The following is a 72089-nucleotide window of genomic DNA, read 5'->3' as shown; positions in this document are numbered from 1 at the left end:
ATCTTTGCGAACCTCTTATATAACGTTATAATGTTTAGTAGAAAACACTCAGCATAGCATAAAGATTTACACATTTACAATTCCTACTTCAATAAAACATTTTCCATTAGTTAAGTAATTCATTAAATTAAATGCTACACATTTTTATGACAATTAAATTAGTTGTTAAAATCAAATAAACTTAGAGTTTCCAAAGAACCGTACAAATTAAAAAAAAATGCGGTGTCTGTTTTAAAATGTGTGTAACGGTTTAAATTATGTTCACTTTAGGGTTAGTTTGTTAAAAATGGATTATGTTATAGAAATAAATCCTGATTTATTAATGAAAACAAATACAGCAACTACATTGGTGAAAGCAGAATATCCATATTCCGTGTTTCTTATTTAAGTTAGTTTATTTTACTCGATATTAGTATTTTATATATTGTTAGAAAGACAACTTAAAGCAGAAGATATTGAAATGCTTCCAAATATTATCTAATTCAACAATTTACAATTGATACAACCATCGATTCTTAACACTTGCAAATTAATAATTGGGTTTCAGTACCCCATTGGCTCAACAAAAAGTGTAAACTATGAAAATGAATTATGGGGTGCATGACTTAACCCTTTGACAACGAAGAATTTTCCGCTGGAAATTTTTAAAATTTTATTGCAGATTCTTACGAGACTAAAGTGTTGTAAAAATTTAAAAATTATTATTCCTTCTACGGGCAGGTTTTATATCCAAAGATATTTTAGAAGTGTTTAATAATTCAGTTTGAGAGTTCAACAAACTAATAGAGTACATAATCTCCCAAACGAAACATATTGTGAGCAGAAAGGTATAATATTTTCCATAAGTTTCCATAAGTAAATTGGCAGAAATAAGATTGTACTTTTCTACGATGGAATATATTCAGTACCGTTTATGACCAATGTTATGATTCGAGAAAGTTTTGAAAATATTCTTTCAAGCTTACATTTTGCTATTAATGCTGAATAGCTAAGCCGTCGACCCATTATAGCATTAAGCCTTTAAAATTCGACCAGTAATAAATCATTTCAACTCAGCATTTGGAAAAACTTTGACCCAAGGCAAATATTTATAAGTATATAGACGAGCATATGGTAAAATTTAAGGACCGCAGTATATGAAAGACACACCCATAAGCTTGGGTGTCGTTACGAGTTTAAATTGGTTATTTATTTAAAACTTATATATACGCAGGCAAAAACGCAGAGAGAGGTTGACATTGGCGAATCCATGGTTCAAGATATGACAGTAGAGCTAGAAAATGTTATATTTCTATAACATTTCCAATAATCCAATATTATTATATAAACTTATGATCAATCGTAGATCAGATTTTATGATCGTCTGGTTTTTTATGAATGTAGCTGGACATTATCAAACAAGATAGAATAGAGGAGTCAGGACAAAAATCTGAACTGATAGTCGAACATACACAATTTGTTTCGCATGTAAAAAACAAAAGTGCTTTACTGGAATAGAAAATGTTTTGAATTTTATCACAACTAAGTTCGATTTTGATTTAGATTTTATGAACCATTTACGGGATATCATAATTATAAATGAATATTTTGTGTTTTTTTATCGTTTTTTACTGAATTGTTTGTGTTTTCATTCTTTTTCAATTATAAAATATTAAATAAAATAAAAAAATGAAATGAAAAATCTTTATTTTTACCTTTGACGACGAATGGGACATATGACCCAACATATTTTCGGTCCCCCCGGGAAAAGTATAGAACAGATTCAAAATGCGTTGGTCAATAAATTTACATAAGGCATTGTTACATCTAATACTAAAAGTTAATCCAATAGTATAAATGAGAACTCGAGATATAAGAAAACTAAAAAAAAATCGGCCATATGTGCCCCATTCGTCGTCAAAGGGTTAAATATGCGGGATTTAAAAAAATTTTAGCTTTTATTTTGAAACATTTGTACAATATAAATTTATTCAAAGTATTGGAAATTGTTAGCAACATATGAATTCCGAGTCAAAAGTATTGCACATCTTTTGAGTCCAAAACGAATCAAGCCAACTTCTGATACTCTGTTCTGAAGTGAAGCACATCCCAGAAAGAGTATTCTGCATCGATTGAAACAAATAGTCGTCGGACGGGGCAAGTTCTGAACTATAAGGCGGATGAGGCCTTCTTCCTAAATAGTTTTTAACAGGCATTGTAACATGTGTCGTAGCGTTGTTATGGTGGATTAATACTATTTTATGTCTGGCCGCATATTTGGGTGTTTATCGGCCAATGCTAGCTTCAAACGAATCAGTTGTGTTCGATTCAGGTCATACACTCACTAAGTAATTTTTGGAAGAAGATTTTATGTGGGATCTAAGGACTGAGACGGAAAAATTCTTAACACACGTTTTTTATTAAAACTTTTAACCCAAGTATTATTTGATTTTTTTTATCAATTTACCTTTGTATAATAGTCAGTTATTATGTTTAATGCCAATTATATTCATTTGTTGTTAATATGATTAAAATGAGTTGCCAGAAAAAAGTGTGTATTAAAATTATTAAATATTTTCAACAAAACCCAACTTGGTCCTAGAAAAAGTTGGCCAAACAATCAGGGGTCTGCCATCAAACTGATTACAATGTTATTAAACATTAGCGGGAAAACTTGTCCGTTGATAGAAATCATTGTTCAGGTAGAAGGAATGGTTCACATGATGTTTCTAAAGCAAATAAATAGAAATCATTTTCAAAAGAGCTCCCAACACTTCCAGTAGGAAAGCAGTCCGGTTAGCTCAGTACTCGGCCTATTTGGTATGAAAAGTTAAAGCCAATTCAGGTTTAAAAACTAGGCTCAATGTTGCTGACTCTGCTAAAAATTAAGAGGCCAAAAACAGAGCACGGAAATTGAAGTCAAATTTTATACAAAAAATATACCTGCTGTATAATGGATGACGAAACGTACATATGGAAAATTTTCGCAGCTTCCGGGTCAATATTTTTATATTACAGATGCTCGAGGGAACGTTGTAAAAAAGTTAAGGACTCAAAAGCAGACAACTTTTCCAAAAAGTTCTTAGTATGGCAAACAATATGCAGTTGCGGCAAAAGATGCCAAACATTTGTTACAAAGGGCTCTATAAATACCGAAATTTACATCAAGGAATGTTTGCAAAAAGGGATGCTTCCATTTATAAGATTTCTTAATGTGTCGGATAACGTCCGTATGTACGTTCTGGGAAAATTGTTATAAATTGGCAAAATTTTATTCGATATTAGGAATAACTTATCCTAAAATAACTAGTTCTATGACGATTGCCATTGCATATCCATAAATGGCTGCCTTGAAACTATTGATGTCGCAATTACTTCTGGAACCCATTATGTGGAATACTATTGAGATTCTAAAGTACTTCTATAGAATTTTCTAGCAATCAGTTCATTGGAACTAGTGATATCTTGGTTCTAGACTAGTTCTAGATCACTTATTAACTAGATCACTTATTAATTAAAAAACAACTTCATGTTAACAAATTTAAATCATAGATCAATTATTAAAAAAAATACGAATAATATAATTTTTGGGAATTGCGGGATTTGGTTTTTTTTTCACATTTACATATTTATGATTTCCCCAATTTCAAAATTTTTGTCTAAATTCGTAGAAATTTCTAAATATCAAAGACAATTTAACTCCGAATTCCATTAAAATTTAACATTTTGTTTACGCAGTGCTTTTTTCGATCACACGAACAAAATGTGAAATCAATATTTTGTACGTATTGTAGCTGACACTGAAGTAATACAAAAATCAACTACACTATACAACAAAATCAATTTTTTTTTCAAAATTACAAGGTCTGAACAATAAATTTTGATAGAGGAGACAAAAAAAAAACACGTGTATCGGCGGCTTGAAAGTTTACACCTGAATTTCATTTGAGGGGGAGTTAAAGTTTCCCAACTCTGGCACATTCTTATTGTAAATAGGCATAAGAAACCACGTGATCCTTACATTTAGGTATAAAATGTGTTCAGCAAATTTATGTAAAATGTTATGGATAACATTTTTGTAAAATATGTTAACCCTCTAAATCCTCAAGACATGGGTCTTTTTAACACATTCCGCAAAAATATTATCCGTGAAATTTTACTATAGGTCCCTGAATACACCAAAACGGAACAAGAAAGTCAGAAATAAGACACAACAAAAGAGAGCCTATGGTTAATTTTGCATTTATTAAGAATTTTATTTTAAAGTACCCCAAAAATTTAGCATGAAAAAAAAAATAGTTCAAATTTCACTAAAAATCACTAATATCTCTATTGATAAACTTGGATAGAAAACTTGGATATTAAGCATTCATTCGCTTATTGCTGAAATATGTTGAACACTGTATGATAATGTAGTGGAATTGCCTAAAACTTAAAAAAATATAATTAATGAATACTTCAAATCAGGGTTTACAATTGCTACTATATTAGCCGTCAATTGCAGTAAATATACATTTTTATCAATCTGCATACTAAAAATATAGTTACTATTATAATTTTGTATAACTCTGCTAATATAAATTGCTGTTACTATTCATATATTACTATACAAATTGCAAAGTTAGTTTGCAATTTCTAGTAGCAGATACAACCAGTTGTCAACTCGTTATTGTAGCACAACAACCAAAATATATGTTCGTGCTATAGCAGCATACACACTTTTTTGCCGAACTAATATTGCGCGTCAGCATTCGTTTTTGTTTTGTTGTGCTATCAATTTTCTCTGGCAGCAATTTACATTTCTTTGGTTGCTTTGCTATGGTTGCATTGATATTTCTTGTTTTTTGGCTATTTGGATGCTGCTAGTTATTTTATTGTCAAGTATGTAATACGAAATAACGATTATTCATTAGTGTAAATATTTTTGAATCTAACTGAGATATTGACTTGCATTTTTTTTGTAAGACCAAAAATTAAAATATCTAAACAAGAAAAAAAAATGTTCGGAATAAATGTGGATCAAATTGTTCCTAATATGTATTTGCAATCCTATTAAAATTTTGATACAAATTTTAGTTTTAGAAACTCAATAAATATGTAATCTGTAATAAAATCTTTATTTATTAGCAAAACTCAATGAAATTTTCAACGTTTTTTAAATTTGTCATTCCAAATTACAAAGTGTAAAAAAACTTTTCAAAAGGTTAAAAGGAATCCCACAATTCCTAAAAATTTAAGCGAAAATCCCGAAAATGGTATTTTTTACAATTTTAACCATATGGTCTACATTTCCTTCGGGGCTGGGAAAATACTTTGGGGATAAATAGGGAACAAATCAAGGTTTCTAAAGCTGCTTTCCGTTTTTTGATCCCAACTTTGGGATTTTAGAACATGTGGCCCAAAGTTGAAATTTTTATCAAAAAATAGGTCAAATTCCGAAGGACGAAAGGGCAACATGTTCAAAAAATAGGACATGTTTTTTATATCAAAATGTTCTCTGTAAAGCTACCTTACAGAAAAACATAAAATTGTTATATGTTCTTAAAGAAAGTTTTTTTTTAATAAAAAAGATTTAAGTCACCTTTTCATCCAAAAAACAGCAAAAATGTACTATTTTTTGAATTCTTAAATTGAAAATCGTTTATTTTTGGATCTATAATCGATATTACTCTGAAATATTTTGTATATTACTGATAATTTAGTTGTCTAACTAACAAATCGAGCCCGTTCGGTACAAAAGTACGACCTATATTTTTAAAAAAGCGGACCAAGGTATGGCAAAATTTTAAAATTTCAATTTTGAAATGCCTATAACTCGAAAAGTATAAGAGATAAATAGCACACACAAGCATATTTTTTCAAGACATAGGCGAGCGCTTTCTAAACATATAAAACTCTTTGAAATCGAATGGGAAACAAAAAAATGGCACGTGTTTAAAAATTTTGCATGACGAAGGTACCCTATTCTGAGCCCCCATAGCGCCGCCCCTGAGGCATTTGTAGGTCCCATTTCAATAATTTAAACTCGAATACTCCTTGGCTATGCCCGCGTCAAATTTTATCCTGATCAGATCAGCCGTTTAGAAATGCCACATATATTTCAAAAAAATTTTGATTCTGCCCAACTGTACATTGGGTGTGTTTACTGATATGTTGTTATGCACTTATCAAGAACAGCAACAGATAGCATCAATTGCAGAAATGTCAATTGTGCTATAGCACAACTACAGAAGTGTGTATTTTTGCTAGAAAAGTTTGCCAGCACAACAAAATAAAACGAATGGAGTGCAATATTAGCACGACAGAAAAACTGTGTGTGGTACTAAAGCACGAACATATATTTTGGTGGATATGCAATGGATTGTGTTTGCTACTAAAAATTGCAGACTAGCATTGCAATTTTAATAGTAATACGAACGAACAGTATGAATATTTATATTAGCTGATTGTGATGAAATGAGATAATTTCATATTTATTGCATAGTCAAATGTAAGAAATATGTTGCTAGAGCTGAATATCGAAACCCTGCTTCAAATACATATTCTACAAAAATGTTCTCCGTAACATTTTACATAAATTTGCTGAACACATTTTATACCTAAAATGTAAGGATCACATGGTTTCTTATGCCGATTTACAATAGAATGTGCCAGAGTTGGGAAACTTTAACCCCCCCTTAAATGAAATTCACATGTAAACTTTCAAGCCGCCGATACACGTGTTTTTTTTTTGTCTCCTCTATCAAAATTTATTGTTCAGACCTTGTAATTATTTTTCGTGTTGTACAGTGTTATGAGTCGTTTTTCGGTAAATATAATAAAAAGCACACGTTTTATTCAAGTTACTCTAATCAATTATATAAGTAAATATACTTTTTGAGCTAATTCTATAACTCAACCAAAGAAATAATATAAAATCCTCAACTGCTTCCGACCATAACAATTTCAAAAAAAAATTACTGATGAAAAACTAATCCTAAAAAGGTGTCTTAAAAAGGAGTTTTGTCTTCTATAGAACTAGTTCTCAGGGTGACTATTTGGTTCCAGGAAAGTTCCAAATAATAGATCTATAAAGCAAGTTCATTGGTCTCATATTGGTTATAAGCATATGTTATAGAATTAGTTGCGAAACTAATACAGTTTTTACTGGGATTGTTCATTTTATGCAGAAGAGAAAATTAATTTCAAATGTTTATAAAATATTAACTTATAGCAAAATATTGTAGATACTAAAGAACTTTTTTGAGGTCAGGTCAAATGTACTACATATATATACATATATGCATAAAAATATTAGCATTAACAATGGTCCCCTAGTTTTCAAATCCATTATAAATTTTTAAAAAAGAACATGTAAAAGTGAAATGAATATACTACGGCCGTTTAGTGGAAGGGCATATTTTGAAATTTGTTTAAATGTATTATTTTCAGCTGTAAAACCATACATTCATTTTATTTGTTCTAAATAAATAAGTGATTAAAATTTAATTAAATAGTAGATACTTCTTCTAGACTGGCATTTGTATTTTAATTTTTGTTAGTATTTTTATCTCTGTGAATAGTTGTATAAAAATATTATTGAGTTTGATTTGTTTTAATTTTCATTTTGTATGGTTGTGTGTTTGTTTGTTTGTCTGTATGTCTGCTGTACGAATATCGTTTTGTGTTTGTATGATAATTGTAAAACTAATGTATCATTTATTTATAAATATAAAATATTCATAATATTTTTTTTATTCTCTTTTCATTTTTCTTAGATTTCATATTTTTTTAATTACTATTGTAAATAGATAACTTTTGCCTTTTTATTACTTCTATGTAAATGTACATATACATACTTAAGTCTACATATACATACATACATACGTATATTAAATTTCATATAAGTATGCATATAAGTTATTATGTATATTTATTTTCATTTAATAAACTTAAAATTTAAAAATATTAAAATCAAAGTAGGCAAAATCGTATAAATCAAGATTTTAAGATTACAAACAACTTATTTCATTTATTTTCAATTGTCAATACAACATTTTGCAGGTATATTAAGCATTTCCAACTTAAAGATTGGTAAAAAGATTGTGTGTCGAGTATATGTAGAAAACTAGTTTTTTTTTTTGAAAAATACACAGTGATACAAATGTGAATGAAATAAATATGCAAGGGTTCTCATGTAGCAAGTCTCCATCTTATTAATATGATTTTTTGAAGTTGTAACTTTAAAAATATCATTATTTCACTACATTTGCTTATAAAATAACTACTAAACGAAGTGATAGAAAAAATCTATAAAACTAAAAACTATGGACTTCAATACATCAGAATTGCTATATGAGAACCCCTACATATTTTTGGTGTAGCATAGTGTTATTTTCTTAACTTTGTATTTATTTCAATATTATAACAATTTCACACTGAAATAATTTGTATTTTAATAGTCAGACCTTTAGTGAGGTTTAAACTAATAATGGTATAGTCAATGAAAATTAAAATTTTTTTATCTAATTTTTTGGTTTGGTTTTTTTTTTTCATTCTAATGATTAAATACTAAACTTGCTAATATTCATACTTACTAGTTTTGATTGTTTTTCCTTTTCATTGCTTTACAGTGCAATAATGACGAAAGTACCTTTTAATATCCCACACCATTCATATATCCAGTTTTTATTTAAGAAAATAATTGTAATTAGAGAAATCCATTAGCTTGACGATTTTTTTCACTAGTCGTTAATATAAACAATATTTTGGAAACTATGAAGTATGTAGGTCAATCAGATTTAATTCTAAAACACTTTAAAAATCCAAGAGAAGCCCAAAAACTAGAAAAAACTATTACTTAGCCGATTTTTCGCAAATTTCGGGTGAAGGTTTGAGCTATATGAGACTTATTCTCATAACTAAGCAGAACTTCGATCTGTAATTTATGTATTTGGTTTTGTAAAAAATTAATAAGATTTTGATTTGAAGAAAAATTTAGGAAGAAAAATATAGAAAATACATAAATATTTCAGTTAAATTAAACAAATTTTTGTAGTTCAGAATTACGTGAGGAGGGTACAATAATTTTTAAATCGAGATAGTATATCAATTTGAAGTTAGTAAATATTTTTCATGCATTTTGACCATCTAAATGTCCGAATATCGCAAAGCGGTATTTTTGGATTTCCTTTTTTTGAAAGTTATCTTATATCTATACCCAGATAAAAAATATAATTGTACATGTTTTTTAACAATTATATGGTTACTGTACTTATGTATATGATTACCGCCATAATATGTTTAAGCTGTACTATACTTACTCACTTCAAATCGATATACATATCTCAATTCCTAGACCTGATTTTATAAGTTTTTTTTTACCGATATAATTTTTCCCGGTGGGCAGAACCACCGCCGATCATTGACCACTATCAATTGTCGCATAGTGTTATAAGTAAACAAATATTAAATTGTTTTTAGGCACTGAATTTATATTAAATCGGGCGCGGATCCAGGGGGTGAAGAAAGGAAATTTCCCCCCAAAACAGAAAAGTTTTAATATAAACAAGTAAGAGAGCTATATTCGGCTGTGCAGAATCTTACATTCTGATGGCTTTTTCACCAAATTATACTTAAAATATATTTTTTTAAGTATTATTAAAACAAAATAAATTTTTTTTTTTAAATTTTTTAAAAAAAAAATTTTCCAAATTGTATTTTAATTTTTTTTAAAAATTTTTTCCAAAAAGTTTTTTTTAATTTTTAAAACTTTTTTTTTGGAAAAAGAATTTATGACAAAAAATTGTCTGATAAAAAAAAATCGGGTTACAAAATATTTTGACCATATATACATCGTTGCAATAGACTTTGAAATATTTATCATTAGGTATCCAATTGTGTATATTAATGATTTAGTAATCCAGATACAGATCAAAAATAGGGCAAAAATCGAGGTTGTCCTGGGTTTTTCCTTTACTCAGCTTTTTATGTGCCGATTTTGTCGATTTTAAATAGCAACCGAGTCGGAAGAATTCTCGATATATGAAAAAGGTAGATATTACAAACGGAATGACAAACTTATATATATATACCCTTGCCACTCATGGCGAAGGGTATAAAAAGGTAAAAAGAAAAATGTAAAATAATTGCAAAACAAATAAATTTTCCTCTCTAAAAATATTATCTAAAGAAGATCAAAACCAGAATTTAAAAAAAACTGGTTTTACATATTAAAAATATATATGTATTTCCAAATAATTAAAATGGAGCCCGCGAAGGATATCAAAAAATTCTTAGTAAAATATCAGAAAATACATTTTCCACGAACATCCAGCAAAAAAATAATTTATATTTAATTGTTCAGTTCAGAATAGAGAGTAGTAGGACTTTAGTACTGCATTACAAAAAATTATGTTGACTAGTACTTAATATATATAACGTTTAATCAATGCAAACAAAACATTGCCCCATGCTTCAACACTCGTATATCGAAACCAATCATAATTCTTAGCCTAATCCAGTAAATCCAACCATACATTGTCCAATTTTCGCTTGGCAAAAAAATTACTGTACGAAAGTGAGTGCTTGACTTATATTAATGGCTCTCAAACTCAACTTTAGTTAAATATTTTCAATAAAAAATTCCCCAATAAATGGAAATAATTTTGGAGAAAAACAAATAATTTTCTTTTTTCAGAAAATGTGATTTTCCAATGCCAATAACTTATAAGATATTAGAGTGCACTTAATTGTTTACATCACTCTTATCATTTCATTTTTTAAAAAATTGGTAAAATTATGTATAATTTTGTATCAAATTATGCATACAAATAAATGAAAGGAAATTTATAGATAGCAGAAAACAAAAAAGTAGCGATTAATGGAATAAAATGAATCAAACAACATTTTTAATTTTATAAAATTTTGTCACTCTTATTTCTTCATCAAATTTTATGGTATTTACCTTCTATTTTTGTGTCAATATGACATCTGTGAATAATCCATTATGATTTAATATATTAATTTGAGCCTTATTTTAAAATCTATCTGCCATTCGACTTTCTGAAAGGTGTGGGATATTGTTGTACTTTGTTATTAAAATAATATAATTCGTATTTACTTTTAATAACTATTATTTGTTTTAATACAAATTAATTTTAAATATTTAAGATAAACTAACTTGGTGTTTGCTTTCGTTATTTGTTGAATACATAAATTAGTCTTCATAATTAAATATGACATCCTTATTGCAAATTTCACATTCTGATAACTTTATCACTTAAGCCCCATATAATAATCAGATTGCATAACTTGACATCATATGGTATCAGTGGAAAATGTTAGCAGGGATGTAAGACTTCCAACCAGGATAGTAAAGAAGGTCAATGCAAAGGACATACAGTTTTACAAACTATTAAAGTCTTTAAATAAATTTACGATTTACAAAAAAAAATCACATTTTATATTAACTTGTTTTTTTTAGTTGTTATTTATATACTTCATCGTCATCATTATTATTATTATTATTATGAATATTTCTATTATATTTTTTTTTTACATCTACGAAAAAGTATAAGTGTCAACCTATATTTAAATTCATTTTCAATAAACATAATCTTTTCATTTTTACTTTTCAATAATAAAAAAAATACTTAAGTTTAATGTCAGCTATGCCTTATTTCAATTTTATACATTTTAAATGTACGAAATTATAACCACAATAAAATACAAAAATATTTTAAATCAGTTCGTATATAAATTATAATGCTTACAGTGTTATACAAATAAAATAACAAGAAAATACAATAAAATGATAAAAATAAGTTAATGGTAAGAATTCAGGACATTCCAATGGTGTATGTATCTGCGTATAAATAAAAGTTGACATTTCCACAACTAAATATGCCAACTTAAATATTCAGGGATGTAAAATATCAGTACCGGTGTAAATATTTATTTTCAGTATTTGATATTTTATATCAAGCATATTTAGTTAGTACGTTGCCTTTGTAAGCCTAATTATGAATTATGGAATTTAACTTTTTCTTTAATAACACAGTGCAACAGTGAAAAAAACACACGATCATGACAGTATAGATTCGACTCTACTACCAAAGTGTAGTAAAACCCTATACTCAGTTTGCCCATTTTGGTGACCGATTTTTTTTTATGGGCCCCCAAAGTTTCTGAAAATCAGTGGGGCCTCTAAAAAAGGTGTCATCAGGTTTTGGTTAACAGCTAATTCAGACTTTGTGCTACGGCTTAACTTTATATGGCAATAATATAGCTAAGAGTCCGCCAAATAAATTTTGTTAAAATTTGTTTCCAAAAAATAGCTTTTTCGTGCACTTTTGTTGAAAAAATATAGGAAGAAAATTTTTTTTTTTTACTTTTTTTAGAATAACTTCCAGGGACTCCTAATTTTTCAATAACAATATCCCGCAAAGTTGTAGCTACGGTAAATTTGAATAACTCTCGTGAACATATCAATGCAATCCGAACATACCTAGGTATTCTAAATAGCTGTCAAAAATCACTTTGTAGCTTAAAATATGTAGTTTTTTACTAATTTTTGACTCTAAAACAATAATTTTTTTGTTAAAAATGTATGTTCGAGTGTATATTCTCTATTGTGCTGGAATAACGAAGAATGGGCAAATCATTATCGGTATGATCCGGGCGCATAACTTTATCCAATCTTGATCATGCAAGACCGGCTTGATGCAAGATATGAAAAAACTTTAAAATTTTTGAAAGTGGGCAAGGTTTGTGGAACTTCTGAAGTGTAAATATAAGCTTTTTATATAAGTTTTTGATATCGGTGGAAACCTTATGACTTAAAGATTGACATTTTAGTGAAATGAATAATTTTGTGACGTCATTTACCTTAAAAACTAATAATATTTTAAAATGGTGATTTTCCATCAAGAAAAATAAAAACTTTGAATTAATGTAAAATTTGAACAGTTACAGACATCACAATAAAATTTGGAAGTAATATAGACCTAAATATTCGTAAGTCAATGGCATCACTAATGTTGCCATTCTTTGTTTTTAAACACCGAAATTCCTGAAACGGCGAAAATTTGTTCCAAAAACTAAGTTTTTTTTAGAAAATAGCCCACTTTGACGTTATTTACAGCATGATAGTAAAAACGTTCTGTATGTATATAAACAACATATGGGGCTATACAAATGTGATGAGCTTTTGAGGGTCGGTGTTTTGCGTTTTTAGAATTTTTTACTCAAACCTAATTTTTTTTTTTCAAAATTGCCCAAGTTTGGATAGGGCTGGGGGGTACAATGTCCGCTTAAGTTAGTCAAATTTTACCTTATATGTTTTTGCATTAAGTTCTCTTTCCAGATCATAAAAAAATTTATATAGTCCCGAAGAAAATTAGTTTTTTATAAAAGAAAAAATATGGGGACTTTTTTGGGAAAAAACTTAAAAAACACACGCATACAAAGTTGAAATATATAAAAAGATGCTTCAACTTTGGATGCGTGTAACTTTTTATAGGGACGAAATAATTGTTATCAGATTTGTTTTATTTTCTTTAGAATTTTATCGCAAATATACGTCATATATAAAAAAACAAATTTCGACCTTTCGTAGGCCCATCAAATTTAAAATACGAAAAAAAGATCGGGCAAAATTTAAAAAAATATTAAACCCAAATATCTCTTGAACTAAAAGAGATAACTACAGATAAAATCATATTTTTTGTAGACCTTCTCAAGGTCTATCTATATTTGAAATTGCAGCTCATTCGGATCATAAATGACTTTTTGGTAATTTTTTTATAAATGTGTGACATTGAAGGTCCACCCACTGATCCCCATTCCGAACACCTCAGCCGAGTAAATAATACAGCACAACATAGAAGTGTGGACTTGATAATACTATTTTTACAAAAAAATCTTTGTTTTAGCGTCAAAAAATAGGAAAAACGAAAATTGTTAAGGTACAAAGTGATCTTTATGTGCTATGTAGAGTGACTAGACACATTCAGAATGCATTGATATGTTCACAAGAGTTATTCAAATTTACCGTAGCTACAACTTTGCGAGATATTGTTATTGAAAAATTAGGAGTCCCTGGAAGTTATTCTAAAAAAAGTAAAAAAAAAAAATTTTCTTCCTATATTTTTTCAACAAAAGTGCACGAAAAAGCTATTTTTTGGAAACAAATTTTAACAAAATTTATTTGGCGGACTCTTAGCTATATTATTGCCATATAAAGTTAAGCCGTAGCACAAAGTCTGAATTAGCTGTTAACCAAAACCTGATGACACCTTTTTTAGAGGCCCCACTGATTTTCAGAAACTTTGGGGGCCCATAAAAAAAAATCGGTCACCAAAATGGGCAAACTGAGTATAGGGTTGTACTACCCTTTGGTAGTAGAGTCGAACCTATACTGTCATGATCTTGTGTTTTTCCAAAAGTCTCCATTTGTTGCATAGTGTAATTATTGAATCTATAATTTATTTATAATATCAAGGAAATTATTTTCAGCACAGTATAATGAAATTTGTAATCTGCAAACTTCGGTTGACAACTTGCAGAAACAACTGGGGAAATAGTTGGACTCATTTCCCAGGGTACCTTTCAAACTCGGCTAACGGTCGGATATTTCTGGAAGTGTGTCGCTGTTCAATTAATATTTCAGACCATATAAATTACCAACTATTTAAGTTACGTATTCCCATATTTTGCGAAATAAAAACACTTTCATTATATTATAGTTATACAAGAAATTTGAAACATATTTACCCAAATCACAACCGGTATTGTATCGTGATACCCATGTATTGTTGTATAATTGCTTTGATTTTAAACATTTTGTTGAATGCAATCAAAATTGTTTTATTAGAAAATTTGTCTTTTGTTAGAACTTAAGAAAAATGTCTTCAATATAACTTAGAGCCTATTTATATTGGCAACTTTTCGTGGCATGAATGGCAACAACTTTTTCATTTGTTTGGTAGAAGTAAAAAGAAACGGGATAGAATGACGCATGGCTTGCGATTGTTGGGTATTTTTAAAGTATTGCTTTTGAATTGTTGTTAGTTGTCAAAATTATTATGAACAAGTAAGAGAGCTATATACGTCGTTGCAAAGGTCTTTGAAATATCTTTCATTAGATATCCATATTGTCTATATTAATGACTTAGTAATCCAGTACCCCGTTTCTATAACTTGTGAGAAGTTCTAGCATCGAAACAATTTTAAAAATTCTAGTAGTCTAACAGGATGACTTAGGTAATTTTCAAATTGAATACATTAAAAGTACAGACACAGTAAACGATTTACTAATACTCGTCCTGTGTTTAACACGAAGTGTATAAATATTACGAATGAAAAGTTTCTCACATACTATACAGAAACGAGGTACAGATATAGGTTAAAAATAGGTCAAAAATCGAGGTTATCCTGGTTTTTTTCTCATATCTCAGCCATTTGTGGACAGATTTTGCTGATAAATAAAATAGGAAACTTCTCGAAAGCATGTCTGACAGAATTATTGAAGATTTGGATCCCGAGGATATCTGGGGTCTTCCGAAAATTGAATTCAAAAGACAAAATACATATACTTTATAGGGTCGGGAAATTATATTGTGGAAATTACAAACGGAATGACAAAAAAATAAATAGCAAGACACAAATGGATGTGAAAGCAGTTTAAAAGAAGTTGGAAATAAAATTGCTGCCATTAATCCTCAATGAATAGACTCTTATAAAGAAGAAATAATTTGGTAAAAAAATTTGGTAAATTCTTGCGGTGTTTTTATGAGCAACTTATGGTTATTTCGAATATATGGGCTGTTAATTAATCTCGACTGAAAAATCGTCGAATTCATTTGAAACTGGATCTGTGTTCGAAGAGTCAAAAAGAGAAGAAACGAATTTGTATAAAAATCTAAACATTTTCGAGTTATGCATTCTTCAGATGTACTTTTGTTTAATTATCTTAAATCGAGATAAATTGACTAATCACCGTATCAAAATGTTTTTGTGACGGGAAGTCCTAATATTTTTAGTATTTTTTTATATTGAGCAACAACAATATAAAAAAAACGATTTACAAAATTGTATTTAATTTTTCCTTTTATTTACTATAAAACATAGTCACAAAAAAAATCATTTAATTAATTAGTAGAAATTACATCTTTTTATTCATATTATAATTATTAAAAATTCTCCAGGGAGAAATTAAAACGAAAAATCCATTTGGAAAACTGAAAAATGCAATTGCATTATGAATGTAGTTTTAATTAAAATGTCAATTTTTATTTTTTTAATTTAAAGTGGAAATAGAAGCATTCATAAGGTTTTTAAATCAATAAAATCCGACATAGGTTTGAAGTTGTACATCACAAAAAATTTTAATATGTCAAGTTAACATTTTTTGGAAAACATTTTCAAAAGTACATCTGAAAAAGGCATGCGTTATTTGAAAACAAATATTTTATATTTCTGTATTTTTTATATTTCTCTGTTCAGTTAGGTATAATTAAATTTTTTTTATTAACAATCATGTTTTTTAATTTTAATTGATATTTTAGATTTTATTTTAATTAAAATGCAATTTTCTGTTTCGGCAATAAACGATATTCTACAAATTCAAAAATTCAAAAATTGGCAAAACGGGAAAAATATATATTCGTTAAGAAATGTCTGCGATTACTAACTTGCTACTTTTTAAAGTATGTATACTAGAGTGGATCGATCTCCACTACGATATAGCAAACAAATCATTATAGAGGCGCCCAAATTTTAGGTAATGTAAAAAATTTACTTTTTCTCAACTTTGAGGTAAAAAAAGATAAAAATAAAAGTTGAGAAAAAGTAAAATTTGTAACTTTTTCTCGAAAACGATTTTTTTGTTATGTCATTGTGGAATTTTTGTCCTCGTGTCTGTATTTATTGTTTAGAATACACATGGTTTTTTGGTGTTCACGCACAATCATAAAAGTTATTGTACAATTTGAGCGTACTTTAAATAATTAATCGGCCATTGTAGTTCTGCTGTACTTTTAAAGTACAGGATTGTACAGGAAAAAAAAGTATTGTACTGAATTCATCATCCCTGGTAGAAATCATGTTTAAAGTTAATTTAAAATCTACATTATTAAATATATTTACCACCAACATACACCACTGGTTATAGAATAATCAATCTAATAAATAAATATAAAATAATAAAAAAAACTTGCGATACTAAATGAAATGTATGAGGTAGGGGAAAATAATAAAAAAAATTACAAAATATCTGGAGAAAAATACTTTTATTTTAGGTTTTTTTATGTTCCTTTTATCTTTTATTCTATATTTTACCTTAATGCATAGCGTAGCAATCTCATATGTTCTCCGACACAATTGCGGTAAATTTGTGACATTTTAAATCTTTCACGATGGTAGGAAGTAGCACCACCACCTGAACATTTGCTGCAACATTAGAAATATTGTTGCAATCGTTCGACTGTAGCCGTGGGTTATACTTAATCCATCTGTGGCAGAACTTCTACTGCTTCGAGCAGCACCCTCAATAATGTTGTTGTTGTCGACTTCGTGGAGAACAGGAAAGTTGATGTCAAGCACTGTTTCTTCCGTCACAAACAGTCTCTTGTGTTTACAGTGTTTCTGTTTTCTATAGGATTTCGTAATGTTTACGTTGTAACCCTCCAGGTATTCCGTATTCTTTATGTCATAAAATATAAAGAATAGAAAAGAACAATATAGAAATGTTAAATCATATGGCTGGCACATTGTTTAAAGACGAACTTAAAAGTTGCAAATTATTAGCACATCAATCGGCCATATCGACCGTAAGAAAACAAGAAGACAACTTTTCATTTCTGACAGTTATTAAAAAAATCATAAAATCTTAATATTCATATGAATGAACGAAATTTATCTTTTATGTTACGATTTTTAATTTAACCTTTTATATAACTACATATGTACTTGCGTTAGACACGCTACTTTTTTAGCGGAATTAATAAAATAAAACATAATAAAGAAATTTAATGTTTCTGTTAATATTTAATTTATTTTTGGTACAGCACGTTTGAGGTTTAAAAGTTAATAAATTTTCAAAATTCAAAAGGTTGCAAAATTCAAATATCAAAAAGTACTCTTTTGTCGATTATATCTTTAATCAGGTTCACATATATTTAGTTTTGTGTTTCTATGTTTATTAATTTAAACATATTTTGGATATATATTTGGAAATTCATTATCAATTTAAATTTAACGGTCTGTAACGGCGGCTTACAACATTCATCATGTTTATATACATTACCACCAGTAGAAACTTTACTTAAAAACAAATTGATAATACGCTATTATTAACGTTCCTTGGAAATGAAATGTTCGACTTATTATTATTTATTAATAGATAAATATTTTGTTTTTCTGTTAGATTATTTATGAAAATTCGAGTTGTGAGTGAGTCAGTATACGTAGGCGCTGCATAGGGGTTTATAAAAGTTTTTTTTTTGGAAACAATTCGGTATCTCACGAAATTTCACATGGTTGGAACTTAGGTGTTTTTGAGTTTATTTACTTTCAGCATCCTAGAACTAATAGGGGCCAGTGCATAACCTCTCAAATGGGGCCACCTCGGGTCTAGTTTTTTTTTTTTAAAAATCGCCAAAATTCCATTTATGATCCAAATGAGTTGAATTTTAACAGTTATCTTGTCGCTATAAAAAGTTATACGCATCCAAAGTTGGAACATGTAAAAAGGACCGTATTTTTTAAATTTTTTCCCAAAAAAGCAAAAGCGTGTAAAGTAAAATTTGGCTCATTTAAGCCGACATAACACCCCCTAGACCTATCCACACTTGGCCAATTTAAAAAAAAATAGGTTTGAGTATTTGTATAACCATTTATGTTTCCTAAATAATTAAAAACTGTTGTTTACTATCACACGGTAAATAACGTCACAGTAGGTATTTTTCTGAAAATGGAACTCATTTTCCCCGTTTTACGAATTTCGGTATTTAAAAATAAAAAATGTCAAAAATTATAACGACATTTGAGTCTATATTAGTTTCAAATTTTATATTTTTATTCGTGGAAAATCGCCATATTATATTTTTTTTAGTTTTTAAGGTAAACGACGTGCCAAAATTTTATAAAATTATTTAATTTTACGAAGATATCAATCCTTAAGTACCAAGGTTTTCAACAGTAGCAAATACTTATATAACAAGCCTTTATTTACACCTCAGAAGTTCCACAAACCTTGGCGCCTTTGAAATTTTTTTACGTTTTTTTCATATATTCCATGCAAAATGTGTTAGTAACATTCAAAATGTAAATTTTGAATTCAAACACATACGGACTTAACAGAAATTTTGGTAACAGATTTTGCATGCATTCCTTTTTGTTTTTCTTTATGATTTACACATATGTAAATATTTACTTCTTGCTAACCCCTAAACCATTCGAAAACGGTATAGTGGGTAAATTCACAATAAATAAGATTGTGAAATAAAAAAAAAATTAAAATTACTCATAGCTCTTTTCGTATGCGTAGCGACAATACAATACCCTACACCAAGTATATGATCAAAAACAGTTTATTTTGAATTTAAAATTTGTTCGATGTTGCACAGTAGTATAGAAAAGAAGAAATAAAACTATAATGACCAACTTTTGTTTGTGAGTTCAGTATTTTATATAATTTTGATTATAATACACTTTTTAAGTGCCCTGTTAATTAACTTACCGGTACAACATGATTTTTTGCACCCCAACAAAGTGGCTTAAATGAACCTTTCCTGGTGGCATCTTGGAATTCGTTGAAATGATTTTGCCAGTCATATGATAGTAGTCTTGTTTCTAACGTCATTCCTGACAGTTCTGGGGGAGATGATATAAGTACTGGATTTGAATCTCTAAAATTAAATATTAAAAAAAATACAATTATGAATTATTTACTGATGTTTAAAATAATGTTTATTTCAATAAATGAATATGTTCAAAAGATATAACAATTTTAATTCCGATGAATGACAGAATTTGGAAGCAATTATGGTTGTAAAACTTAATTGTGATAATCGGAATTAAGTATATTATTAACAATTATGATAACCCACTGTTCAAATATGTATTTCAGTGCGGCACTGTATATACAAATTTGAAATACTTTTTAAACCCTACACCACCATAGTGGGGAGGGTATTATGCGTTTGTGCAGATGTTTGTAACGCCCAAAAATATTAGTCTAACACCCACCTTAAAGTATACCGATCGACTTAGAATCACTTTCTGAGTCGATTAAACCTTGTGCGCAGAGTACAGGTCGCAATTTTGAAGATATTTCGATAAAATTTGGTACATATTATTTTTTCGGCCCAAGGACCAAGCCTATTGAAACTGGCTGAAATCGGTCCATTATTTCACTTAGCCCCCATACAAATGTCCTCTCGAAATTGGACTTTATCGGTCATAAATGTTTAATTTATAAATGCATCTCCACAAATTGCGCTCCAAATAAGTACGATCGGTCCATAATTAGTCATAGCTCCCATATAGACCAGCTTCCGAAAATCACTTTAACGTGCATAAAGCGCTTAAAAATGTTGGTATACTCACAAAATTCAACATAATAAACTTTCATATAGACATAAATCACACGACCTAATTTCATGGTGATCGGTCCATAATTGGTCATAGCCCCCATATAACCCCACTTCCGAAAATCACTCACTTTCTTACTTGTTTATATTTTCATTATTTAAAAAAAATACTTCATATTAGGGGGTGTACGGCGAACTTTTTTTTGAGGTACGGTCTAATGTACATACAGTTCGCGATAATATGAACACCCCAAAATATGAACACTTTTATACTTCCATTGGCTGCTCACGGCCATACATGGGCATACTGCATTACTTTTTTACTGCAGAAAGCGTTTCAGTAATCAGTAAATGCCAGTAAATTTTTACTGATTACTGAAATATAAAATCAGTATTCAGTAAATTTTACTGATTACTGAAAAAAAAAATCAGTATTCAGGAAACTAATTTCAGTAATCAGTAAAATTTACTGATTACTGAAAATCAATTCAGTAATCAGTAAATTACATTGCAGTATCTTGAGATTTTCACAAAAAATTAAAAAAAAAAAACTTCAATTGATGTTAATTTTTACACGGCAATGTCATTTAAGGCAAGTAGTTGGTAGATAATGGTACTTCAAAGGGCCCATCTATGGTACTTACCTTTTTTTAGTATCTAGTAAAAACGTCCGGATACTGCATTCTTATCAGTAATCAGTCAAATTTACTGATTACTGATTTTTTTTCAGTATTCAGTAAAATTTACTGAAATTATTTTCAGTAATCAGTAAAATTTACTGAAGTATTTTTTCAGTAATCAGTAAAATTTACTGAATACTGAACTTTTTTTTCAGTAGTCAGTAAAAATAATTATATACTGAAAAAGAACTGGTACTGCAAAGTGCCCATCTATGCTCACGGCCCAATGCTCTTTATAGGAACAATAGGAATTAATATATGTATATATATCGAAATGCAAAAATTGGTTAAAAAATATTAAAGTTATTAAAAGTACCCCTGGCTCAAATTTTTTAAAGCATAGCTCAAAAAATCATACCGGAAACTAAAGTGTTTGCTAGTCAATTGATTTGTAGATTTTTCGGGGGGACTCTGATCACAATATTTCTGATGAAAATTTAATGGTGGCCTTTGTTATCAAATGTTTTTAACATTATCAATACTTGAATTGTTAATTTTAATTTTAACGTTAATTTTTGTTTTTATTTAATAATTAGCTGACCCGACAGACGTTGTCCTGGGTTATGTTTGATTTACATTTGATTTTAAAATATATATGTACAATGAATCTTATGGTCATAGAATAAAATATACATAGAAGCGTTACTGAGAGACTAAGAATCTAAGTCTGTTGTCAAAAACCTAAGTCTTGCAACAACAGAATACATGTAAATCAATATACATATTTTGAGTTTTTATATAAGTAATCGAATTTTGGTCTGAAATATGAGTGAACACGGACGGAGCTCCGCGGAGCTCCTTTTCTTGATTTAACGCTTATTGGCCAAGTTATTAGCAAATTTATATATTTTTTAGTTTTTATATTAAAAAATCGTTTTTGTTCAGAAATATGAGTGATCACAGCTCTTTTTCTTTATTAAACGCTTATCAGAAATATGAGTGATCACAGATCGAGCTGCTTTTCTTGATTAAACGCTTATTGGCCAAGTTATTTGCGAATTTAGATATTTTGAGTTTTTATATAAAAAAAATAATTTTTTTATATAAAAACTCAATTCGATCATAGATCGTGCTCCTTTTCTTGATTAATCGCTTATTGGCCAAGTTATTAGCGAATTTAGATATTTTGAGTTTTTATATAAAAAATCGATTTTTGGCCAGAACTATGAGTGATCACAGATCGAGCTCTTTTTCTTGGTTAAGCGATTATTGGCTAAGTTATTAGCGAATCTAGAATGTAGACAACACTAAAATACATGCTTTTAATTAGATTTTTAAAGTTTAGGGAATTCCCTAAACAAGTAATAAAGTATGGTCGGTCAAGCTTGACCATATAAAATATCAATACATCATATTCGTGAGTGATTTTCGGAAGTGGGCCTTATATGGGAGCTATGACGAATTATGGGCCGATCACCATGAACTTAGGTCGTGTGATTTATATCTATATGAAAGTTATTTATGCTGAATTTTGTGTATATACCAACATTTTTAAGAGATTTATGCATGTTAAAGTGATTTTCGGAAGCGGGTCTATATGGGAGCTATGACTAATTATGGACCAATCGTAACAAAATTTGGTGACATGAATTATGTATATATAAAACTTATTTGGAGAGAAATTTGTGTAGATACATAGATAAATTAAACATTTATGACCGATAAAGTCCAATTTCGAGAGGACATTTGTCTGGGGGTAGGTGAAATAATGGACCGATTTCAGCCAGTTTCAATAGGCTTAGTCCTTGGGCCGCAAAAGTAATATGTAGCAAATTTGAGTCGATTAAATGGACGGACATCGTTTAATCGACTCAGAAAGTGATTCTAAGTCGATCGGTATACTTTAAGGTGGGTGTTAGACTAATATTTTTGGGCGTTACAAACATCTGCACAAACGCATAATACCCTCCCCACTACGTTGACCCACCTCAGCGAACATCCGTTGTTAATAACATGATATGACCGAAACTAATGGAACTAAAAATACGAAATTTGATCCGAATATTTTATAATAATAAAAATATAATGATTTAAATGTGAGAAAATATTTTTATTAAAAAAAAATTTTTTTGGTCAAGTTGTAGAAAAATCTTATGGGTTCGTATGTATGAATTGACACAGTTGAATAAAACACACTTGTGTGTTAAAACAGTCCTCATGCATACATATTTGTGGAAATATTTGAAAAAATAATTGACGATCACATGGAATTTAGCAAACAATTTTTGTCTTAATTACCTGGCCACCACTGTATATATTTTAAGATCATGGCCTTCGGCAATTTCAACGCAATCATTATAAATGTCATACTTTCGTCGACCGTTTCAAAATCACATTTGCCATCATTTTCAACACCACTTTAATCTAAGTTAATACCGATTGGTAGGTCCAACATACTATGGTTTTATATACGTCATTGCAAAGGTCATTGAAATATATATCACTAGATATCCATATTGTCTATATTAATGACTTAGTAATCCAGATTTAGGTCAAAAAATAGGTAAAAAATCGAGATTTTAAATAGCAACCGAGCCGGAAGAATTCCGGAGATATTGATGTATGAATCGTGTATGTAAGTTATTTAGGGGATTCGGAAAGTTGATTTCATCAGACAGACAGACAGACGGACATGGCTTAATCGACTTCGCTATCTATAAGTATCCAGAATATATATACTTTATAAGGTCGAAAATGAAAAATGTAGAAATTACAAACGGAATGACAAACGTCTATATACCCTTCTCACGAAGGTGAAGGGTATAAAAATTAAAGTATATAAACATATCTTTATTAGTTACTTATCCCAATAAAAATCTAGTAGAGAAATCAAAGAATTGCGAGGTATCACCTAATAAGTTTTAAAATATCAATATCTCCAAATAAAATATCTTAAAAAATTAAAAATTTAATGAAAATAGACAAACTTCTTGGAAAATTGTTTATATAAAGAACAATGAATTTACAATACATTATTCAGTGGGTCAGCCTTGGCACAGATTTGTAAGATTTTATTAATATTATTATTTTAACTATATGAAATGGTAAATAATCTGCGGCTCACAATAAAAGTGAATGAAACCCCTGGTAACGCCGGGTACAAAAAGCTAGTTAGTTAATAAATGAACTTGAGTTAAAATAAATTTACTTTCAAATTATAAAATATGTATAGAAAAAAAGTTCGAATAATAAAATTTATGTGGTGTTTTTCTATAGCGAACGTGAGCTTTGAGTGGACGTTTTACATGTATTTTGCTTTTGTTACAATAACAAAACACATGTTAAATTTCCACTCAAAGTACTCGTTCGCTATAGAAAAACAGCACAATAATAATTATTTGAATACAAACGAATTTCTCATTTTTATTAGGGGATATTGTTTAAGGACATCTCCGTTTTATAGTTTTATCCGATACTGTATATTAAATTGTTTATTAATTTGTTTCTTCAGTTATTAAGAAAATAATACAAAATTTATAAAACACTTCATTATACAATACATTATTGACAACCTAAATTATAAAAAAGATAATAACGAAAAATATAAAGTCGTTTAATTTTTCAACATTTGTTTTGTTGCGAAATTATATTCAAATGTGAAATTATATTCTTGTGCCAATTGACATATTTTATATTACGGAAATTAATGTTTATTTTCACTTATGCTTTTCATAAAAAAATAAACTGTTCTCTGAAAAGTTGCTAAAACACATATCGTTGGCATAGTGTGCAAACGTGGTAATAGTTTTCGTTTTCGCTATCACAATTTCCAATAAAAGATTTTATTCTTAATGCTATTTAATACTAAAAATTGTATTTTTTTCGCTGAAATAAGACAAAACCCTGGAAAGGAAAAGTAGCATAACATATCATACATATGTTAATGTCATTCATATCACATGTGCATATTTTTGTAAAAATTTTAATGTTTTAAATATTGCATACATTTAAAATCACCATAAAATTTAAGAAAATGTTCGCGTGCTTATATTTACCCACAGTTTAAATCAAATAATGACGTTTTAATTTTTTTAATATTTATGTATATAGTTTCAATCTTGCGTATGTTGTTTAAAAATTTGTAATTTAAATTATTTTTCAGTTAGAAGTTTTTTTTCAAATGTTTGTAATTTATTTATTTTATTGGAAGCAAAATATTTTAAAACGATATTATGATATCATTTTCAATAATAATATAATCACCCCCATATCGTTTTTATGAAATTTGAGATTTTAATACAAAAAGTTATAATAAGTCAAAATACACTGTTTGTTAAAAAAAACGTTTACAATTATTACGTTTTTCTTCGTTTATGCTGTGGTATGCAAAAGTTCATTTTGTGGTATACAAAACTATTTTTTATGGATACCACGCTAAAAGAACGGCTTATCTTTTGAGACCAAGAACGAAAACAATCATAATGGAGTAATGCCTCCAATTCTTGGTCTTCAAACTTTTTTGGCTGGCGTGGGTGATCTTTGTCTTCCGTGTCAAAATCACCACTTTTGAACCGCACAAACTATCTTTAGCACGCTGAAACCGATGAAGCACATTCACCATAAGCTTCGGTGACCAATTGGTGCTTCAGCAATTTGTTTAATATTGTTACGACATTGTATTATCAACTTCAATTTAATGAACTGTACCAAGTTCTTGTTTGAGACTATTGAACAGTATAAAATAATAACACTGTGCTACACTCAAAAATAACTTGGCAAATGACCTATTGCAGGTTGTAGGTCCAGCTGAGTGTATTACAAAACCGGTTTTAAAAGTTTCAATACACCCTCAAATTTCTGAAATATAGGCAAAAATATATTTTTTGGACCCGTAAATTTAAACATTCATAACACAGTCATTATTTAACCGATTTAAAATTTTTTTTAATTCTGAACGATCTTTTTTTGGTTTTTAAGATATGGCTGACCAACGGAGGTTAGATTTTTTTTTAAATATCACTAATATTTGCAATAAAATTTTGAATACAATAAAAATAACATGCTAACAGTTATCTCATCCCTATAAAAAGTTACATGCATCCAAAGTTGGAACATGAACAAATTGCTGTATTTTTTACGTTTTTTCCAAAACACATTTTGCATGGAATTTATGAAAAATTTTTAAAATTTTTCAAAAGGGAGCAAGGTTTGTGGAGCTGCTGGTGAATAAATATAAGGTTTTTGTATAAGTAGTTGGTATTGTTGAAAACTTTAGTACTTGAAGCTTAATAGTTTAGTGAAGTTAAATAATTTTATGAATTTGTCGGTCGTCATTTACCTTAGAAACTAAAAAATTATAATATATAGATATTTTTTATGAACAAAAATATAAAGTTTGAATTAATTTAAAATTTCAACGGTTAAAGATAATACATCAAAAATTGGAAATAGTGTAGATACAAATGTCATTAAAGCAGTGGCATTATTATTTTTTGACACTTTAAATTCATAAAACCGGGAAAATGTGTTCCAAACTCTGAAAATACCCTACTGCATTAGGTTTTTTTTTTCGGGTCATATACAAATTTTATATAGTCCCGAAAAAAAAATTTTCTACAAAAGAAAAAAATATAGGGATTTTTTATAAGGATGAGATATAACTTTTTATAAGGATGAGATAACTGGTAGCATGTTATCTTTATTGTATTCGAAAAAAATTTCGAACTTCTGTAGGCCAGCCATATCTAAAAAACCAAAAGAAGATCAAGCTGAGTTAAAAAAAATAAATAAATAAACCTAAATATCTCTTGAGCTATATTTTTGGGCCGATTTTAATGCAACTTAAGGAAAATATAAGATAAAGTCCAGAATTTAAAATAACAGCACAAAAATGGAAATTAACCCTTAGCAGCACTTGGGGTCCAAATTACCCTCAACTTTTAAAATCACGAAAAACACAACCATTTTGACCCCAAGTCCTCTTAAAGGTTAAAATCCATTTTTTCACTGTTGTTGTAAATGCTAAACCCCAATATATATTTTCCTCAAGTTTCATGAAAATCGGCCCAAAAATATATAACATTTCGCTATCTTTTCATTAGAAATTCCAAATATTGAAAAATTTGACCTTTGACCTTCACGATTCAAAGGTTATCGTTTTCCGATTTTAGCAAAACTTTCAGAACATATTTAAAATTACAAGGACTATAATATTATGAATATGTTTTACTTAAAATTTATAACAGTAAGGAAATTGGACTCATTCGCCTAAATATGGACAAAAAATTAGTTTTTCTTGAAAAACGCAAAATTTAAATCGCAGGTACGGAAAAACTATAGGAGGTATTGACATAATTTTTCCACATTTTTATTCCCTATTATGTTGACAACAAATCCCCAAGTGATGATCAAAAAATTCTGAAATTTGTTTAACAAAATTTTTAAAAATTTGAAATTGGAGTTTTGAAACTGCAGTTAAAAAAAATATTTTTTTTTGGTCATACCTGCGAATAGGTTAACGGTATCCTACGAAGACAAAAACTCATATACAAGTAAATATGGACATATTTTAAGTAAAAATGAGCTTTTATTTTAATTTTTCTCGAAATATCTTAATTTTTTTCCTAAATTTTTTGTTCAAGTTGCCTGTAGCACGTTAATGGTCTGGCGAATTTGTAATAACTTTAAAATTTTTTAATCAAATTTTGTCATTTATATCTCATTACAACGATAATTACGTACGTATTTCGATTCTTTTGCATTCAAATGCAAAAGTATTTATTTAGTAGCAAAATTTTTTAAAAAACTGAAAAATTTGCATTTTTCTCTAATTTTGGCGATAATAAAGTTTTTGGGTCATTTTGAACCAAAGGAGAAACAGGGTTAATTTCCAAAACTTTTTTTAATGTAATATTCATTAATATAAATAAATCTACATATTTCTAGAAAACAATGCAGAAAGTTAACGAGTTTCACCTATTTATTCCATATTAACAGTAAAATTTTGCATATTTCTGAACTTTGACCACGATGCGCGTCCAGAAAGCCATGCCCGATTTGGCTCAAATTTTCAGTACTTAACATTTAGGCCTAGTGTCACAATATTCCACCCTGCACTCTTCAAAATTTTAACAAAATTTGTTTTCCATACAACTGATTGTCACTCTAATGTATGCATATATTTTGTAGATTTCTTTAAGGACTAATTATATTTTAAATTTCAGCTCATTCGAATCGTACTTGGATTTTTGGAGATATTTTTAAAAAAGTGAGACCCGATATGGAGAGTAATTTTGCTAATTAAGCATAAAAAGCTTTATTTACAACATTTGTGTCTTTGGTGAACCCCACTGAAATTTTACGACAAAAAATTGCGTAGAATATTTTAATCCTTAAATGTCCTTTCGGAAAGGATTTTTTTTCGATTTTCTCGATCTTAACTCTTCTCTCTTGATCAAAACAAAATTAACAAAGTATAATAAATAATAATCAACAAAGTTCAAAAAATAATAACCAACGACCATCACTACAAGATCTTCCACAGAAATTATCCCCAGAAAATTCCACAATATAACTCTGACAATAAGAATTCTCTCAGATATTAACTTTCAGTTAGTATAATGCTACCTTCGATCAGAAAATTAAAACTTTGACCGACTGTAAAAAAAATTCAGAACAGCTGGACTATAAGTTTATTCTACAAAAATGATCTACTCCGCATGCCCTTTCAGAATTATAGGGTCGCTAGTCTGTTCCAAAAATGCTGTTGGACAGTGTTATTAGAAGAAAAACTACGTAATTTAATCATTTTATGAAGTTTTTTATCAAAATTTCTGTTCGGATTATTTTTGTTCCAATGGCATAAAAGGGTTAATTTCCATATTTTTCGATTCCAATATCATTTCTTAATATTTTGGAATATATATATCGCCACCTGAAATACAAAAGGGCGTAACAACCAAAAAATTCTAAATTGAGTTTTTAATAGATATTGGTACAACGCATCAAGGCACACGTATTCACACATTTTTAGCTTTCTATTTTTTAAAAATAACCACTTTATTGATGAAAGAAAATTATATTTGTAACCACAAAACTTTAAATTTTATTATGTTTTTTGTCTCTCCTGTAAAATTTATGTTGATATATTTTTTATTTCATACAAATATGTATTCGAATGAGAATTATTTTGTGTTTTACAAAAACAGAATTTTTAACAATACCTTGTAATGTCAATTGAAAATATGTGTGTATAATATACTTACGTTGCTAGTTGCTCAATGCCAAGCGAGTGAAGAACTGTTGGCAGGCTCGGAAGTGAGTGACAGGTAGTTAGCTTATTTTGTCGCGGGTAGTAAAGAGTCAATACAATACAACTTTCCTCCTTCATAGTTAAACCACCTGCAGAAGAAAATAGAACACAATACCAAATAGAAATTAAACAAAACTGAAACAACATGAACTGGAGGAGTCAAAAACGTAGATACAGAGGGAAAAAACTAAAAAATGTAGATTTGTGCCATAAGCTGCCATAATAAAAGCCAGCGAATGTAAAGTTGAAAAAAAAAACAATATGAAAATGTTGAATGTGCAGTAATAATAAAAGGATCTATAATGGTATGGAAATATTAAATGAACTATTGACTGAAAATGTATTTGAAAGGCTGTATATGCAACGTTTAAATATCTAGACAGTCAGTTAGAAATGTATGTACATGCTAGGGATGCCACATGGTGATGGATTTTACAAATATAAGTATCTGTGGACATTTGACAAAACCACTTAAGTGTAATTTTTAAATCTTTCAGGAGAGTGCTACACGCAGAGAAAAAATATAGTTGGGCATAGTTATACTTAAGTTGTTTTGTCAAAAAAAAACCACATATATGATCCATCGGTATATTTTAGGTATTCTAGGCGTTTCCCGGATTACTTTTTTTATACAGTTGTGATTGTTATACCAATCACTGATTTATTTGCAATATATTTTAATGAGGTCAAGTTGCAATAATATAATGGAATCGCTTTTAATACTGTGTTTATTCACTAACTACCGAATGTACACAACAAACAATCACAAACGTTTATGGTTTAATAGCGGTTCTTTTGGAGAAACAATATCTTGAAAGCTAATCTTGACTTGCTTGAATTGTAATTTTTCTTTGTTATTAAACATTTTGATTTCTAATGAAATACATGTATATTCACATTTCCAACCGCGTATATACCAGGAACATTTTTAGAACTTGTTCCAAAATCACTAGTTCTAGACTATAAGCAGAAATACTTCAGAATGCATTCTATAGAACATTATTGTGATTCATAAGTAATTCTATAGAAATTTGTAGGAACTAATTATTTGGAACTCGTCGAATGAATTAATTGAAGAGCTAGTTATAGAACCATTATTCAGAAGGGATGTTAGATACTTAGCACTATTCCGAAGGTGATAATTTCAAGCTAAGAAAATAGATTAAAGAATGGGTAATTGTTCCGAAGGTGACAAATTCTAACTAACTTGCTATATTCATGCGTTATAGAACTGAATGAATCGCGAACCCACGGTATTTTGTATTTCCTCATAGTTTATATTCAATCGAACTGTATAGTTATATGAATATAAAAAGTGTTCTAAATTGTGGAATTATGTTGACAACTACAACTAAAACAACAACATCGAAACAGTCATTATTGACATTTGTGTTCAATTATTAACTTTTTTATATTGCATATTTACATATTTGCTTGTATAGTTATATTCTGTGTAATACTTACCTAGGGTTATTGCTTTCCGTGACGAACTGTCATAAATGCATTCAGCTACAAGTCTATCACCAGGCAATGCATGGGCGTGAGTTAACAGACGACGGAAGTCCTGATAGGCGACGTCTATATTGCTGTCGTGTGCAATTGGTGGTAATTCCTCGGTTTGCCGAATCTATAATATTTAGGTTTGCTCATTAACATTGTTTCGTAATTATGAATGTGTGCATTTACATATTTATAAAGACCAACGACATAATACATTAGACCTGCCCTTAAAATAATTTCACTAAATCTATCTTGGATATATCTAATATTGTTATTTATTGTATAGCTAAAACTAACTGAAATCGATTAAATGATTAAAATTTACAAACGTTTTGTGACTTAAATACTTAGTCGTTTTTAGAATTTTGAATAAATGTTATATTCTGAATAAACATTCAATATTACTTCCGAATAAAATTAATTTGTGCAAAGATTAATGATTTTTGAACATCCCAAGAATTTCTAAATGTTTGTTCTTCATACTGAAAATGAAATTGGTTGCAGCCAAATAAAAAAGTAATTTTTTGAAAATTTCCCACACAACGCAGCGCTTGTTTAATGTTATCTGTACAAAACTTATTTGCACATAGTCATTGTTTGTAAAATACCAAGACAACGTTTTTTGTCTGATTTCTAACTTGTCTGGAATAAACATTAATGTCTAATCTTCCTTTAGACACTTCACAAAATAGAAGTTACACAAGGTATCATAGCTTAGTTTATTATAGCATTTGATCAAGCAAATTTTAAACTCCACATATAAGTAAAAAATATTCTCCTAGACGCTTATATAACTGCGTATATAAACACTAGAATATCCACATTCAGTGTTTGTTATTGGGGCTTAGTAGAGTTTTGAAAAAACTGAAGAATTTGATTTTGCATAATATTAAGCAAAAAATTAGATTTCAATTTCTTTTTTTAGTTTTTCATCTGATTATAGTTCAAAAAATATTTGTCGGTTTCGGTTTCAGGCCTTGAAAACTGCGGTTTCGGTTAAAATCGAATCTCTATAAGTTAGTACTGATTATTTGAACTTGTTTGAGTATTTTTTTTTAATCTAGTTAGAAAGACAAAGGAATTTGGTTGATATAAAACTTGCTTATGTCCAATTTCATCACGATATTAATTATAATAAGACAATTATGAATGTTCAAGTCATTTTCCGAGGGGGAGCTTGTATTGAAACGAGGAACAAATTTTTCCTGATTTTCGCCATACTTTACAGTATTATTTCTGAAGATTTCAGCATAATCAACATATTTATGGCTGCTCAAATGCTATCCCGAGGGCTACATTTGTATGGGGGCTAGGTGATATTGCCCATTTTCAAGTTTGGGCCACATAGTTTTTACAATAGACAGAAGGACATAGCTAGACTGTCTTAGAAAATGTTGATGTGTTACAAACCTATATTTTTTGATGATGGGTATAGAAACGTGAACATTTGAAAACTATTATGTTTGAGAAATAAAATTATTCGCCTTAAAATGTGCTCTAGTTAGCTGGCTTTCGGCCATGCGCAGTGGCTTTAAACTCTGGCAATCGGTAATCGCGTACCACTATCGAAAATCACTCATAATTTTGTTAACATGATATGATTAATCCTGTGAGGTATAACCAGATCTGTGCAGACTTTTTGCATATAAAAGTGTGTACAACTTTGTTTTTCGTATTAGAGACAAATCCTTTCATGACTTCTTGGAGCAACATTCTCCGAACACAATGAGAGAAAAATCAAACCATTCGTAGATCCGATTGTAGATCAAAAAATTTCAGAAAATTCGCCAAATCTTAATTTTCGAATCTTTTTAATATTTAGCTACTTCAGAATGCGAATTAAAAATGATCATCTATAAATATTTTTATTGACTCCTGCTACGATTTCCATACTCAATCTACAAGTCCGAGGCAAATCCAAAGCACTGTTTAAAGTTGGTAAATATTTCTGAAAGTCATTTGTTTAAATCAGTAAAACTAAGAAATTCCAGAAAATCAGAATCCGTAAAATTTTTTCTTGTTTGAAATTGTCTTATAAATTCAAATAACTTGTTTATTCAATAGCATATTTATTTCATTGAAAAAAATTTGTTTATTTCAATTAAATTTTTTGTTTGGATTTACAAATTTTCGAACAAAATTTTATCTGATTCTGTAATTTTTTTACTGAATTAGAAAATTAATTATTTCTGTGTACAATTCAGAAATAATTTTGTAATGATCTTGGCATAATCTATTTTGTACGAGTATAATTGATACGTTATTGAAGTTGTCCTTACAGGAAAGTCTAAAACACAACAAATTGTGTATCCTTTGAAATTTTAAATATCATGTATAAGGTCATCTGACCCAATATATAAATATATTTCGAAATATATTTTTGACAAATTGGACGCACTTTCTGTACTAGAAGTTCAACATTCTTTATATGTAATAGCTGATCTTATTTCAATAATCTGCTCTATTAATAATATTCAGCATAAATGGGCAAGAAATGTAGATTATTTTCTTGTTCCACAATTGAAAACAGGTCAAAATTGTTTGCAGAATATCATTCCACTATGTGACATAGTGCCACTATGTATGGATGTGGAATACTATTGAAAAAGTTTGTTTATTCACGTATTTATTCAATACGAGCATCCATACATAAAGACAGCGATTGTCATCATAGAACATTACAAACCTGACGAAGTTTAACTTCCTTTCCAATTAGATGGGTGCTCATCATTACAGCAAATATATGAATGCCATCGTGTGGAAAAGCGTATGCGGTGCAGTCTTCTACACATTGTCCCTCTGATATGACCTGATTTTGTCCAGGAGGTATTATATGTCGCCAATTGGGATCCATGCCTAAATTTATACAAAATAAAACACAAACATAGAATATTAGGGAATTATTTGATATATATATGTATGTATGTTCATGCTAATAGTCATATTCATACAAATTATAAACAGCATTTTTAAAATTCGTTAAATTTGTATTCATAAACGTATTTTAGCTTAAAATACTTAAATGTTGTTTTAAATAAACGAATTTTAAAATTGGTTCGGCCCTATTTTAAACCTACATATTTAGTATTCTTTTTAATTTTATCTTAAAACCAGAGAATTTCAAAACTCAGGCTACAAACTAACGCCACACAGTGGAATGAGAAAAAAGAGGGAAATAAATCTGTAACTTCTAAACCCTTGGTCCGATTTAAATAAAATTTCGCACTCGCAAAGGGGAAGTGTTGTCGAGTTTAAGTTTTGAATCTGGACCTCATGAGCTCACCAGGAGCTGGGCCAGAAGTCCCCAAAGTAGGACACCTCGGTTATGGTCAATTTTAAAAATTATCCTATTTCTACGTTTGAGCTTCTACTTCAAAAAACTTACACATATAGAATCTTCTCATCGAGCACTACATAAAATTTCGTAGCTATCAATTATCTCTTATAGCTTAGGAGATATTCGCATTTGAAAATTAAATTTTCAACATTTTTACCCACCCTACTCCAATTTTTTGATGACCGCGGTTCCAAATATTTCCCGATTTTCTCCATTTTTCTTTTATAGGATTAATAACAGATCTATATATCAAATAAATATTGAATGGTTTAAAAATCATGACTAAGTCCAAAGTTACATGCATTTAAATTTAAAAAAATTAAAAAAGGCGATTTTTCGCAATTTTTTGATGAAAAAAGTACTTTTATTCTTTTTAAGTTATCTAAAAAATTTCTAAAAGGATGTATAATGAATTTATACTTATTGAAAAGCTAACTTTACATCAAATATTCTAGATGAAAAAAACTGTACAATTTTTGATACAGAGGGGACCAGGTCCATTTAAAAAACGTCTATTTTTTCTATAAAATTCAAATTTAGGGCAAAAATTCTCAAATCGCATAGTGGATATTAAAATATAGTAACCCATTTTAGATTTCCCAGTATGTTCTTAATTATTTTGTAAAGGGTTCCGATAACCTCGCCCCTGGCATGGATATACAGACAGACAGACAGACAGACAGACAGACAGACAGACAGACAGACAGACAGACAGACAGACAGACAGACAGACAGACAGACAGACAGACAGACAGACAGACAGACAGACAGACAGACAGACAGACAGACAGACAGACAGACAGACAGACAGACAGACAGACAGACAGACAGACAGACAGACAGACAGACAGACAGACAGACAGACAGACAGACAGACAGACAGACAGACAGACAGACAGACAGACAGACAGACAGACAGACAGACAGACAGACAGACAGACAGACAGACAGACAGACAGACAGACAGACAGACAGACAGACAGACAGACAGACAGACAGACAGACAGACAGACAGACAGACAGACAGACAGACAGACAGACAGACAGACAGACAGACAGACAGACAGACAGACAGACAGACAGACAGACAGACAGACAGACAGACAGACAGACAGACAGACAGACAGACAGACAGACAGACAGACAGACAGACAGACAGACAGACAGACAGACAGACAGACAGACAGACAGACAGACAGACAGACAGACAGACAGACAGACAGACAGACAGACAGACAGACAGACAGACAGACAGACAGACAGACAGACAGACAGACAGACAGACAGACAGACAGACAGACAGACAGACAGACAGACAGACAGACAGACAGACAGACAGACAGACAGACAGACAGACAGACAGACAGACAGACAGACAGACAGACAGACAGACAGACAGACAGACAGACAGACAGACAGACAGACAGACAGACAGACAGACAGACAGACAGACAGACAGACAGACAGACAGACAGACAGACAGACAGACAGATATCTCCGGGATCCAAATCTTTAACAATTCTGTCAGACATACTTTCGAGAATTTTGCTATTTAAAATCAGCAAAATCCGTCCATAAATAACGGAGATATGAGCAAAAATCCGAGACAACCTCTGAAAATTTCATCAAAAAACACAATGTATTGCATGCTTTGACAAAAAAAACAACAAAACGTATGTTTGGATGTGCAAGCTTTGTGTATTTTGTTTTTTTTGTGTTTTGTTTCTTTTGGCGTTGTTGGTTTTTATACAACTAAACTTTTGTTTGGTTATGTGTTGGTTTTTTTTACAAAAAAGCAACAAATCGTATGTTTGGATGTGCATGCTTTGCATATTTTGTTTTTTTGTGTTTTGTTTCTTTTGGCGTTGTTGTTGTTTTTTATACAACTAAACTTTTGTTTGGTTGTGTGTTGGTTTTTTTGACAAAAAAGCAACAAATCGTATGTTTGGATGTGCATGCTTTGCGTTTTTTTGTTTTTCTTTTGTGTTTTGTTTCTTTTGGCGTTGTTGTTGTTTTTTATACAATTAAACGTATGTTTGGATGTGTGTTGGTTTCATTGCCTTGCGTATTTTGTTTTTGTTTTTTCTTTTGGTGTTTTGTTTCGTTTGGCGTTGTTGTTGTTTTTTGTGTTCTTGATAAATTTATGATGCTGTACGCTGAAAGTGGGCAATGTACATACATATATACTAATTATAAAAAATAATAATGCATCCACAACAAAGGTGAAGGGTATATAAGATTCGGCATAGCCGAATATAGCACTCTTACTTGTTTTCTCATACCACTGTGCTCCATACTTATTCACCTCATTACAGAAACCTCAAAATGTGAAAGACAATAAATATAACATTGTCCCGATTGCAACACGAAATCCTGTGGAGCGATGTTTTTGAAAGTGGAAACAACGATTCCGATGCTTGTTAGATGTAATGACCGTTTCTTTTACTAACGCACAGTGGTTTAGAAACTTTTTTTTTTGAAATAATTCGGTATCTTGGGAACTATAGGAGATATTATTACGAATATTATCACATGGGTTGAGCTGAGGTGTTTTCGAGTTGATTTACGTTTGTTCAGCTTCCTAGCGATAATGGGGGCCAGTGCGTAACCCCTCAAAGTTTGTCACCTCGGGTCTCAATTTTTTTAAAAAAGCGGCAAAAATTTCAGATCCGAATGAGCTGAAATTTTAAAGAAGTGTAGGTTATCTCTATTAGTTGAAGAGATATTCAGGTACAATGATTAATTTTTTTTAATTTTGCTCGATCTTTTTATGTTTTTTTAGATATGGCGAGTCTACAGAGGGTCGAAATTTATTTCTAAAATATCAGCTATATTGACGATAAGATTCTAAATAAAATAAAAAACTTGCTAACAGTTATCTATTCCCTATAAAATGTTATACGCATCCTAAGTTAGAACTTGTAAAAAGGGAAAGAAAATAAACATTGTTTTTAAAAGGTAAAAACGTAACAATATATTGCATGCAAATTTCCTTCGCATCATAAATGGATTTTTGGCGATTTTTTTTAAAATGGCACCCATTAGTATGTATCTCCAATAGTTCCCGAGATACCGAACTATTTCCAAAAAAAAACCTTTCTAAACCACTGTGTAACGTTGAAGTTGTCATTATAGATTTTAAATACTTTTTTCGGTACTCAAAGAAATAGATGAACTACATATATTGTTAAATAGTGATACTCACTTTTGACAAAATACTATTTGGGAAATATATGTATTTCAGAAAAAAAGCATCCTTGTCAAATTAAACTGTTTAGATTTATAAAAAAATCTTCAGTTGAAAAATCAAACCACTTACTCAAATAATCAAGAATTTTTTACGCACAGATTCTTTAGTAAAATAATATTTTTTGTTATTATTATCTACTTGCAACCAAATTATTTTGTGAAAAATATCCACAAACTTCTATAGTTTGGATGTAGTCACTTTCTAAATATTTTATATGTGATGATAATATGCTCATAATATTATTTATAAAATATTGGTATGCCTCGCATAATTGATTCTCATTTTTTTAAAAACGGGACAGATGGTGCCCCATTCAGAGTATCGCCGGGACACTCGACTCTAAAACTGATCTGCCTCGACGAAATGATCGGTTGGCAAATCTAACATCTATACAAGATTTATTCAACCTAAAGTGATTATTCCCTATTAATTTAATACAGATACCGATATGTTTAAGACATTTATAATAGCAAATGCTATATTTGGAGTTCTAAACCAACTTCAATAAGCTCCGTCATAGGAGCAAAACAAATCCTACGTGCCAAATTATTATCGATGTATCTTCAAAATTGCGACCTGTACTTCTAGTGGAAAAAAATGCAAAATTTTAAATACATTTTTTTATTTTTGTTTTTTATTTTAATACCAAACTTGGTATGTAGATATACACATTTTGTAATATATTTTTGAAAGATTTCACTTACCAATTGATAATACTCCCGCATCATACGGACGTAATACATGAGTGAAATGAATTTTTAATCCAGAGTTGTCGGCCATTTGTCGCGTTGGGAATTGCTTCACATCGGGTTGTAAATTAATGTAATGTGTTTCCATAAGATAATATTTCGCCTGGCGAGATTCCATTGGATAGCCAGCTTCGTCGGGAAATGTAAAACTCTAAACAAATCCAAAAAATAAATGAAACAAATAATGTAGTAAAAAATCAGTTATTTGGATACTATAAAACTATTGCTACAATTGTTTTAGTTGCCCTATTTTTACTAAAACTACTGCTACTCACAAAAATAACTCTAAATATAGCAGTAGTAAGTGATATAACATAAACTTTAAATGGAGTAGAGGCTTACAAATACAAATCATTGATACAGTTCTACTTCAAGTTCTAATTTGTATTACTTAGAAGTAGCACTTGGCGTAGCAGTAGTAGTTTAGGTAGAAATAGAAAAATTACAAAAACTAACTTATTTAAAAAAATAAATTTAAAACTACTTTCAATCTGTTTTTGACGTAAACCAAATAAAAACTACAAAAAATTAAATTTGTTTAGATTTTTTCATATTTCAGATTTCATAATATTTTGATATCATGTGAAAGGTCTTTGAAAGGCCATTTCCATTCTGTATTTTTTTGTGTAAGTTCAATAATATTCAAACTTTTCTAATTTTCACAAATTTTCTTTTAATTTTGAGTTTAAATTATTAATATTAATTTGTTTTATTAAATACATACGTTATAAATCTCTCATAAATATATCGAATTTGTATCAACTCTTTATTCAAATTTACATAACAACAGTTTAAATAGTCACTTTGTTTATAACTCATAATAACACAAACACTTTATAATGTACAAAACAGTTGATGTTAACTCTAATAGCGCCTATGATAAACTGACAAACGACTGCAACCTCTGCCACTATTTATACACAGCGCCATCTTTCAAGTAGCATCATGATTGTTCTTAATGGACAAATCTAGAATATTCAAATTCTAGAGCTTTCAATCTTAATATTAGCAGCTTATGCATAAAATGCTAATAACTGCATGCTATCGCGAAAATTTGAATATTGAAAAATATGTTAAAATTTTCTAAAAGTATATACACATTATTGGCCATAACTTTGATACTTAGGTGTCCTCATAACATGTTCTTTTTCAATTTTTAAAAATCTTTGATATTTTTACATCGAAATATATGCTCCAAAAATTGACCTTTAACCTTTTGCAAAGGGTTTTCGATGAAAAAGTCATTGATTTGAGGAACCGTAATATGTGTGGTAACTTTCATTAAAAACGAAGATGTCAAATCCCAATATAATATCAATAAACAGATAAAAACATAATTATTTTTTAAAAATATTTTTAATTTTTCACGACTAGATGAATAAATATAATTAAAAAAAGTTTTCAACACATTTTAAATTGAAAGGTTTTTTAATATAATTAGCAAAAAGTTTATAATTTAAGAATAAAATAACAAATCGAACAAGTAAGAGTACCGTCTGTGCCGAATCTTATGGGTATTACCAATTTAAACGGGCACCGATTGCTGTGCGTTTTCTTTAAAAACATTTATCTGATGGTAAATCTCACATTGCTAAAGATTAATGTATTTTCCGGATCTGGGCCTTATAAAGAAGTTATATATAATTATGGATCGATAGTCAGAATATCCATATATCGATATTTATGCGCGATAATGTATTTTTCTAATATGGGCTTATATGGGGCGATTGCCATACAATTTTGTGCCCTGATATATATGTATTTATCTTTTATGGGAGCTATTACAAATTATGGACTGATCGTCACAAAAACCATAGTAAGATTTTGGAATACAACTGATATATACAATTTTAGTTCGATATAAATATTTATAATATTTAGGTTAATGTGTTTTTCGGAAATGTTTCTATGGCCAATTCTTTGGTACATGAGGATTATTCTTGTCGAATTTAAAATTGAAATTTATAAGAGCTTTATTCATATAAATGTGATTTTTAGAAGTGGAGGCTATGGTTAAACATAGATTGCATATCTGTGTAAAAATGAACAAATATGGACAGATCCAAAAAAAAATTTCGTTTCGTGACTTATATTTACATAGAACTTATGATTGCTGAATTTTGTATGACTATTGCTATTGTACAGGCATTCCGGGAAGAAATTTGTATATGGACTGGATGAAATCGGATTCTGGACATTTTCAACAGAGTTTGACTTTTTATCGAAAGAACAATGTGTGCAAAATTTTATGATATTATTTGCAATTACCGTACATTTAAAGAACACATTCCCTTCATCTGTTTTTAGTGTTTGCGCACATGTACCTATACAATATACCGTACACTACGAATAAGGTACGGAACATTCTACACATTCACTACCTCGTAGCGTTTATGTACTTTTCGAAATGTACACTACGTTTAGTGTTCTTTTTAGTGTACATGTAGTGAACTTTTTAGGGAAGATTTTAGCGTACACGTAGTGAACTTTTTAGGGTACATGTAGGCAGCGAAGATTTTAAAGTACATGACGGTATAGTATTTTTCCATGTGTTTTCTGTTTCATTTACTTGTATTGTCTATTAGAAATATATGCCGTTGTTAAATTTTTTATTATTTATGTGAGTAAATTTGCATGGGTAAATCCTTTGATTTTAATTAATTTCTTCGTTTCAATAATTTGTTAAACTATTTTAGTTCATTATTTTTAGATATAAAATTAAGGCAAAATAGAACAATTGAATTGGCTTGAAAATTATTTTTACTAACAAGTTTGTGGGCTGCCTATAGGTATCTAGTAAAACATATTTAAAAAAAAATGCAACTTAATACAAGAGAGCATTGTTGGGAAAAATTTAATTTTATTATACTACACTTAAACACATTTATAAATACATATCTTTCGATTTTCTTAATTCTCCGTCATTATTTTTGTATTAAATATATCAATTTCTGCCTTCATCAACACTCCACATGTTCAACAAAATCTTCGCTAAATGTACACTAAACGTAGTGAATATGTACAATGTACCGTACCTTATTCGTAGTGTTTACGAACATCATCTCACAATCGTAGTGTACGGTATATTGTATATGTACATATTCGCAAACTCTAAATTTTTTTAAGGTATTTCGTACATTTTGCAGCGAATGTGTATGTGTACTGTACAGAAGATGTACAGTACAATACACTAACGTACGGATTGTTAGTGTTTTTTTCGAACTCTGTCTGCAATATATTGTTACGAAGTTTCATTAACGATTCGAATATAACGGTCATGTTTATGAACATTTCCAATGCTCGAAACTTCTACATGTTTGCAAGTATAACAAAATTAACTGTTAGCAGCTTTAATAACATTCAAATAGCATCTAAAAGCTATAGAAATAGAAATATTATGCGTTAGATAGATAATTCCAGAAACTACTTGAATATTGTGTGATAGCGACTGACTTCTACGGACCTATTCCAAATTCATATTTAGTTTTATTAAGATTTTGATTTAAATGTTTTTATACTTTGAAAATTTCTACTATGTTAAATTATTTTGTTTTTTGATTTAGTTTGCATTGACTTGGTTTATTTCTAAGTTTTCAAAATTTCGAAAATATTTTCATTGCTAAAAAAATTTGGTTTGAAAGTAAAAACAATACATTTTCAATATTTTTTTGCGTTTGCCATAATTTTATTTGCAAATTTAAATAATTTTTGTACGTGTAGATATCAAGAATACCAAAGTGGAAGAATTATCTTCAATTTGAATATTATTGGATTGTTGGAATCATTTTGTTTTTGATTCAATTGTGTCGTATTCTTTCGTACACTTATTTTATAACGTATACGTAATATGAATGTTATCAAATAATCATACTCCAATTTAGTATGAGAATATATTAGAATTCCATTATACATATTACGTTGAATTAAGTGAACTCTACATTTGGTACATACACTTTTTTTTGATTATTTATAAACAAAGTCATCACAGTATCAAATATTTGAATTATAATTCGAAGTGATAACTTCACTTGCATGTAAATTTTTATTTGAATAATAATATAAATATAGCAACATGGAATGCACGTGGCATACGAAATAAAAAAGAGGAACTAATATCGGAAACAATGTTAAATAGTACTATTTCAATAAAACACAAAGACTTTTATTGTTATAGGAATGATCGCGAAACTCGAGGGGGGGAGTAGCGATTTTGATAAGGAAAAGTATCGAACATACACTTTTACCAACTTTAAATACATTAGAAATTGAAAACATCGGCGTTATAATAAGAACATCTAATGATAATTATATTCAAATTTATTCCTGCTATTTCCCCGGAGGTTCTGCCGGTAGTGATAATTCAAGATTTACGAAAGTTTAACAATAGAAATGTAAAATTTATACTTGGAGGTGATTTTAACAGCAGGCATAATCTCTGGGGTTGTCAGCGGTCTAATTGTTGGGGAAATTTTCTCTATGAAAAGCTAGACTCAGATAATCTTCGTATATTATATCCAGTGGACCCAACTTATATACCAGCCGACCCAAGAAGGCAAGCATCAACCCTTGATTTATTTCTGACGAATATGGAAACTAGTATTTCTGCAGCTAGAGTTATAAATGACTTAAGCTCAGACCATCTTCCTGTAAAAATTACCATTAACAGCAGTTTTGACCCAATACAAAGAACATATTTCGACTACAAACATGCAAATTGGTCTAGATACGCAACGTTTGTTAAAAATTACCTATCTACCCAAAATATGAGTGTAGTAAATATGGATGAAATAGACTATTTAATTACTAGGCTTAATGAAACAATTTCATCTGCTATAGAATACAGCGTTCCTAAAAAAGAGATCATTCCTACTTTGCCATCGCTACCATCCAATATTCAGTCCATTATACAAGTCAGAAATATACACAGACGAAACTGGAAAAGATACAGAGATGTTTTAGATCACGTACGCACAAATGAATATAATCACAAAATAAGAGAAGCAATTAAGAATTTTAAAAACAATTCCTGGAATAGGAAGTTGGCAACTCTTGAAAAAGGTTCTTCTCCCTTTTGGAACATTTTAAAAATTTTAAAGAAGAAATCTATGAACATTCCGATTTTAAAACACAATAATGAAAAATATAATACGCAACAAGAGAAATGTGAAATACTGGCTCAATTGTTTAGTTTAAATCACTCAATTTCATCAAATCTCAGCAATTCGTTTACAATAACAGATGTTAACAATACTGTTGATAATTTTAATTATTTAAATACTAGCGAAGTAAACGATTTATATGTTTCAAAAGATACAATATCGTCAATAATAAAAAAACTTAAGCCCAAAAAGAGTCCAGGCGTTGGTGGAATAACGAATAAATGTTTAAAATATTTACTAAAAAAGGGAGTCAAATACATCACAGAGCTCATTAATTCATGCCTTCGACTGCACTATTTTCCTAAAGTTTGGATGCTAGCAAAAGTGGTTCCGATAAGAAAACCAAACAAACCAGCTGACAGTCCGCTTTCCTACAGGCCTATAAGCCTCCTTTCGTCCTTAAGCAAAATATTAGAAAAAATAATTAAAGGAAAAATTATTGAATTCATTGATTTGCACAATATTTTACCAGCACAATAATTTGGTTTCCGTACACATCATAATTCGATACAGCCGTTTATTAGAATACGTAAGACTATTAACTCTAACTTCGCACAAGGTAAATCAACAGGAATGGTGCTATTGGCTATTAAGGCTGCCTTTGATTCGGTCTGGTATAATGGCCTGATTTACAAAATGATAAGGCTAAATTTTCCATCATCATTAATTAAAATAGTCACAAGCTTTCTTTCAGATCGAAGTTTTTGAGTTTTCATAAATTCAAACCATTAAATAGAAACGAAAATATTAGCCGGTTGTCCCCAGGTATCGTGCCTCTCACCAATACTATATAATATATATACTGCAGATTTTCCAGCACTAGACGGCTGTATAACTTCTATCTTTGCTGATGACACCGCTATACTTAGCTCCGAAATACTTTCGGCTGCCGTCTTAAATAATTTACAAGTAGCATTAACTACTATTAATGCATATTTTTCAAAATGGAAAATTCTTGTTAATCCTCAAAAACTCAGGCGATATATTTCTCAAGAAGGGTAAAACCTTGTTACTTACCCCAACATAATATAACCTTTGACAACATTGATATTCCTTGGATGGAAAGAGTGAAATATTTAGGCGTAATATTCGACCCCAAACTCAAATTTAAATACCACATATCCAAAATTGTGGATAAAGTTAACAACTTAACGAGATTGCTATATCCCTTAATCAACAGAAATTCCAAACTGAACATCCAGAACAAAAATTTAATATTTAAATCCACATTCAAGCAATAATGTTTTACGCAGCCCCAGTCTGGTCTACATCTGCAGAATGTCACATCAAAAAACTACAAATTGCTCAGAATAAGCTGCTAAAAATGATATATAATTTGCCTTGGTATTATTCCACTCAACGACTGCACACCTTAGCTAACGTGGACCTTGTTTGAAACAGAATCCAAAAACTCACCACGAATTTTAACTCCAGATGTCTTCATTCTGAATTTACACATATCAATGAACTTGTTTCGTCATAATTTTAATCGTAGCTTTAACAAACCCCTTTTAAAAAAATGTTCATTAAGGTTTTTTGAAAAAAATTTCCTTAACTATTAATATTTGTAAATCTATACTTTTAATTATAAAAACTGCAATATATGTTGAAGTAGAAAAGGATCTAATCCTAACCTCTTTATAAATTTACTTAACAGCAAATTTCATTGTATTTAATAATATTATATAAATAAATTGAAATTGAATTATAATTGTTTTTGTTAAATATTGCTATACCTTTGTTCTAAGATTTCATTTTTATTAATCAACTTTTGAATGGTGACTATTTTCAATGAAAATATATATTTTAAACTCCTTCTTAAATGTTTAACGAAAGACTTTTTACTTAATTATAAATAAATTAATATTAGCGGTATTCATAATCTTGTGGAAATGGTCTAGCAACCTATACAATTTTGCATTTGCATTTCCATTTCCACAAGATTGTGAATACTATATTAAATATTGATTTTGAACATGGAAATTTATGCTTGTATTTATTATTACGAAAGGTGTTATGGATATGGGGTAGGGTGCTTCATTTGTTTGTCTTTACTTATTGGGCTGACAATTGTTAATATGGTTCTCATGTCAGCAAGGAGGGTGGGCCTGGATCAGTGTAAAAAATAAGACCACAAGCTACACGTCAGTCATCGACATATCTATTCTTTCTCGTCCTTTATCTGTTTTGGATTGCTTTTAGTATTTGCTACCTTCAAATTTAATTTCTCCGGTAACTTAATAAACATAATTAAACCCCTCCTATCGACGAACACGGCCGATCTAATTGGTAGCCATGTTCCCATTATATTAGGACATTACTATAATGGTTTTTGTATAAATCAAAAAAATGTTTGTTAAATTTTGGTTTTGTTGATATATATAAAAACCGAATATGATTTTCGGAAGTCAGTTGATCTGTATTAATATTAATAATAGGTAGAATGAACATAACCCATCAGTATTATTTCTGTATACTTGAAACTAATTTGAATTGAATATTTTATCGGATATCAAGCTACGCTCATCGCTCTGACGCTCGCCGCATAGCCGCTCATTGCGTGGCCTTAGACCTATTATGTGCTGATCGTCATAAAATATTTTAGCTTAATTTCTATAACAATATTTTCAAGATAAATTAATTTTTAAAAGACCTTGGGATGGGATGTTGTATAATTGCTGTAAAAATTAATTTAATTTATGTTGAATTTTATCTTGATGTCGATATTTATTTGCAATAATATGATCTAGTAGTATTATTTTTACATACATACAACATATATGAGTAAAATTTTGATTTAATATTTATAAGATATGGATATTAATCTGATTTTCAGAATTGGTCCTTATATGGGAACTATGACCAATTATGAGCCGATCTTCATAAAATTTGGTACGGTACGGAATGTTGACTGATAACGATATTTATAAGAGATTTATGCGTGTGTAGGTGACTTTTAAATTGAGATATGCATATAATTTATATGTGTAAAATCGATGTTTATAACATATTGTTATGTTTTAACCTTTTTAAAACGTTGGTTTATTTCCTTTAAATAAACCGGATACTTTTGATTGCAAATAAAAGTCGTTTAGTAGTTTAAAATTGTAACAACTCTTTATTTATTTAAAATGTACAACAACAACAGAATTATATAGTCACTCAATGTCTTTTTTTATACACGTTTATAAATTCTAAGAAATACAGACACTTTATAATGTACACGAATTCACTTGAAAAATACAGCACACTTTAAGGCACTCAGTTGATGTTTATTCGAAAAGCGTCTCTGATAAACTCACTCACGACGGCAACCTCTGCCACTATTTATAACACTGCCATCTGCATTCTAGATTGCTCTTTAACTGTCTAGAGCTTTCTAATACATACGCCATCTGAGGTGTACTTTCTACAATGTTCTTTTACTGAATATTCAAATTCGAATATATGGTCGCAGCAAACAGCGTTGCCAACTTACGATCAATGGTCAACTGAAAGCTTTTATTCAATGTTAATAATGCCCACAGATATGTTAAAGTTTGGGCACTGCTATTTGAAAGCATTATACTACTTTTATATTTGAATTCAAGTACAATTTCGTAACAATATTTATGTATGAGGACGACGATTTTCATATACAGTTTGTCAAAAATATCTTTGCACAGTAAACAAATTTTTAAAATTTTATTTTCATTTAAGAATTCCAAGAATAAATTCATTTAATTTTTGTTTTTTTTTCACACATTCCGTTATTGGACCTCTTACGACTATCTGACTCCACCAACATATTTAAAATTGACAAACGCGTTACAACACCAACAACAAAAATATATGTTTTTACAATATGAATGGTGTCAAAAAAATCTTTGCATACTGAGTGAAGAAAACAAAAAAATGGTTAAATATACTCGAATTTTGTGCAAATAGACCTTTTTATGAATGTAATCGCATTTGAAAGAGGTAGTTCAAAAATATTTTTTTTAAGTTCTACAAGTGACTTTATATTTAAATAAAAATAATGGCAGGAAATCGCATTTCGAAAAAGATTATATTTTTTGTATTTTAATTATTATAAAGGAAAATCTGCAAGTGGAAAATGATTATGGGCTAAGAGTATCACATGAAACACTCCGAAATGTGCTACTAAAACACAAATATTCTTCAGGAATGGCTAGGAAAAAACCCCTGCTCTAAATCAAAAATATTGAGAAACGATTCAGATTTTCTGGGATTTTCACTCCTGGGACGACTAAATTTTTTCTGATATGACAAAAATAATGTTGTACTGTCATGATGGAATCCAAAAAGTTTGGCGAAAACCTCTGACAGCTCTAGAAAACAAAAATTTAATTCCTACAGTTAAGTTTGGAAAGCTTTAAGTTATGGTATGGGGTTGTATATCCAGTAAGGGAGTAGGGTAATCAGGATTTTGGATAAAATATTGACGAAATAATTTTATCTTGATGTTTTAAAAACCGATTTAATCGCTATCATTCTGAAATTCGGTTTTGTTGACCCGGTAAATTCAAACAAGTTTTAATACAAATATTACTAGACAATGATCCCAAACATAACTCTTATTTATTTGGTCGTGGTTACTATATAACTGTACAAAAGTTATTGATACCCCTGCCCGAAGTCCTGATATTAACCATATCGAAAATTTGTGGATACATTTAAAGAAAAAAGTGGGAAAAATATCGCCAAAGAATAAAAACGAATAAATTAAAGAAGAGTGGGACAATATACCCTTGGAATATGATATCCCTAAGCTAATTAACTCAATAGGCAGCCGTAATTGATGCTCAAGTTGGACACACAATATATTAGCAGCTAAAACCCTGGAATTGTATCACAAACTTAATATTTTATCGAATGTGCAAACATTTATTTGACAGTATAAAAATTGATTTTTTTTGTCCTTTTTTATTATAAATATGAATGGTTTTATTGAAATTGATTTTTTTGTTATCTATTATATTAATAAACATATGTTTATAAAAACTGTGTTGAAAATAATAAAGAATTTGATTATTTATATTAGTAATTAATGTTTTCTTTGAAATTTTGTTATTTTTTCTCTATGTGCAAAGAATTTTTTGACAAACTGTATATAAGGATTATTTATGTCTACTTTTAACTTGATAACGATGTTTATAAGAGATTTATGCGTACTTAAGCGATTTTCGAAAGAGGAATATTATTTGAAAGTGTCCGGTTATGATCAAATATGGAATGATCCAAACAAAATATTGTTTTATGATTTCTTTTTACATGAAATTAATTTTTGCTGAGTATTGCATGGATTCAGCTATTCTCTAGGCGGTTCTTAGATCTATATTCCGGGAACATATTTGTATTGGGGTTAGCAGAGTTACAGAGTTTGAATGACGTATGTAACATTTAATTTTATTGTCAGCTATAAATTCAAAGAAAATAGTAAAATTGTTTTTAAAAAAGTCAACTTTTGTGGGAATTGTGTCATATTTTGGTTCATAAGTCTGGATCTACTGGACTAACTTTACTAATTACTGATATAAAAATAATTACGTACATCTAAAATGTTCACTCAAATTGTCACATACACCCTTGGAATTTAGAAACTGCTAGTTAACAATAAATGAATTGTACGACAATTACTAACCATTTTGGAAATTTATATAAATGTTGTTAACAATTTAAATCCGGACACAATTATCTTTACCCTTTAAACTCTTCGAATCGGTAGCCATTATTTGTAATTTAATTTATAATTAAGTGTATTTTATATTTGCTTTGCGTGCAGTATAATTCATAGTTACTTAGAATGAGATAAGAATAAACGTGGAATCCTTCGTTTATAAAAGCTATTTGTCATGATGATTTCACAAACTTCTCTTCAAAGAAATGTACCATAATTTTACAAAGTAGATGCTCTATGAATGAACATATTCGTTAGGGTGATCCTTAAAAGAGGATTGTTCATCTCAATCCAAAACACGAAATTTCAACTAAAATTTACCTTTATAAGTTGTCTGATTTTATTTAAATTTTGTATATAAATGAAGTATAACAATTATAGACTTTGGGAGTATGGAATTTCGAAAAAATATAATTTATGGACCACCCTAATATGCATATGTATGTATGTACTTATACAATATAATAGCAAGGGCGGAATTCCATAAAAATATTTTTATATTACATGCATACCTACATACATAGTAGTAGTGTATTAGGTTGGTCCATGATTGGTTTATGAGTTTTAGTGTATAAAAACTTTAAAAAATATTCAAAATCCATTAAAACAAATACTTCAACTATTTTAGAAGACTTTTTATATTTAGAAAATCTCAAAAGTGACCTAGAAAGCCTGAATACTTTGTTTTCTACATGTCCTACAAATACACCAAGTAAACGATAATTTTCAATGTCTAGTTTTATAAAAACAAAAAAAAATCGATATATTCCAAAGCATTTAAACTGTGTTTTACTTATTCCTAAGAGATGATTTTACATTCATAAGGTCTTCAAATTTACTGACGCACAGTGGTATGAGAATAAAAAAAGAGGGAAATAAATCTGTAAATTCTAAACCCTTTGGACCTCATGACCCCACCAGGAGGGGGACCAGGGGTTCCCAAAATAGGACACCTCGGGTATGTTTAATTTTTAAAATTATCCTATTTCTTCGTTTGTGTTCCGATTTAAAGAGCTATCAATTATCTCTTATAGCTTAGGAGATATTCGCATTTGAAAATTTAATTTTCAACATTTTTACCCACCCTACACCAGTTTTTTGGTGACCGCGGTTCCAAATATTCTCCGATTTTATCCATTTTTCTTTTATAGGATTAACAATAGATCTATATATCAAATAAAGAAAGAAGTGTTTAAAAATCATGACTGAGTCCAAAGTTGCATGCATTTGAATATAAAAAAAATTAAAAAAGGCGATTTTTCGGAAAAAAAATCCTATTTTTTGGATTTTTCAAGATTTTTTTGGGAATTGTTTTTACTTTTCCATTTTAAATAGAAAAATCTACATAACTGTGCAATTTCATTAAAAAATATTGATAAATAAAAATTTTATTTCAATTTGAAAAAATTTGTATCTATGCAAAATTCAATAAAAAGCATTTTTTGCCATATTTTTCAAAAAAGTATTCCATGAATATTTTAATTGTCAAAAGTTATATATATTTTTGAAAAGTAGACAAAATCCTCTATCCATTGATATATAACATGTCTACCTGATGTTTTTTATGTGTCAAATAAATTAGGGAAAACTTAACAACTCGCTGAGAATTTGGGCAGTGGGCGTTGCACATAGATCTGGCGAGCCACTTTTTTTGGCCAAAACTAAAATATTCACTTATATACATAAATTCATACAAAAGATACAATTAATAACATAAAACATAAATTTTATTAAGTTTCCCTCCACCAAAGTCTACATTTAGATAAATATTAAATACAAATTTTAGAGAAAAAACATTAGCGTGAAAAAAAAGATGTTGGTCAAAAAATTTAGTTGAAAAAAATAGTTTGTTAAAATTTGAAAAAAGAAAATTGAGTTATTCGCGGATTTGTACTATATTTCAGCTGTTTGCGGGCAGATTTTCTCGATTTCCAATAGCAGCTGTACCAGGACTATACCTGACATATTGGTATAACAATCATGATTGTAAGTATTTACCACTTAGGGAATATCAAGTAGGCGTGGCACATCCCATATAAAGTTAATAGTTTTTAGCGTATAGCTTACGAACTGTAATTGTGAGAGCTTTACAATTTTGTACGATTTATTTGGTTTTATTTGGCATTGGATTAGTGGGAGTATAACTATAATTTCAAATGCTTCAAACTTTGTCCAAATCACAGGAATTTTGCAACTCTTCTAACGTTGCACAGTGGTTTAAAAACTTTTTATTTTTGGAAATAATTCGGTATCTTGGGAACTGTTGGAGATATTATTACGAAATTGCGCATGTTTTGAGCTGAGGTGTTTTCGAGTCGATTTACGTTTGTTCAGCTTCCTAGCGCTAATGGGGGCCAGTGCGTGCCCCTCAAAGTTGGTCACCTCAGGTCTCAAATTTTTTAAAAAATCGCCTGACTACTGTTTATAGAGTACCATATAAACAGTAGTCTGAATCGAGTTATGTGATGCAACCGAAAAAATTCGATTTTCGCCAAATTCGGTTGTGCATACGAATTTGTTTTCTCTGTGTATCATTGCCCTAAACAGTTTGGTATAGAAAATCAGAAAATCGGTCCAGTTGAACCAGAGTTATGTATCAAATTGTTGCCTCACAATTTATCTTAAAAAATTGACTTTTTTCGCAATTATTTTGATATTTTCTTAAAATATATTACAGATAATTCCATGAAATTTTGTCTTTTTTATTTTTATGATAAATAAACGAGCTTTGTAGGAAATTGTAAGAATCGGACAATATTTCGCGTGTGAAATTTCGTAATAATACCTCCCAAGATACCGAATTATTTAAAAAAAAAGTTTCTAATCCACTGTGCGCTGTGTTGACTTATAAGCATAGACAAGGTATTTAAGGTAACCCCAAAGAAAAATTTTTAAAATGGTTAAATCGAACGAACGAGATAACTCGCGCACGCCACGTAGTCGCGATATAATGTGTACTTTGATAGAAATTTAATAATTTCCATTATTAAATGGCATAGACTCTTATCCGAAAAGTAAAAAGAAGTCTTATAAATACCGTATATTTTAATTTACTTCTTTAAACTAACATAAATGGGAATAATATATTGTAACATAGCACAGTGGTTTAGAAACGCACTGGCCCCCATTAGGAAGCTTAACAAATGTAAATCAACTCGAAAACACCTCAGCTCGAACCATGTGAAATTTTGCAAAAATATCTCCAATAGATACCGAATTGAAAAATATTTGAAGTTGAAAAATATTTGCTTCATGCTGATGCTATTAAGTTATCATTTAAATTATCTCGAAATATTGTATAAAATTTAAAAAAATATATATTTCTAAACCGCGATAGCTTTTGAAAATTCACACTGAAATACTAATTTTTGTTCATACACAAAATTACTCAAACAGGAACAAAATTGTGTTTTTTCACATATATATTGTGGATTAGGCTGGGTCGATTTATTTAAAAATATCCTGGGTCGATGGATAAAAGTCGAAATGCGCAAGATAGGATTTCATTTTGACCTATGGTTTCTTGAGGAAACTTTCTTAGAATTTTCCGTAGATTGCGTTTCTGCTATACGATTTTTTACTCTTTTATCGTCCATACAATTCGACCCGGCCTATTGTGGATACTTATAGTTAGGGAAGTTGATACTGGTTTTTCTAACTTCGTTTTTCGGCTTTATATAAATGGTGCTACCCTAATGTACATATTTTGCAGTACGTTCGAGAATATTGAATACTTTGTTGTTTTTGTTTTCGATTTGTTAAGTTTGATGATAGAAAAATGTACTTACATTAGAGCCTCGTGACCACGAGGCAACTATAGCATTACATGCTAATGGAATATCACGGGCACCCATACACTGTCTTCCTTGCTCGCGTGCCATTTCCTCCAGTTCCTGATGCATACCATGGCATTCTCTTAGAGTTATGCGTTGTAAGTAATGGACACTGGATGGAGAATCATATATGGGTTCATACTAATATCAAAAGAGAAATAAAAAATAAACAAAAATTTAAAAAAAAATCTAAAACAGCACATAAAATGGAGATAGAGGAAAAAGCAAAATGATTTTGAAACCAGCAAAATGTACATAAAGATGAAAAAAAAGAGATGAACAAAAAATCCAAATGATGTTGTACATTCATCGTTTCTGTATGCGTTTGCATGGACAGATGGAGATGGTTGAATAGATGATTTAGCATGATTTGTAAGTTGCAATTGCAGTGCAATTAATGACTTAATGGAACATTTGAAACGCTTTTATTGTTGTTATTTTTTTTAATTCATGGAATGGACATTAGGGAGTTTTTAAACTTGTATTCTAATTTAAAATAGCGCTGGAAATTTGTGTGAAATCTGATCATATTAATAATTTTTGCATGGTATGGTTCTAATGATTTTTTCTTATTATATCTCGTAAAAGCATGTTCAATAGAGAGTTCCTTAGAAAACATTTTTAGAGGAATACTACTCAAAGAATGAATAATGTTCTGTAATTTTGAAGTTATGGTCAGATGGATATTTGAAATTAATTTTGTATTAACTTTGGTACATAATTAGCCCAGTTCGAACAGGCTAACTATATTCAATTTGATTAAAATGTTCAGCGTTGTAGGATTATATCAAGTGTCATATTATTCCGACATATAATCCTCTGAATTTTAAAAAAAAAACACTCAATGTACTTTGGAGTGTCTGAAATGAACTTTTTATGCGCTACTGTACCTAAAATTATGAAAAGATTTATAATCCGAAATATTTAGTCCAAATTTCAATACAGTATTACATTTGGATCATGGTGTACGTTCGCGTAGTATATGTTGCCGTTATCAGAAAAAAATCCTTAGCCTCAGATAATGATGATATGTACATATCATCATAATCCGATAGCTTAAATCGATATAATGTCCATTTTACTGTAAATGAATAACAATTTGTAAAATAATGTAGCCTGCTCTTTTTCAGACAAAAATTTCCTTTGCATCGTTTACATAACTATTTTACAAAATTAAAAAAAATGTACTTTTTGTAACTATTTATTCTGAGATCTATGGTATATGTTGAAATTTGATCAGGACATTACGATTAACAGCGCCTTTCATAATTTTAGGTAAATTGACTTTTGCTATGTACTTTGTGTTTGAGCCATTCTAATGTATGAACTCATACATATTTGTTGGATGTAAATACATACCCTAATTAGATGATGTTTATGCTTCATATCGTCCAATTTAAACATTTTACACCAAATTAACGAGTCATCAAATCTCGGAAGTTCAACATCTTCATTTCGTAGTTCTAGTATGCGAACATGTTCTAAATGTCGATAGTGTATATGTGGACGTTGTGTCAGCACCATTGGTCGATATGGATGAAACGATAATTCTGCATTTGGTAGTGGACTAGACCCCACTGACCCATGTGGTGGATCCTTTTCGTTATACATGAATAGAACTCGCATTGTATCATTCTATTAAAATATAAAACAAATAAGTTATGAATTAAAAAAAAATTACCATATAATTTTTTTTAAGAACAATTTATATGAAATATTTTTTTGGAATATGTATGTTTTTATTGAGTATCAAAATTACCCTTATTTTGACTGTATTTTTCGTGATTTTAAAAGTTGACGGTCATTTTTTATACCCTTCACGTTCGTGAGATGGGTATATATAAGTTTGTCTTTCCGTTTGTAATTTCCACAATATAATTTTCCGACCCTATAAAGTATATATATTCTGGATCCTTATAGATAGCGGAGTCGATTAATCCATGTCCGTCTGACTGTCCGCCTGTCTGTTGAAATCAACTTTTCGAAGCCTCCAAATAACTTACATACATGATTCATACATCAATATCTCCGGAATTCTTCCGGCTCGGTTGCTATTTAAAATCGAGAAAATCGGTCCACAAATGGCTGAGACAACCTCGATTTTTGACCTACTATATCTGGATTACTAAGTCATTAATATAGACAATATGGATATCTAATGATAGATATTTCAAAGACCTTTGCAACGACGTATATAAGATTATAGTAAGTTTGTAGGTCCAATGGGTCAAAATAGGAAAAAATATTTTTTAACCCTAATTTTTTTTTAACAAATTCATTTTCGCTAAACAAAAAAAAAATAAAAATTAAAAAAAATATTTTTTTTTTAAAAACAATTCGAAAATTTTTTTTCCACGAAATTAGAAAAACAACTTTGAAAAAAAAAAATAAATTTAGTTTATCTAAAAATATTTCAAATTTTTATTTTGAAGTATAATTTGGTGAAGCGTATATAAGATTCGGCATATCCGAATATACACACCGTTACAAAAGTATACATACTATCGACTTATTCACTGACTCATCAGTGACTTGGTGAGTGAGTGAATGCCTTGTATTTTTATATAATATATGTATGTTTAAAAAAGCCCAATAAATCGATCTTATGTATACTTTTGTAACGGTGTGTAGCTCTTTTACTTGTTTAATTTAGAATTTCTAAATGATATATTCTTTTCGCCGATTTTAATGAAAGTTGCGTAAAATATTTTTCGCAACTTTTTTATCTATTTTATTTGAATTTAAAGTTATCCGCCTGTATAAAAAACCCCTTAACATTCAAATAATTGAAATAATAAAAAAAATTAACACAAAAATTATATAATTTTGAACATTTTCTTAAATAAATAAATTTTTTTGGAAATTTTCTTTAAAGAAAAAAATAGTCTTTGAAATAAATATAAAAATTAATACGTAGTAATGCAGTATTAACAAAAATGGTTTTATCAAAATAATTTAACCAAAATGGTTTTATCAAAAATTAACCGATTAAATCTAAACCCCGATTAATTATTAAACCAGAAACCCGATTAATTAAATACCCTAGTAAATACTGTATTGATAATGTTTATTTTCAATAAAATCGCATTTTTAGATTTATTTCAAAATTATATAAGTTTTATTAATGACAACAACTTAGGGAAATTAAAATGTATATATCGTCATTGCTTAAACAAAATACGTTTTTGTATGTATTTGTAATTTTTAAACAATTGTTTATTCGACCACCAGTAAATTTTATCGTCCATTTACCTACCAAATTTTTTTCAAATTGGTTTCAAAGTTATTAAAAAGATTAATGTGTATTATGCCACAGTTTATAGCGCAGTTTAACGCTCCAGTTAAAGCAAGTGAGAGTACTATATTCGGCCGTGCCGAATCTTAAATACCCTCCACATAAATATGATGGTATAACAACTGAAATAATATAACAATTGTTAGAAAGACTAATTTACGCAGAACATATTTTATTTCAAATGTACAAAAATGTTTATCTAATTCAGCAATTTATAACTGAAATTCCTATTAGAACGTGTGAAATTTAACTATTTATATACTTAATAATTAGTTAATACGTTTGGATCAACATTTTAACCTTTTAACATCAAGTGAAGAAACAGAGTATAAACAAGTAAGAGTGCTATCTTCGGCTATGCCGAATCTTATATACCCTTCACCTTTGTTGTGGATGCATTATTATTTTTTATAATTAGTATATATGTACAGTCAGTGTCAAAAGAAAGTGTACAACTTGTTTTTACATTTAAAACGTTTTATTTACATATTAAAAAACAATTTTTTTCCAGTTCTAGTATATTTAACAAAACACTTAATTGTTCTCTTGCAATATATAAACAAAAAACTAAACTATTTCAACTGCAACAAAAACAGTAACAACAAAACCAAAAATACTCCATTTTTAACGCGTCAGAAAAAAGTGTACACATTTAGAATTGCAATAAGATTTTTCTAGCTACATAAAAAAATATATTGTTATTCTTTATTTTTGCCTAGATTATAATTTTTTGTGGATCTTGCTGCTAGTCTCATGAGATTTTAAGATAGTAGCTTTTCTTGTTTGATCGCGAGAACTTTAAAACCAAAATGGGAAAACAAACTGCAATTGAAACAAGAAAGTAAGTCATAAAATTTAAAAATGAAGGCAAATCGTCACGTGAAATCTCCTCTATAATAGGAAGAAGCCATAATACTGTAAAAAAAATTATAGACAAACAAAAAAATTTAGAATTTTAGAAGATCAGCAACGTGCCGGAACACCAAAACGCCTTAACAACCTTGAAATACGATCGATTGTGAGAGCAGTGAAGAAAGTATTCACAGTAAGTGCAGTAAAATTATGCGAAGAATTAACAGATTCGTCTGGAGTGAGAGTTAGTAACAGTACGGTTCGCCGAGCGCTACACCCAAATGCTCTATATGGTGGAGTTCCGAGAGAATAACCCCACATTTCCAAACGAAATAAAGAGCGACTTCGAGAATTCGCAAACAGGTATAAAAACCAAGAAAATTGTTTAATGTGCTGTTTACGGACGAAAGCAAGTTTGAGATTTTCGGAAGTAAAAAAAGGAGTAAAATTTGGAGAAGCAAAAATCAAGAGTTCGACCAAAAAATTTACTATCCACCGTAAAGCATGGTGGTGGTTAGGTGATGGTGTGGGGGTGTATGGCGGCAAGTGGCATGGGAAAACTCATATTTATTGATAGTTTGATGAGCAAAACCGATTACCTAAACATTCTTATAGAAAATATGGAACCCATCATTAGAAAATTAAATCTAGACCGAACCTGGATCTTCCAACAGGACTACTATCCGAAGCATACTTCTTAACTTGTTAAAGAATGGTTGTTGTATCATACATCGAAATAACTGGAACAACCCCCACAGTCACCGAACATTAATCCCATTGAACATCTGTGTTAGCATTTGGACAGACAGATCAGAAAATGAAATATTACCAGCAATGACTCTCTACACGAAATCCTGCAGGAAGAGTGGTTCAACATCCCAACATCGGTGACATAAAAATTGGTAGAAACAATGCCAAGGAGGCTTGAAACTGTTTTAAAACCCAAAAGATGTCAAATAAAATACTAAACACGTTTTTTCTTCTAATTTCCCTAAACTGTATACTTTCTTTTGACGCGTTAAAAATGGAGTATTTTTGGTTTTGTTGTTACTGTTTTTGTTGCAGTTGAACTAGTTTAGTTTTGTGTTTATATATTGCAAGAGAACAATTAAATGTTTTGTTAAATATACTAGAACTGGAGAACAAATAGTTTTTTAATATGTAAATAAAATGTTTTAAATGTAAAAACAAGTTGTACACTTTCTTTAGACGCTGACTGTATGTACATTGCCCACTTTCAGCGTACAGCATCCTAAATTTATCAAGAACACAAAAAACAACAACAACGCCAAACGAAACAAAACACCAAAAGAAAAAACAAAAACAAAATACGCAAGCCAATGAAATCAACAAAACACAAAAGAAAAACAAAATACGCAAAGCATGCACATCCAAACATACGATTTGTTGCTTTTTTGTCAAAAAAACCAACACACAACCAAACAAACGTTTAGTTGTATAAAAAACAACAACAACGCCAAAAGAAACAAAACACAAAAAAAAAACAAAATAAAGCATGCACATCCAAAAACATACGTTTTGTTGCTTTTTTGTCAAAGCATGCAATACATTGTGTTTTTTGATGAAATTTTCAGAGGTTGTCTCGGATTTTTGCTCATATCTCCGTTATTTATGGACGGATTTTGCTGATGTCTGACAGAATTGTTGAAGATTTCGATCCCGGAGATATCTGGGGCCTTCAGAAAATTGATTTCAACAGACAGACGGACATGGCTTAATCGACTCCGCTATCTATAAGGATCCAGAATATACAGTGAATGTCACTTAAAATCGTACACCATCGTAGTCAAATTGTATTCATTAGTTTTAGAATGTTGATGTTTTGGAAATATTTTAAAATGCTATTTTTATATTGTGTGTGCTATTACATATCAGAAAATTGGCCCTTATCCACAAATAAAAAAATTGGGTAAGACTGTCAGTGCCCAGAATATCAACGCTTCATTTAAAATCGTAGAGGCACTAAAAATAGCAAATGATACCCTACAAAGTATTAGGATTATTTAATATTAACATTTTTTTTAATTTTTAAAGTTTTAATTATAATTTAATATAAGTGTACGAATTTAATTGAAATATGAATTTTGTGATGTTCTTTAATTTTCATCAATATTTTTTTAAGGAATTGAGGTTTTGTTAACTTTTTTGTTGAAATACATATTTTTTGTTTCAATTAATAAAATGACTTTTAATTTTTATATAATCTCCTATTATTGCCTGTATAATTTCATAATATTTTAAAAAAAAATATGTTGTAAGATTTTGAGTGACACTCACTGTATATACTTTATAGGGACGGAAATGAAAAATGTAGAAATAACAAACGGAATGACAAACTTATATATACCCTTTTCACGAAGGTGATACAAATTACTGATCTGTGTACTATTTTGGTTTAATAAATGGATGCTATGACCTATTATGGTAATAAGTATTTGAGGGCTATTTTTGTAGAATTTCATATAAACAACGCTATTAACAAGAGTGGACCTTATATGGGAGCTATGCCGAATTATGGACCAATATTTAAAAAAGTACGATTCTTGGATACAAATTGCTGATCGGTGTAAAATTTTGGTTCAGTATAGATTTTTTTGGATATTTGTCCAGGTTTTTCTGAAGTGGTTCTTATATGGAGGCTATAGCCTATATATGACGAATTATGGGTCTATCATCATAATCGATTTGGTACATCGATTTTTGTATATATTGAATAAATTTGTTTCGAATTTCAACATGATAACTATATTTGTAAGACATTTATGAGGATTTTAGTGATTTTCGGGAGTGGAACTTATATGAGAGCTATGGTTAAATATGGACCGATATTCACAAAATTCAGAAGTATGATTACTGGATACAAATTACTGATCTGTGCGTAATTTCATTTTGATATCGATATGTTTTAAATATTTTTTAAGGTTAATATCTTTTTTGGAAATGGGCCTTATAGGGGAGATTAAGAGATTTTCGGAAGTGTACTTGATATGGGGGCTATGGTCAAATATGGGCCAATCCACGAACAATTTTGTAATATATTTTTTTTTAACTCGAAACTTATTTTTGCTGAATTTTCGATGGATATTCCTATTCTGTAGGCAGGAATTTGTACCACATTTTAATTCATAACTTTGGTTCCACTGTACCGATTTCGCTGATTTTCAATACCAAACTGCTTAGGACAATAATAAACATTTTTCTTGCAACTCTACTAAGTTTGTTTGCGTATTTTGGACGTGAGCGTGTTTTACACAGACGGACAGACAGACGGACATGGCTCAATCGACTTAGAATTTCATAAGGATCAATAATATATATACTTTGTTGGGTCTCAGGTGAATATTTCTCAATGTTACACACGGAATGACAAACCCTCATTCACCACTTATGGTGGTGGAGGGTATAAAAACACATGCGGAAATTTCTTAGTGCTTCGACGATATTATCAATGCAGACATGCCATTCTTGGGAATTTGTCCCCAAAGATGTGGACTTTCAAAGACTTATGGGGATAATTTAAAATATTTTATGGGGATAATGAAATAAGGATAAGACAACGGTTGGTGTCATTTTGACCCTTTTGGCACTTTTTTTCGACACCGTAAGTTTACAATTTGTAAAAAATGGGTACGAATCGACAACGCAATGTTGTTAAATTAATCGCCGACGCATCTCAACGTGAGTTGCTGACAAGTTATTGTCAAAGTGTTGCGGCGAAACTTTTGCTCTGCTAAGTGAATTTTAAATTTTATTTACATTAAAAAAGTGAAAATATGTATAAAAGAAAGTGTAATTGTGTTTAATAGTGAATTTGTGTTGATGCAGATGAAGATGAAGATCCAGGCAGTGCAAGAAATGAGAAGATCACCGAATCCACCGACGACATACAACTCCAAAAATTCCTGGAAACAATAAACATACAGTTTTTGTACATTTAAAAGGAAAGTAGAGCTATATATATAATTATCAGCAATGTAGAATACAATAAGTATTTGTTTTATTTTTTAGAATGATGACCGGTGGAAGCAGTGCCACAATTAGGGATGCTATTTGAAATTTCACATACAGGAACTCCGACAATTGCCACCAATGTTTTGCCACATTTAAACATGAAATTTATATGTATTTTATATTTAAGTATTTATTCGTATTGTATTTAAAAATAAATGTAAAACATAAAGGAATTATTATTTATTTCAATTACCAAATCGTACACGAACGGTATCAAATCCACAACATATGGTTTAAAATTGACAACGGTGCGGTATCAAATTGACAACGGTCTGGTGTCAAATCGTACACGAACGGGGTCAAATCTACAACGGATGGTGTCAATTCGGCAACTGAATGGTGTCATATTTTCGTTGTCAAATTGACACCGTTCGTGTACACTATTGATACACTATTGACACCGAATGGTGTCAAATCGTATACGGATGTGTTCATTTTTTCTCTGGGTATATTGGTCTATTATATTGATATGTTAAGGGTCTTTCATTAAGCGCTTTCTATTTTTAAATTTAAATAAACCAAAGTGTGCGTGAAATATCATCGAAATTGTTTTTATTTGTTTGAAAGGCCTATCGATGTCATTATGTATGGAATATAACATAATCCATTGTCGTCCCATATCGACAATTTTATCATTTTTGTTAAGGACAACAATGATAAGTACCTGGCAACCCTGTCTCTATTTATAAGGTAAATTTTTCGAGTATTTATGTACGAGTGTGTATTTATAGTAACAATAAGTAATAGTACTACAAACATGATAAATTATGTAAACATGCGATTTAGCCTATTTCAAATATTAATGTTGACACATATCATTGCTTTTTTTATTAATTATATTTGATTTAATCTCTTAGTCTTAGTATGCATGAAGGTTGTTAAAGTTGTTTTACTTTATATGTATGTACATTAGGGTGACCCTTAATAAACAGAAGTTGAATTTTTGCCAGTCTCACCCCCAATTTGGTGAACACTGGTAAAAAATCATCCTAAAAAATTTTAGGTAAATCGGTGAGACTGGCAAAAATACAGCTTTTGCTTATTAAGGGCCACCCTAATGTACATCTATTTTTACATATGTACATTTCTAAGTATGAATTTGTATTTGATAGTGTTTTCAATAAGTGAAACGTTATACGGTTACTCGATTAATTTAGGTCAAAAATGATGATACGAAGAATGTATACACTAGGTCACATTGATTTTTAAACCCGTTTATGTTCGTTATTACATCACTAATTTTCAAATTAGCATAATCAGAATCAATTGCTGAATTCACAACATTTTGTATCATGTATCTTGTATTAAATACACCTTTTGTTTATTAGTTTGTGATCACCCATTGTATATTGTATGAATGTTTTTGAAAGAGTAGTATGTATAACATGTAGTCCGACTCTCAATTTTTTCAAATTACTCTCTCACATACATATACGGGTACTATGTGAGCTCAGAGAAATATAAACAAATTTATAGCTGTAAAGTGTAAACCAATACAACTTTTTAAAAACATATAAAATAAAAGTGTAATTTTTGTATGAAAATTGCCAACAACAAGCTTACACTATTGTATTGAATACAATAAAACACTCGATTTTTTTTTCCAAATTTTTTTTTTCATTTTTTGTGAAATTTTTTTCTTCAATTTTTATTTAAATTTTTAAATTTTAATTTTTTTTTTCGATTTTGACCCATTGTAGGTCTAACTTACTATGGCATTATATACGTCGTTGCAAAGGTCTTTGAAATATCTATCATCAGATATCCATATTGTCTATATTAATGACTTAGTCCAGATATAGGTCTCAGCGATTTTGCTTATTGTAAATGGAAAAGTTCTCGAAAGCATGTCTGACAGAATTATGGAAGATTTGGATCCCGAAGATTTCTGGGGTCTTGATTTAAGCAGACAGACAGACAGACAGACAGACAGACAGACAGACAGACAGACAGACAGACATACATACATACATACATACAGACAGACAGACAGACAGACAGACAGACAGACAGACAGACAGACAGACAGACAGACAGACAGACAGACAGACAGACAGACAGACAGACAGACAGACAGACAGACAGACAGACAGACAGACAGACAGACAGACAGACAGACAGACAGACAGACAGACAGACAGACAGACAGACAGACAGACAGACAGACAGACAGACAGACAGACAGACAGACAGACAGACAGACAGACAGACAGACAGACAGACAGACAGACAGACAGACAGACAGACAGACAGACAGACAGACAGACAGACAGACAGACAGACAGACAGACAGACAGACAGACAGACAGACAGACAGACAGACAGACAGACAGACAGACAGACAGACAGACAGACAGACAGACAGACAGACAGACAGACAGACAGACAGACAGACAGACAGACAGACAGACAGACAGACAGACAGACAGACAGACAGACAGACAGACAGACAGACAGACAGACAGACAGACAGACAGACAGACAGACAGACAGACAGACAGACAGACAGACAGACAGACAGACAGACAGACAGACAGACAGACAGACAGACAGACAGACAGACAGACAGACAGACAGACAGACAGACAGACAGACAGACAGACAGACAGACAGACAGACAGACAGACAGACAGACAGACAGACAGACAGACAGACAGACAGACAGACAGACAGACAGACAGACAGACAGACAGACAGACAGACAGACAGACAGACAGACAGACAGACAGACAGACAGACAGACAGACAGACAGACAGACAGACAGACAGACAGACAGACAGACAGACAGACAGACAGACAGACAGACAGACAGACAGACAGACAGACAGACAGACAGACAGACAGACAGACAGACAGACAGACAGACAGACAGACAGACAGACAGACAGACAGACAGACAGACAGACAGACAGACAGACAGACAGACAGACAGACAGACAGACAGACAGACAGACAGACAGACAGACAGACAGACAGACAGACAGACAGACAGACAGACAGACAGACAGACAGACAGACAGACAGACAGACAGACAGACAGACAGACAGACAGACAGACAGACAGACAGACAGACAGACAGACAGACAGACAGACAGACAGACAGACAGACAGACAGACAGACAGACAGACAGACAGACAGACAGACAGACAGACAGACAGACAGACAGACAGACAGACAGACAGACAGACAGACAGACAGACAGACAGACAGACAGACAGACAGACAGACAGACAGACAGACAGACAGACAGACAGACAGACAGACAGACAGACAGACAGACAGACAGACAGACAGACAGACAGACAGACAGACAGACAGACAGACAGACAGACAGACAGACAGACAGACAGACAGACAGACAGACAGACAGACAGACAGACAGACAGACAGACAGACAGACAGACAGACAGACAGACAGACAGACAGACAGACAGACAGACAGACAGACAGATAGACAGACATGGCTTAATCGACTCCGCTATCTATAAGGATCCATAATATATGAGGAATCTCACAACAAATGGTACTTTTTCTCACATTTAAAATTTTTGGGAAAATGAGTTTTATTTATAACTGCCATAAGTCACCACATTAAATGTTAAGGATGTTTGATATAAAACCATTTTAATGTCGTTAAAAAATTAAGAAAAAAAAGTACATTTTGTTAAAAAACAATATTAAAAAGTATGTTTTTTATGCGTTTTTTAACGATAATATTTTAAATTAATGTTTTTAATCCTGATCTAATATATAAACATTGAAATTAAATATTTTTTTTCGTTTTATACTAGTGGTGTACGTTTTGTTAAGTACAAAGTTTTTTAAAACCCATTTAATTAATAAAAAAATTAAAAAAATTTTGCTGACTTGATTGTTTCTAGAAGATTTCAACCCAAATATTATAAAAATACCAAAAAAACATTTTTTGAAATGATGCGAAAAAGCCTTTTTTTGAGGTTTTTTGAAATTACAAACTGAATGACAAATTTATATACAGAAGGGTGTACGAAGGTGAATGGTATAATAATATGTATATAAATACAGTGTAACGAATGTAAATAAATGTAAATTAAAGTAACTCCATATTCGACAATTTTGTTTGTTGACATTGCCGTTTAAAGCAAAATTGGATTTCTGAGATACTAATGTTCAGTTCAACATGTTTTCGAAACTGTAGGATCAACTTGTATGGCAGAAGCTACAGCAGCAATAGTTTCCAGCGCACAGTGGTATAGAAACAAATTAGATGGAAATAAATATGTAACTTCTAAACGGTAAGTCCGATTTGAATGAACAAAACACATGCACAAAAAGGAAGTGTTGTCGAGTTTAAGTTTTGAGCTTGAACCTCATTGGCCCACCAGGAGCGCGACCAACAGACCAATAATAACTGTTATTAAATTTTTTGAGACTGAAAAAGTTAGGCATAAATTAATGAATAATTTTTACGTTTTCAAATAAGAGTTATTCAAAATATTTATTTTTTTTCGTTGCTCATAACATTTATTTTCGATTTATATGTTTTTAAGTTAACTAATAAGAGTTATTCTCAACAATATGTTTTATTCGTTGCTCATAATTCAAAAGAAGTTTTTTTGTCGCCTCGCTTGCATTTTATTAGTACAAACATTGTATTTTACCTTTAAAGTCTCAAAAAAGACGCTTGATTGCACCTTTTATCACTCAACAAAAGACGCAAAACAGAAAATGCTCTTTCCACAGAATCCTGTGTAGCCAGTACTGCATGGACATTATGAACCAATTTACGTAAAAGTGGAAAAGTATACTTTTTCTCTTCCCAATATTGTAACAAATCGGCTTCTACGTCCAGTCTCATAGGCTTAAAGTTGTCTATTTCAGCTATATCTGCTAATAACTCTCGAGATGTATTGTCTTCGTCATCTTCTGAAGATAAATCCACTTCAAGTTCTCTAATTGATGTTCTGAGCAACGATGACATATTTAGATTCGCCAACCAGAAAATCGGATATTGGTTGAAGAGGAGATACTTCAGGAGAAGTTACCGAAATATTTTTCAACTGAAAAAGAAATTTGAAAGTAAACAAAGTTTGTTTACTTTGCACTTTTATAAATCGAAAATAAAAGTTATGAGCAACAAAAAAAAATAAATATTTTGAATAACACTTATAGAAAATCAAAATTTATTTTGATTGAAAATAATAATTAGTTAAAGAAACAAAATTTTATTTCTACAATATAACAATTATGGATAAATTTTTTTAAATATTTCTTATAACAGTTATATCTCTGCTTTAAAGTCTTTTTTTCATTACTTTGATTTTGTGCCTACTGCAGCAAAACATTCAATTATATTACTCCATTTTGCAAGTAATTTACAATTGTTCGATTAATTACAGGTTACGTTCTAAGCTCGTATACTAATTTGTCAAATTAACCGATTAAAACAAAAACACTAATAATTGAATACCCTAGTACTTGAACAATGATAAGTATAAATGAATGAATGTGTGTGTGTGTGTAATACATTAAAAGTTAAAATAAATTCTCAATTCATTACTTTGAAAGCATGAAAAGTTTTGAAACTCATTTAATCAATGTTTTTAACGAAATAAAACTTTTTGAAACAAATACTAAAGCACACAAAATGTGTCATTAATCAAGGTTATGGTGTGAGCATCATTTTTAAAATTGTTTATTTAATTTATACTTTTTTAATTCATTTATCATGTATTACAGTTATTTTAATACTTACCGTTATTGCTATGTCATGTACATTATCACAAGTATCAAGTTTTCTACGAAATCTTAGCACTGTGTGTGTTCTATTTTCATAACCAAGCATAAGCATGTAGTCCTGTGAGGGGTCGACGATTGGTTCTGGATCTCCATTACGTTTTAAATGACGATCCTAAAGGAAACAAATAAAATATACGATAATTAAAGAATTTTCATGTTAAATGTAAAACTTCTAGATAAATAGTTTATGCGGTAATTATCACAACGTTGTAACCATCTTTGTTATATTGCTGATATTGGCTATGTCACATAAATATAATAGACTTTATTAGTTTAGTTTTTAATTTTTTTTTATCCATTTGTTCTACAGGACTTCATATGATATTTACTAACATATCGAATATCTGGAGAACTGTAATCATAAACGTATCTAAACATTGTATGAATTAATTTTTTATCACTAAACGGAGTTTGGCTGGAAATGAGCGGGATTGGATTAGTGTACAAAGTAAATAGTTATTTTCGAATATCTGTAGTACTATAATTGTGAATGTCTTCAAACTTTAGATGCATCCATTTAATGATTTTCTGATGATACTGCTATTCTAAGCATTCTTGAAAACCCTCAAGATGCGTTTCGTTACTTACAAAATCACATATTTGATTTAGAAAAATGGTTAAAACAATGAGCAAAAATGTACACACATAACATTTACATTGCATAGAGAATCATGCCCCCCTATTCATATCAATAACCAAACAATAATTCAACAATCGGAAGTGAAATACCTCGGAATACATCTGGATCGTCGCCTTACATGGAAAAGTCATATAGATGCAAAGTTGACTCAAATGAAATTGAAATCAATTCAAATTAATTGTCTTATTGGCAGAAACTCTACGCTTAGTTTAGATTGTAAACTTCTACTTTATAACATGATCATAAAACCGATATGGTGTTATGGCATACAGTTTTGGGGCACGGCCTCAGCGTCAAATGTAGAAAAGATCCAAAGACGCCACACTCTATTAAGAAAGAGGGACACAGCAGACCTAATCTAGAAGGAAGAATGCCAATTTAACCAAAACAACCATGAATACAAAATTTTTCGCCCGGCATAGGCTGGACTTATTAAATAATAATTATTAGATATAAGATTTGTACCACTTATTGTTAGTTCATTATATAATGAAGATACAATAAATAAATGAAAATGAAAAAAAAAATAAAATAAATTGTGTTTTAGATAGCACAATACAAATTTTATGAGAAAACAAGTAAGAGTGCTATATTCGGCTATGCCGAATCTTATATACCCCTCACCTTTGTTGTGGATGCATTATTATTTTTTATAATTAGTATATACATATGTATGTACATTGCCCACTTTCAGCGTACAGCATCCTAAATTTATCAAGAACACAAAAAACAACAACAACGCCAAACGAAACAAAACACCAAAAGAAAAAACAAAATACGCAAGGCAATGAAACCAACACACATCCAAACATACGTTTAATTGTATAAAAAACAACAACAACGCCAAAAGAAACACAATACGCAAAGCATGCACATTAAAACATACGATTTGTTGATTTTTTGTCAAAAAACCAACACACAACCAAACAAGCGTTTAGTTGTATAAAAAACAACAACAACGCCAAAAGAAACAAAACACAAAAAAAAAAACAAAATACCCAAAGCTTGCACATCCAAAAACATACGTTTTGTTGCTTTTTTGTCAAAAAAACCAACACACAACCAAACAAACGTTTAGTTGTATAAAAAACAACAACAACGCCAAAAGAAACAAAAAACAAAAAAAAACCAAATACACAAAGCTTGCACACCCAAGCATACGTTTTGTTGTTTTTTTGTCAAAGCATGCAATACATTGTGTTTTTTGATGAAATTTTCAGAGGTTGTCTCGGATTTTTGCTCATATCTCCGTTATTTATGGACGGATTTTGCTGATTTTAAATAGCAAAATTCTCGAAAGTATGTCTGACAGAATTGTTGAAGATTTGGATCCCGGAGATATCTGGGGCCTTCAGAAAATTGATTTCAACAGACAGACAGACGGACAGACAGACAGACAGACAGACAGACAGACAGACAGACGGACATGGCTTAATCGACTCCGCTATCTATAAGGATCCAGAATATATATACTTTATAGGGTCGGAAATGAAAAATGTAGAAATTACAAACGGAATGACAAACTTATATATACCCTTCTCACGAAGCTGAAGGGTATAAAAAACATTGGAAATATTTTTTTTTTTAAATTAAAATGACAGATGACAAATTAGTCAGGGAATACGTTGCTATAAAAAACTTATTTTCGAGAAAATGTCGTATAGCTCTATTTGAATATAAACCCTCGGTTGAATTTGACAACTTTTTTTAAAAAATGTGAGACCAAGGTGGAGTGTAATTTTGCTAATTAAGCGTAAAGAGCATTATTCACAACTTTGGTTCTTTGGTGATCCATACTGAGATTTTCAGGCAAAAATCCTGAAATGTTCTTTTTGAAAGGACTTTTTTTGATTTTCTCTCTCGATCAAAAACCTAAAACTTTGACCCACTACAAAAAAAAGCAGACCAGCTAGCTGTCATTTATGATAACATTTTTTCTGGTCATTTAGGAATTAAAACCTCAGCCACAAATTAAATTTTTTAAAGTCATAATTTTCTCAAATTTTTATAATTTTTTTATAGTAAAAGAGCTGATTCGCATAGACTGAAACAAATTATTTTTTTCACTTTTTAAATTGCATATTATGAGGTTTTACTTACATTTTCTGAGTTTGACTATTATGCTAAGCGTCAAAATAGAAATTCATAACAACATAACATACAAATATTATTTTAACCGTGACCCATTCTGGCAAATAATGATTTAACATTTTATGACATTTCAGTATTTAGTTACAGTTGCAATGAAATCCCAAAATAACTTTATTTGCCTAATTTCTATTAAAGCTAAGACAAACGGCCGGCCAATAACAGGTGATGAATAGTAAGAATGAGTGAGTATGAATGAATGAATGAATGAATGAATATGTGAACATTAAACGTAAATGGAAATATAAACTTACCTGAAAGTATGTTTGGCCTCTGTCAAACCAGCCAATGGCCATATCGGAGCCAGCAATATTACCATCGGGTGAAAATCCGAAGCCTACATAGCCCAATGTACGTGCTTGTATTTCAAATGTTATATCTTGATTAATGATTTTCCATAAAATGCGAAAATCCTCATTCAAATCGACGGCATGGTCCCAACTTAAAGCCTCCTCGGTCACTGACAATGGCGTAGCAGTAGCTGACGTTGAGACAAAGTTCTCCAGCAGGCAGCTAACAAGTACAAAGCAGGATATAAAACATGTGATTAACGATGACAGCGATAAACTCGCATATTTCACTTCCATCGGTGTGGTCATTATGTGATACAAACTGGCAAACAGACTGCCTTGCCCGTCTGCCTGTTCAACTGTTGGTCAGTTTTTTTCAATAGGTATGTGTGATTGTTTTTTTTTTTGGGTTTTCTATTTGGGGTTGCTTAGATGGCAGTTGGTAGGGTCTCACATATATTTTGTTGATCTGCTGCTGTCGTTTTTCACAAAAAGTATTTTTAGTTTTTGTTGTTTAATTTGTTTGGGTGCGTACAATCTAAATAGTGTGCGAAAATTGCTTGTGTGTGTGCTTGTTTTTTCGTCAGATTTGGTAGCCTTTAATTAATAGTTTAGGTTGACCAGCCTCTTTAGGCAGAAGACGTAGAGGACTTAACTCGACATTTATTGCTCGTAAAGCCTCTTTAGCAGGCACCAAATACGAAAATTACACATACAATGAATGGCTGAATGTATTGGAACACAAGTGCTTTAGTAATTTCACTCCTTGTATTTATGTTTATACGTTCGTGCCTGCGTGCGTGTGTTTGAATGTTGGAGATTTTAAATGTTTCAATGAATAATATTCATGTGGTACGACGACGGTATGGTTCGGTATTGTATAAAGCAGTTAGTCGAAACATACGTAAAATTTACACACCATCAAACAAACGGTTGTTTGTCTGTCCGCAGAACCGTTCAATTATTCACAAACACAGATACTAACATACACACACATAGATAGATATTCCTATACCATTCAATGATTTACTTTAGACTGTGTGTGTTTTGGGGCAAGTGTGCGTGTGTGTAAGAAAAATGTGCGTATAAATCACACTTTTTTTTATTTGGTTTCCAAGGCAATTGGGTACGTAGCTGCTGTATAGCTGACTGGCTGACTGGCTGACTGACTGACTACTGGCTTAACGTCGTTTTTCTGTAGTACGAGTGTTGAAAACAATTTTCCTTCTTGTTGGCCTTGTACTTATTGTTCTGCCCCGTATCATTCCTTAACATCCATCCGAACTATGTTTTGTTTGTTTGTGTGTATATAGGTGGTATCTGCCAGATATTCGTATCAAGGAGCAAAGTGTACAACAGCACAATTTTAAGTGTCTGTTGTTTTTGTTTTGTTTTTAAACACTCTCCTTTACAGAAGAAATATGAATTTTCATACGAGTGTAGAAAGTTTTTCTATTTGTTGTTTCGATTGGTATTGGTTTATTATTTTATTGTTGTTGGTGTTTTATGAAATTCAGTGATATCACAGCATTCGGCAGCTCACAGCTCTTAAATATGCAGAATAGTTGTTCATAAAAATAAAAAAAAGAAACAAAAAGTTTTATTTTTGTTTTCGTAACCTTTTTCCTACTGGATGGCACATTTGTATATATTTATGGTTTTATGATCCTTTATCCAGTGTTCAGTACTGGTTTGGTGTTTGGTTTTTTTTTATTATTTTTTGGTTATTTGGTATGGTATTTTATTTATTTGGCTTTTGTATTTTACGGTTTACAAATACAAATACTACATTATTCGAAAATACAACAAAAATCGAAAACAAGTACAAGAAGAACACAAACGGATGAAATACTCGTTGATCGTTTTTATTTATGAATTTTGTTAGGCATAACTGTTGTATTTATATCTGGATACAGTCCATAAATATAAATGTACATACGTACATATGTATCTGTTCATGTACTCGTGTGGCAAGAATCCTTTGTAGTTGTAGTTGATGATGATGTTTTTGGCTGGTACTGGTTCTGTTCGGTGGCCGTCGTCATCCTCTCGTACTTCCT

The 72089-nt window shown here is 30.2% G+C and overlaps 1 protein-coding gene across 1 annotated transcript; it reads right to left on the bottom strand.

Moving 5' to 3' along the window:
* Window positions 1-17283: 17283 nt before the first annotated feature.
* olf413 lies at window positions 17284-70373 on the bottom strand. The gene is made up of 10 exons (XM_065504515.1): window positions 69994-70373; window positions 66908-67063; window positions 54351-54626; window positions 52947-53132; window positions 38275-38470; window positions 33670-33839; window positions 30948-31110; window positions 29437-29572; window positions 19700-19868; window positions 17284-17661 (listed from the first exon to the last, which is right to left on the bottom strand). The coding sequence occupies exons 1-10, from the start codon at window positions 70336-70338 to the stop codon at window positions 17371-17373; spliced, it is 2088 nt and encodes a 695-aa protein (XP_065360587.1). The 5' UTR covers window positions 70339-70373; the 3' UTR covers window positions 17284-17370.
* Between the last annotated feature and the right edge of the window lie 1716 nt (window positions 70374-72089).

This window comes from Calliphora vicina, chromosome 3, assembly GCF_958450345.1.
Source record: "Calliphora vicina chromosome 3, idCalVici1.1, whole genome shotgun sequence".
Classification (NCBI taxonomy): Eukaryota; Metazoa; Arthropoda; class Insecta; order Diptera; family Calliphoridae; genus Calliphora; species Calliphora vicina.
This window is presented reverse-complemented; position numbering and strand designations above follow the sequence as displayed.

Excerpts from the sequence above, each read along its gene's own strand:
- olf413 (XM_065504515.1), bottom strand. The coding sequence starts at position 70,338 with ATGACCACACCGATGGAAGTGAAATATGCGAGTTTATCGCTGTCATCG. Across the intron at positions 38,471-52,946 it reads CGTGGTCACGAGGCTCTAAT|AGTTTTACATTTCCCGACGA; the intron begins GTAAGTACATTT and ends GGATTTGTTTAG. Across the intron at positions 33,840-38,274 it reads TGCGGGAGTATTATCAATTG|GCATGGATCCCAATTGGCGA; the intron begins GTAAGTGAAATC and ends GTATAAATTTAG.